Source organism: Schistocerca americana, chromosome 1 (assembly GCF_021461395.2).
Source record: "Schistocerca americana isolate TAMUIC-IGC-003095 chromosome 1, iqSchAmer2.1, whole genome shotgun sequence".
NCBI lineage: Eukaryota > Metazoa > Arthropoda > Insecta > Orthoptera > Acrididae > Schistocerca > Schistocerca americana.
Genome location: NC_060119.1, coordinates 772,519,712 through 772,591,800, shown reverse-complemented (window position 1 = coordinate 772,591,800; position 72,089 = coordinate 772,519,712). Strand labels below are relative to the sequence as shown.

The 72,089-nt window shown below is 41.6% G+C and overlaps 1 protein-coding gene across 2 annotated transcripts; it reads right to left on the bottom strand.

Moving 5' to 3' along the window:
• Positions 1–20,951: 20,951 nt before the first annotated feature.
• LOC124545512 lies at positions 20,952–66,508 on the bottom strand. Of its 2 annotated transcripts, none has more exons than XM_047124462.1 (4): positions 66,292–66,508; positions 38,252–38,452; positions 29,186–29,415; positions 20,952–21,827 (listed from the first exon to the last, which is right to left on the bottom strand). In XM_047124462.1, the coding sequence occupies exons 2-4, from the start codon at positions 38,448–38,450 to the stop codon at positions 21,657–21,659; spliced, it is 600 nt and encodes a 199-aa protein (XP_046980418.1). In that variant the 5' UTR covers positions 38,451–38,452; positions 66,292–66,508; the 3' UTR covers positions 20,952–21,656. The 2 variants fall into 2 exon arrangements, with proteins under 2 accessions (XP_046980418.1, XP_046980426.1); XM_047124470.1 differs by having other exon boundaries at positions 66,361–66,508.
• Between the last annotated feature and the right edge of the window lie 5,581 nt (positions 66,509–72,089).

Here is a 72,089-nt window from a genome sequence, read left to right as displayed (position 1 = left end):
CCCGGTGCTGACGTTGTTCAGTTTCATGGTATCAGTTTCTAGTTTTTGTTTGTAGGCACAGTTGAGGAAGATTCCTGACATTGATTCACTTGTGGCCAAGCACTCCTGTCAAACGAGATCTGTTCTTTCCAAGTGAATCACATTTTTTAAAAATTAATAAACATTTTAATTGGACTTCATTCACTACAGACTGCTTTATGAATCCAGTTTGTTTATAACTGTGTGCGGCATAAGTTATCATAGCGTAGAGTCGACTGCATTCGTAGAAGTTAGCACTGAGGGTAGGACAACCAAAAAACTACCGCTATCTAAAACTGTTTTATAAGGTAACCAATATCCGTAATTGTAAACAGGAAAGATCAATTGCTGATTTAATTACAGAATAGAAGGATTTTTACCGGATTTACAGTACTCCTTATTGGTCAGAGTATTAGTGACATTACTGGACGGAAATCAACGTAACCTAGCGGGAGAAACAAACTAAAGTTAAACTGTTTAAATCCAACACAGCCAATGGGAATGACTGATAGTTTCACCTGTTTGTTGTGGTAGAGAAAGCCTTAATGATTTTACACGGTCCACATTAATGTGATGAACGCGTATGTCTGATGTCTACGTGCAATAGCCACACCGGCCGGAGTGGGCGTGCGGTTCTAGGAATCGAGCGGCCGCTTCGGTCGCAGGTTCGAATCCTGCCTCGGGCATGGATGTGTGTGATGTCCTTAGGTTAGTTAGGTTTAATTAGTTCTAAGTTCTAGGCGACTGATGACGTCAGAAGTTAAGTCGCATAGTGCTCAGAGCCATTTGCAATAACCACTCACAGGCAGCAGATGGCAGCACAAGCAGTGGAAGGTATATAAAGTATGATGGGAGACACGGAAAACAGTGTAGACATTTTCCTAATACGAAAACGGAGAGGTTCATTTGATGTCTACAACGGCATGGTCAATGGCTTTCGGGCCAAGGGTTGTAGCATTTCCGAAACAAGTCAGCCTGTAAACTATTTGGGTACCGCAGTGGTGAAAGCATACAGCGTATGGCAAAACGGCGTTATCCAAAATCAGCGTCGAGGAAACCATGGTGCATCATGGGCCATATATGACATGGTGAACGACAGCTGCGGAGACGTGTAAACGGACCGAGCGGGGTGGCGCAGTGGTTAGATACTGAACTCGCATTCGGGAGGACGACGGTTCAATCCCGCGTCCGGCCATCCTGATTTAGGTTTTCCGTGATTTCCCTAAATCACTCCAGGCAAATGCCGGGATGGTTCCTCTGAAAGGGCACGGCCGACTTCCTTCCCAATCCTTCCCTAATCCGATGAGACCGTGACCACGCTGTCTGGTCTCCTTCCCCAAACCAACCAAAAACCAACCAACGTGTATACGGGCTAGTAGACGTGCAATTGTTGAGCAGCTGACCGCCCAGGTGAACCAAGGGCCACTAACAATGTCTTCTCAACGATCGTTCAGAGAACGTCCCTGCGTATAGGTCTCCGCAGCAGGTATCTGGTTCGTACAACCATGTTGACTGCTGTTCATCGGCGACAAAGGCTGGAATTTGCAAAAAAAAATGGTTCAAATGGCTCTGAGCAGTATGGGACTTAACATCTGAGGTCACCAGTCCCCTAGAACTTAGAACTACTTAAACCTAACTAACCTAAGGACATCACACACATACATGCCCGAGGCAGGATTCGAACCTGCGACCGTAGCGGTCGCGCGGTTCCAGACTGAAGCGCCAAGAACCGCTCCGACACCACGACCGGCTGGAATTTGCACATCAGTACCGCAAGTTCACACACATTGAGTGACGGCAGGTGGCCTTTTCACATGAATCACGATTTACGCTCCGTCGGACAGATGGCCGTTGGTCTGTATGGCCCTGCAAAAATCGTCGGTAGCGTCCAGGCCGGAGGAGGGAGCGTTACGGTCTGGAGAATGTTTTCGTGGCGTTCCCTAGGTGATATCGTCATTCTGGAGGCACAGTGATTCATCCCAAATAGCCATCTATCCTTGGGGATCATGTCCACCACTACATGCAGTTTGTTTTTTCCTCGGCAAGATGGCACCTACCAGCAGGACAATGCAACGTGCCACACAGCTCACAGTGCACGTGTGTGGTTCGAAGAACACCAGGTGAGTTTACTGCACTTCTTGGCCACCAAACTCCTGGGATTTAAACCCAATCGAGAATGTGTGGGACCATCTCTCTCGGGCTGTTCGCATCTTGGATCCTCAACCGAGAGACCTAGCGCAGCCTTCCAGCGGTCTGTGCTGTAAAAGTTGGTTATTAAAGTTTTTGACAGCTGGTCACTTTAATGTGACTGGACAGTGTTAAAACTATTTAAAGTATACGACCAAGTGCATATTATTTCCCAACATGCTGATTTAGCAACTTAGCCTCGTAGATAAATGGTTGTATATTGGGAAGAAAAATGGACGTCAAAAATCATTATTTTAATACAGTCTATTATTATTACATGCAAACAATACTACAAGGCAAAAACTGATATGGTAATAAAAACATAATACGTAAGGTTTACAAAAATTACTTTGGTTCCCTGTTATACTGATAATGTAATGCCACTAATATTTTTTCGGCCAATGTATGGGAGTATGTTGGTAAACCATTTCAGCAGCCACTGGCAGCGGGCAAGTGTGTGGTGCCTGCACAACAATTACAGTACAATGGTTATTTATCCATTCTGAGATGGGCCATGCTCGGCTCTCAAGAACCTGTCAGCACAGCGGTAAGACAAGGTTCTTGCACTACAGGCATGGAATTTCTCGACCGATGGCCTGCAGTGGTGACATAACAGGTGTGCTTCCATGCTGTCTAAACAGCTGTCATTTAGTAGGAGGATCATTTGCAGCCCAGCGGTACTAATACGAAGTGGAGGCTACGCCAAACTCTATGGGACGACACAGAGCCATCAGCAGCTGTGGCGAGTTTGGCCTCTGTCACCTTACCTGCCTGCTGCACATAGTCCACCTAGCAGACTTGGTGCCATGGCGTGACAGAGCTATCCTGGTCCACATCATCAACAAGCCTCACTCCTGCCCAGAGGGACAGCAGATCAAGGCCCCAGACACAGCAGCCACCCCTCTGCCACTTGTGGGTGCCACCATGTCCTCCCCCCTGCCCCACCATCACCCGACAGAACGCAGAGGAACTGGCTACCACTGCAAGAATTGTGGCCTTTCCCAAGCACCTGTGATTCATGTAGCAGGATTTCATGCCATACTGGGCACTGGCATCAACTCACATCAATCTAGTTGTGTGCTAGCTCTCATCCCGCCAGATGTGTCGTTCCCGTACATGCCGAGAGGGGCGTGATCACTACGCTGCATCAGCAGAGTGCAAATGTCGGAGTAAAATACAGCTTATTTTGGTAGCTACATTTCCCTGTGCTACCACGAGCCTGCAATGTCGCCACAACCTTCCATTGCATACCGTGCTGCACCGATGCCATCACACGATCCTGGGGTTACCTTCAGTTGGTGTCAGAAGTGGCGTCGTCTTCAGTGGGCAGCGGATGGTTCCTAAGTAAGCAGTAAGGCAGTGCCCCACATCCACCATCACGCAATCAATACTTGTGACAGAGCCGGTATTTATTTGCCATGTATTTAAGAAGTGGCTACCCTTCAGTTAGAGGCGGTTCTCGAGGACCGACCAAAGACAGCGTTCTCGGTACCCAGTGGCCATTATCAATATTATAAGATACCGTTCAGCTTGAAGAATGCATCTGCAATGTTCTGTGATTATTCGACAGAGTAATGAGGGTTTTGAAGCCTCCCAAGCGTCTAATCTCCCTGGACGATATAACAGTGTCCTTGAAAGGTGTGGAGGAGCATTGCACAACTGACGGATGTATTTAGATGATTGCGGAGTGCCAAAAAGTGTGATTTTCTTTTAGAGGAGGCAGGTTAGTTAGGGCATATAATGATCAAAGATAGGGTAAAAATAGATCAAATTTTGGAGTGAGTAGTATGTGATTTCCCAGTTCTTAATTTGGGTAAGGAGCTCCAGTTATTTCGGGACTTTTCAAGTTATTACAGGATAAGTACCCTTGTACTAGGAGTAGCGTGTTCGAAACCCGCCACTGTTTAATTTCGATTAATAATCAGCATTAATGACCGAAGACTTCCGGCATAAGAAATCACCTCATTCTGCAAGAGCCTTGTCAAAGAGAGCGGTGGAGCGGACAGAGGTTCAGGGTACTCTATTTTCCTTGGGGTGAAAAACTGCCCCTAAAGGTGGAAGAATCAGCAATCATCAAAAGATGTCGGGACGCAGAAGGCAATGGAAACCATTACTTTAAAAAAAACATGTGACCTGTAATTGAAGAAGTGTCATGGTGATCTCTCCATTGGTAAAAGATTCCGGAATAGTCCCCCATTCGGATCTCCAGGAGGGGACCGTCAAGGGGGAGGTGACCATGATAAAAAGATTGATTAACCAATGAAAGGATAATGTTCTACGAGTCGGGACGTGGAATCTCAGAAGCTTGAATGTGGTAGGGAAGCAATAAAATCTCAAAAGGGAAATCCAAAGGCTCAGTTTAGATATAGTAGGGGTCAGAGAAGCAAAATGAAAAGAAGACAAGGATTTCTGATCACATGACTAAAGGGAAATATCAACAGCAGCAGAAAATGGTATAACAGGAGTAGGATCCGTTATGAACACGAAGGTATGGGAGAGAGTGCGTTGCTGTGAACACTTCAGTGATAGGGTTGTTCTTATCAATCAACACCGACACCGATTGTTCAGGTATGCATGCTGATGTCGCAAGTTGAAGATGAAGAGATAGAAAAAGTATACGAGTATATTGAAGGGATAATACAGTACGTAAAGGGAGACTGATATCTAATAGCAATGGGATAAGGGATGAAAGAGGAGAAAGACTAACTGAGTTCTGTAACAAATTTCTGATGGTAATAGCGAATACTCTGTCCAAGAATCATAAGAGGTATACTTGCAAAAGGTCAAGTGGTACGGGAAGATTTTAGTTAGATTACTTCGTGGAGAGACAGAGATTCCAGAATCATATACTGGATTGTGGAGCGTACCCAGGAACATATGTAGACTCAGATCACAATGTAGTAGTGACGAAGAGTAGGTTCAGTTCAGTTTAAGAGATTAATGAGGAAGAATCAATAGGCAAAGAAGTGGGATACGGAAGTACTAAGTAATAACGAGATACGCTTAAGTTCTTTAAGGCTATAGATACAGTAATAAGGAATAGCAAAGTAGGCAGTACAGTGGAAGAGTAATGAACATCTCTAAAAAGGACAATCACAGAAGTTGGAAAGAAAACATAGGTACAAATAAGATAACTACGCAGAAACCATGGGTAACAGAAGAAATATTTCAATTGGTCGGTGAAAGAAGGAAGTACAAAAACGTTCAGGGAAATTAAGGAATACAGAAACGCAAGTTGCTGAGTAACTAATAAATAGGAAGTGCAGGGAAGCTAAGATGAAATGGCCTCATAGTAAATGTGAAGAAATCGAGAAAGAAATGACTGTCGGAAGGACTGATTCAGCATATAGAAAAGTCAAAATAACCTTCGGTGAAATAAAAAGCAAGTGTAGTACATTAAGAGTGCAACGGGAATTTCACTGTTAAATGCAGAGCGGACAGGCGGGAAGAATACATTGAACGACTCTGTGATGGGTAAGATTTGTCTGATGTGATAGATGAAGTAAAAGAAGTCGATTTAGAAGAGATAGGCGATCCAGTATTAGAATTTAAGAGAGCTTTGGAGGACTTAAGATCAAATAAGGCAGAAGGGATCGATAACATCACATCATATTTTCTAAAATCAGTGGTGGAAGTGGCAACAAAACGACTATTCACATTTGTGTGTAGTATGTACGGGTCTGACGACATGCCATCTTTCGGAAAAATTTCATTGAGACAATTCCAAAGGCTCCAAGAACTGACAAGTGCGAGGACTACGGCACAGTCAGCTTTCCAGCTGATACATTCAAGTTGCTTACAAGAATAATATACATAAGAATGGAAAATAAACTGAGGATATGTTACATGACGATCAGTTTGCCTTTAGGAAAGGTGCCTTTAGGTTGCAGTTGATAATGGTAGCAAGACTAAAATAATCAAGACTTGGAAAAAGCGTTCGACAACGTAAAATAGTGCAAGATGTTCGAAATTCTAAGAGAAGTAGGGGTAAGCTACAGAGAGAGACAGATAATGTACAATATGTACAAAAGCCAAGAAGGAATAATAAAAATGAACGACCAAGAAGTACTCGAATTAAAAATGGATAAGTCAGGGATGCAGTCTCCGCCCCCCTCCCCCCCCCCCACCCCCTACTGTTCATTCTGTATGCCGAAGAAGCAATAATGAAAGTAAAAAAAGTTTCAGAAATGGGATTAAAATTCAAGGCGGAAGGATATCAATGATACAATTTGCCGATTACATTGCTTTCCTAAGTGAAAGTGAAGAAGAATTACATGATCTCCAGAATGGAATGAACAGTCTAATGAGTACAGAATATGGAGTGTGATTAAGTCGAAGAAGAAGGAAGTAATGCAGATAAGAAAGACTGATGGTCATGAAGTAGCTGAAGTTAGTGAATTTTACTACCTAGGCAGCAAAAAAGCCAATGACGGTCGGTGCAAGGAGGACATCATAGCACTGGCAAGAAGGGCATTCCTGGCCAAGCGAAGTCGACTAGCATCAAATATAGGCTTTAATTTGAGGAAGAAATTTCTGAAAATGTACATTTGGAGCACATCATTGAATGGTAGTGAAACATAAACCGGGACAGAAGACAATCGAAGCATTTGAAATGTGGTGCTACAGACGAATGTTGAAAATTAGATGGACTAATAAGGTAAGGAATGAGGAGGTACTGCGCAGAATCGGAGAGGAATAGAATATGTGGAAAATACTGGCAGCGCGGGATTAGCCGAGCGGTCTGGGGCGCTGCAGTCATGGACTGTGCGGCTGGTCCCGGCGGAGGTTCGAGTCCTCCCTCGGGCATGGGTGTCTGTATTTGTCCTTAGGATAATTTAGGTTACGTAGTGTGTAAGCTTAGGGACTCATGACCTTAGCAGTTAAGTCCCATATGATTTCACACACATTTGGGCATTTTGGAAAACACTGACAAGGAGAAGGGACAGGATGATAGGACATCTGTTACGACATCGGGTAAAGACTTCTATGGTACCAAAGGGAGCTGTAAAGGGCAAGAACTCTGGAGGAAGCCAGAGATTGGAATTCATCCAGCAAATAATTGAGGGCGTATACTGGAAGTACTATTCTGAGATAAAGAGGTTGGCACTGGAGAGGAATTCGTGGCAAGCTACATCAAACCAGTCAGAAGACTGATGACTGGAAAAAATAGGATATTCCTGAGGGGGTTTACTGATATAGCATCAACACCCACACAGCTATTTAGAAAGTGCGCAAAATTTGTGTGAGGAAGCATTGTCTGGCCATGTTCAAAGGGTTGAAAAAAGCTTAACATGAAGTCCAGTTTTGATTTTTCTGGGTATTTAGAAGTAGTTCATACTACTATGCAACATTCTAATCATGCATTGTGATGTATTTTGAGTCTAGAGGAGCATCCTGGGGCTTGCGCATTGAGACAACATAACAGAACTGAAAAGAAGTATTCTACTACAGAGTATTAGATACTGAGCCTCATGTATGGAATCACATGTTGTCGATATTACACGCGCGGGAAGAAATTTGAAGTAGTTACCGAGCCAGGGGACTAGCGAGATGGGCGTTAAGACTCAGTGAGCTCAATTGTGAAGTGGTGCATAAGTTAAGGAATAGATAATGAAATTCAAATGCTTGAGCATAAAGGTAATAATAGTACAGGTACTGGATCATAGCCTTGCTCAATGGCAAGCAGTGCAGAATGCTGATGGTGACTGCAAGCTGTATAGAATGCAACCTTAGTTGCGTATGTGTGATAGTATGTTGTGCAAGGAAACTAGGTTAGGGCCACAGGGGGAAGTCCTGAGAGAGGCACATGGTTATGTGCTACCTGGACATTGATAGTGTACGGCGACAAACGGAGGTGTGGCTGAGAGGTACTGGTGGAAGAGGAGAAAGGGGTATGTGAATCAATACGTGAAAAATTGTTTGCAGTCCGCAAGGCGTGCATACTTCAGTCACAATCGAATACCGTTAAAAAGACTGCTAGAAGTTTCAAAGCAATTTGACATTATACTGGATTATCGCCGTATCAGTTAAAATATGACAGGACAATGCCGTTGCCATTCGATATTATTAAAGCAGGAAAGGGAAAGGATTGAGAGTTGGTTCATAATTTCGCTAAAGCAGTAAAATAAGTATGGCGACTGGTGCAGAAAGCGAACACGAGAGTGTTAGATCTTCAGGAATCAACTTTGAAATGCATAGGGAGCTGACCACATTGTGGAGTGGCTCAGTGGGTAATGTCATCTGTCTCATACAGACCAAAGGGTAAGACTAAAATATTCGTCGCGAGGTGTCAGAGATCGCACCAAGTGATTGAGATACGTCACCAGTGAACATTCGGGTATAGTTGCCAATGAGGTCGACATTAGTGCGTGTTGGATGTCTACAGCCATTTTGTGGTGCTGCAGAGTCAGTCACGAAAGCACTAGGATCGAAACCTGAGACAGACGAAAACAGGAAGAAGCAGAGGATTAGAGGTGAGGATGCGGTTGAATTAGTGCAGTAAGTGCTGTATGCACCGAGGTCAAGGAAGGAAGAGAGATATTTTTTGTATTAATTAGTAAATGCTTAGAATGAGTGGGGTGTTGGGTTGTAATACATCGGGTGTAAGGTATAAGTATGCATAATAATGTTTAAGGTGCGAGTTTCTTCTAATGTTCTTTGTATGTGAATGCCGACCAGTGACAGCAGTCCTCCTGAGGAGCGAGGGAGGATAAGAGTACTCCCCGTCCTCAGGCTGCTGTACGCTGTGGGTGAGGACAGAAGGGATCCTCGTCTTGATTCAGCTGTAGCTCTTCGCCTGACGCGGAATGGAGATACTATGGAAAGATAACCTGGAAGAAAGAGTTCTTTTTGCCAGCCAAGAGGCTGTGATGGTCACCAGCCGTCAGTGGACGCTAAGACTAATTTTAATGCTTGGCAATTTAGGAATAAAGTGAGGGGGCTGGAGAGCTATTTTCTGGAAAACCAAGAACGGGGGTACGCATGGGGAAATTTCAGGGAAATGTGAAAAGTTGCGAGATGCAGAAAGCAGTGGAATTGGTGCTGCATTCGGTAGGTCAACAAAAAAGAGGTTAGGTAGATGGTGGGGCAGGGGGGGCGGGGGGATTTTGAAGGCTGTTTTCGCAACAGCAGATGGCAGTGATGTCAAAGAGTTGAACGGGATTGCAGAGGTAGATGGGTTGGATGTTAGAGTTTCTGTAACAAGATTGCTACAATCACTAGTAGACAGCATCTGTCATGAACGGATGGTGATGATGAGCTTGCACGAGGCTGTTCGTCATGCATTACAAGAGCAGCTGAGTTCAGTACTGTTATTACCAGAGCAATACTTGTTGGACTACGAAAGGTGTGAGGGAAACTGCAGCCAAAGTTGATAGGGAACAGCAATAACGATAAACCATGACCTTGAGTGTTAAGATCCTAACTCTGACACGTGTAGCCTGTCAACCTGATTCACTTCTAGGACACTTTACAGAGGCTGTATTGCTAGAGCGTGAGAGGAACTTTAAAGTATTAGTGTTGATGCGAAATGTGTTACCTAGAGCTTAGGAGGGTATGAAGCCATGGAATCAGCTGCGTGGGTATGACGAGAGAACTGCTAAGGGCACATGACTAACAGGATACGAAGGTAAAGTCACAATGTGACGTGTGTTCCAATAGAACTAACGGACTATTAAGAGGAGTAGTTAATAAGCTGCCTAATAGCAGAAGAGGAAGTCTAGTGAGTAAGCTTAAATATCGTCTCTAAGCTGCCAAACATTCTTGTGATGATACCTGTTCTGTAACATGTGATACGACATTCACGGGGTGTGGAAGTTTCTGTTGTAGATTTGTAAGTGTGGGGCTGGGTTTTCCTGAACAAAGGGGTACTGCAGCACCACTACCTACTATTCTATGAGCAAATCTCTGGGAATATGGTGCCAAAGCATTTCAGCAGCCATTGGCAGCCGGCAAGTGCATGGTGTTAGTATTCTGATGACAGTAACAGGGATGTTTACTCGTTGCGAGATGGGCCAGAATCGGCTCTGCAAAACCTGCCTGCACAATGGTAAAATAAGTTTCTAGCAGTACAGGCAATGGGATTTTTCCACCGATAGGCTCCAACAGATCTGTCAAGAACATAACCGGATGTGGCGCATTGTCACATCAGGTGCAGTGTTACCCTTTATAAACAGTTACCAATACGTAGCAGAATCGTTGGCAGCCCTGCAGTACTACAGGGATGAGGGAGTGGGAGGGGACGACGTGGCGCCACCAGCAGAAGTGACGAGTTCGGACATCCATCCCTTTACTTTCCTCGGTACACTAAGTCCACCTTCCGGACTCGGTACCGCAGCGTAACAGGGCTATGCCAGGCCCACTCCCTCTTCAAGCTTGACTCCTGCCCAGGGTGACAGCAGGTCACGGCACAGGCCTGGCAGCCGCCGGAAAGTGTGGCGCCATACCTTCCGCCAGTACCCCTCACGACACGGCCTTCCACCAAGAGGATGGCTACTGCCGCAAGAATCCTGGCTGCCGTTGACACCGGGTGTTAGTGGAGCGATTCACGTAACCAGGTCACGTGTCACATACTGGGCACCGGCGTCAGCAGTCGCGGGCCCGCGTGTTGCAGCAACACCGACTCAAAGGAAGGCCTCGGCGCTTGTTTGTGACGTCACGTCAGCTAGGCAAGGCGAACGCCAGGTCTGTTGCAGGCACACTCATAATGGTGGTGTCTCCCTCTCTGACACAGGAAAATGTGAAACTATTGGCGGTAGTTGACCAACACACATTGTTCTGAGCGATTTCTGCAATCAATTAATTGTGCAATTCATTACACTTCTTATCAAATAGTGTACTCCTGAACTTAAATTTCCACATGTTTTAAGGATTCACATACAAAAACAATTTCGTGGTCCAGCAGCAACAGAATTCGTCCTTCTTTACCTTATTTGTAAATCTGAGGAAGTTACGTTCGTACTGGGTTGCTTTTACAAGAAACTGTGAACATATTGGTGCTCTTCCTTAGCTATCTTGGTTGACTATGGGGTGAGGAGCACTGAATGTTATGAAATATCTTGCGATTGTACACGTTGGGGGAGGGGGTGGGGGACAGAAGAAGAGGCAAAAGAAAGATACTTGTTTTATCAGATCAAATTTTTTTATCTTATAAAGTTTCTCCTTTCAGTTGCAAGAGGGGAATATTTATCTTTTCTAATGTGCATGTTTAAAAAAGTTTGAGCTCAGCAGTATTTTCGATGTATGAAGCTAGTTTGTTTCCTGTTTAGAATTCCTTTCGCTGAAAACGACTGTAATCTAATGACTGGCAACAGTTGGACATTTACACACGTAAATTAGTTCACATTTCAAGTGACGATGTCAAACGAAAATAAATAAATAAAAGAAACGAGTTAATTATAAGGGGGTTTGGCTAAGTTTCGATAACAAAATGGATCAAGTGAATATAGTTACTTGAATGTAAAATTTCTGAAGTCTGCAATGGGGCAAAGCGTCTTCTCATATTGATCTACGTTTGTTTCGACAGGATCCAGTAATACAGAACTATATGATCTTCATTTGTAGCTTTACGAAAGTAAGAAAATGTTTCATCTAAATAAAAGTGCAGATTCCAAAACAATACCAAACATTTCGTCCAAAAATAAGAGATTTATAGTGATAAGCACGCCCAGGCGTTTCTGCCTGCAACATACCTGGCGTTCGCCGTGCCTAGCTGAGGTGACGTCACCAACAAGCGCCGAGGCCTTCCTTTGAGTCGGTGTTGACTGCAGCCAGTCGACAAGGCGTTAGCTTGTCGTCTCACCAACCACGTGACCCCCGCACGTGGCGTTGGGAGTGTGGTCACTACCCTGTATCGGGAGAGTGTAAAAGTCTGCGTAACATAAAGTGTTAATTTTGACAGCCATGTTACCCTGCGCCGCCCCTGGCCTGCAAACCCGCGACGACCCCGCACCGCCCACTATGCTGCTCCAAAGTCACCCCATCACCTCCACGGTCTGATTCATTAACTTATCAGGAGCCCTCAAGACATTCTGCTATATAGGAGTCTGAATCAGAATATGTCTGTACAGAAAATGTGGGAACCACGGTTTAATCGATACCAACTAAATGTGTCTGCAACAATACGATGTGTACCTCTCATCCCATGACGCTACTAAATTAAACATGCTGGGGGTGCGACCAGTTACTATTGCAAATTTCTGTATAATAATTTCGGCATTTTCAAATAATGAAATGACTGTAGAAGTGTAAATGTGATTAAAAACAGAATTACGATAGTTAAAATAGACGTTTTATTATAAAAGCAGGTATGGGTGCTGACACTTCAGCCGGAAGGATTTTTAATCTCACTGCACTACCTTACATTTTTCTGTTGCACAGCTTCTTCTCCTCACCCAGAGAAAGTTTAGTCTTAGTAGACGTGCACTTTGTATCTGAATTTTAAATTATTAATAATATCAATGTTTCATTAACAAAGTACTCTCGGTTATCAAATCGCATTAGTTCGAACTGATTCAGTCATACCACTGAAAAAGTCTTGTGGTGTACTTAACTCATAGAAGAAACTGGAAACCTGAATAACCGAAAATTAAGTAAACGAGAATAATCGTTGCGTAATACTCCTTCATTTTGCTATTGTTTATGTAACAATTTTTTTCCATGTAATTCATTACTCGTCAGAAACGATCTAGGTGGCCAGCTAATAAAATACAAGAAATCGATATCAGGCGACAAGCCAACTTAAAGTAGATGTGTAACGTTCTATACTGTTACACCATGAGATATTTGTCATGGGTCATTATCCACAACTGGAATTTGTGTTTTTCTGGAACGCTGACTTGAACCATAATAATAAGTAAGTGACAGAAATAGATTAGTTATGTTTTAGCGAACAGTAATAATTAATTAAATTATTAACCAAATGTTGATCAACAAGCACTTCCCATCGTATTCCTGATGCACCACTCGTCGACAGGTATTCTAACCAAGGTCACTCCTCCACTTAGCTTTTGCATCAAAGATCTACTCTCTCTGACCCGTCGGGCGAAGGAAAAAGATGAAAAATATCGGTTATCAGAGTTCTTATTACCATTTCGTGAAAGCTTGCCTTCCTTAATTCCGACTGCATATGCATGTATTCAAAACGTTCTTTCTTCCGCTGCCGCAGCTGTAAATTCTGAAGGAGTTCTTAATAAGAGCTGACCTCTCGGTTACTTAGGTCGCCCATATTTCTTCTTTATGGTTCCTGTTTGCGACGATCTCCCGCAGTACTTTCTCCTCTGCTCCCGCACGTTAATAACACAGTCTGGCGCTTCTTCTCTGACTGCGTCTACTGACACAGACATACCTCACTGGTGACAATTTATCATTTTCCCAGCATGCTCATTTCGCATATAGTTCAGTATGACATCACTTCCTGTGACGCCTATCGCTACCCACGAACTTAGTAAAATATTACAACCTTCTGCGGAATTTATCCGGTGAGTAAACAGACGCCATGGTTACAGACCACCCCCCCCCCCCCTCCTCTGCCCCCCGCCTGATGCTGAGGATTGAGCTCTCATTCACAAGGAGCAAGTTTCAAAGCCCTGCGCAACAATGAAGATTTAGGTTTTACGTTGTTTCTTTAAATATCTACATGCTAATACCCGAGTGATTCATTTAAAATAACCATGGCAGATTTACAATCTCGTCACAGTTGTACTGAGCCGCTGCTAAATCTAATGATGTCGACGTCGACAGGAATCTTAACTCTAATCCTCTGGCCTTCATTTTCTTTCCATGTAATGTAACTGACTACCACTGCGGACCAAAGCGTCAAACGCTGTCGAATGTCTAAATAAATAGGCTACTTTGACAGGACAGCATAAGCCTTCAGCATGTGGGAACAGACTTCTGCAGGATATATAGCTGATTTGTCAGCTCTGAGCTACATCGATAACATCAGTTCCTACCATTCAAGAATACGCCCCTTCATAACAATGTCGTTTAAAGTAACTGGAAGCTCCTTTCTACGACTCGGCTACTGGTAGTCAACTGCAGACTCTGTCTGTAATAAACAGCAGTGAGTGCGACCTCTGTAATGAAAGACATAATATTGAGACAATATTACTGTTGGAACAGATCCTAAAGACATTTTAGCTTGCAAAAACCGTAGGTACGCCGACATATGTGAGTGCATGTACAATGATGATAAAAACGCGCTCAGTTTCCATCTTTAAGATGTTAAGATACTTGTAAGCGTTTGCATCCTTCATGTTGTTTAAACTACCGTATAACATAGAAAGTAATGTAAACGTGACTCACAGCCCAAATAAATCTATAACAATACACTGTATCAGTATTGTTTTCACTAACTCATAAATTTTATAAACTGCCGTAACAGGAATACGTTACTCAACCGAACTACCTGTTGTTTCATTAAACCCGAACTTCTACGTGTAGTATTGTAATGATGCAGCACAGACACCTTTATAATAATACTTTTATATCCTGTTCCGGAAAACGTCTGTTCGTCAAGACTGATAGTCTTTCTGTTCATACATCCGCCTTGTATAAAAATTCGAGTAAAATATGTATCGGTTTAATTCCACAGTATTCATAACATAGGTTTAGGAGTCTTTTTATCATTTATATCACTGAAAAATCTTTAGGGGCTGATGCTCAGCAGCTCGGATTATTTAGTAAAAACACTCGATAACATATTTCCATTGTCAGTGCGTTATGATCACCAATAAAATATTATTCAGGATTTTTTTTTCTTTACATCATTCTTTGTATGCTGTTTACGTTCCACACTGCATTAATTTTCAGGTCAGTTCCTCATGAAAGATACATGGTGTCGTTTCTAGATTATTCAGTATCACGTTTCAATTTTAATTAGTTTGTGTCATAACTCAAATCGCAGTATATACTATAATGAACAGAATTACAAATATGGAGAGCACCACAACTATGTAAGATGTTGCAGCTTTTTTCAGTAGGAGTAACAGACAAACGAAGCCCACGGATTTGTATTAATGGGAAGTGAGTGTGTTAGCTAACGTCTTGACGCTCTGGAATAACTAAAGACTTTCACAGAGCAAAGCAGTCAGAAACGAAACACAAAGAACGTAACCCAGAAAAGACTAGGTGTACGACACATACTTGCTGTTATTCACAGGTAAGTATTTTCAAAGATTTAAAAAAATATGTAGGAAAGGTTAGCAGCCAGAATTCTCAGTGATAAATGATAGAGCAAATAATACAGATTTAAAAATATATAGCCTGTGTACGTCTGTGCGATTATTAGAGTATCGTGTAAAATTTTCTAGTAAATCTCTCAAGAACTTTTCGAGATTTTTGCTGATAACTCTTACCATTTATATATTATATATGTACTTGTACACCATTTATGTTAAGAAAAGTGTGGCCCATATCGGTTCGAAAGTTTATCAGAGTATTGTGTAAACGTTTGGAGTCAATCGGTCAAGAACGTTTCGACATTTTTGATAACAACGTTACACCACGACTTGTTTTAATATAGAGGTATAGGTTTTATATATTTATTTCTATATTGTTTATATTTAAACAATGTGTACACTACGTCCGTCCGAACGTTAATTATAGCATCGTATAAAAATCTCAAGTAAATCGGTCAAGAACTCTTCGAAATTTTTGGTAACAATATTAAACTACGACATGGCTTTATACGGTAGTACAGATATACTAATTAAATTATTGCGACTGGTTTCAATGATTCGCTCCACCATCAGACCGCCAGAGACAGTAAATTTAACATTAGCAGCAAAAAGCAACAACATAATGTTAGTGGTAACTATGAAAAAAGGAACTACGTCAGCTACTATTGTACTTAACCAAAAGAAATTACGTCTACTCGTGTTAGCAGCAGAACCCTAAAACCATAAAAGAACAAGAATTATGAAATCCGTTCGATTGTAACATTCATATTCATTGTGGAGAACCATATGAGTAAAATATCAGTTGTGTTGCCCGGTAGAAGCAGCCTATAATATACATTAGCGTCCAAAAGTTGACCACAATTACGTAAAGAGAACATATTGTCTTATCAGGATGTTGGAAGGATTACTTAACAAGGTAAAGCTTAATCACAAGGCATTTGGTATAGAATAGTATCCGAAATACAGTATCAGGTAAGTTCCGATAACTAAGATAAAGGTTTGTAAGAAAACAACACAACTGGGAAATTCCTCCCACAAAAAAGAAGCTATTAATATGGAATATGGTTACCAGATTGCAGTAGGTTGCAGTAAGTACTGGGAGATGAAGAAGCTTGCACAGGATAGAGTAGCATGGAGAGCTGCATCAAACCAGTCTCAGGACTGAAGACCACAACAAAAACAACAACATGGTTATCCCTAACAGCCAAACACATCTCTATAAGATGGTTGAAGATCTTCTCATACCTCAGCAAGAGCGGTGCGGAAGTCTGAAATTGTCCTCGGTGGAGACTGCAGGAATGGAGTTCGCCTCCCTAATGCGTCCTGGCGTAGCCTATAGGACTCAGATCCGGGTACGTTGCAGGCCAATCTATGCACCAGATATTTTTATTTTTAAGAAATTCATACACTAGAGCATCTAGATGCGAACGGGCGCTATCATCCACGAAGAAGAAGTCTTCAAGAACTGCACCTCTCTGTATCTCTGGGTGTTTAAAGTATTTCTCCCACGACCAACGAAGATGTGCAGCTCCGTACGGCTATTGTACGTGAGGCCTCCCCACACCATGTCGCCATCACCACCAAACCGGTCTTTTTCCACAGTGTTCCTGGGGCTGTATCGGCTACCAGATTCTTTGCAGAGTAATGTGCACAGAGGATCATTTTACAAACTGAAGCGGGGGTCATCTGAGAAGAGCACATTGTTCTATTCGTTCATGGTGTAATTTTGATGTTGCCGACCCCACAATACATGGGCCCGTCTCTTTGTTGGCTGTTCTGAGCCTCGAGTACACAGTCTATCGGGTAACAGCAAATTCTGAGGCATCGACAAACTCTGCAGTCAATTGTCTTGCGAGTGAACTGCGATCTTGTCTAGCAGTTACAGCCAGATATCGGTCCTGCTGCGCGGTGGTTATTCTTGGTCGACCTTGTACTAACCTACGACGAACGTCTCCTGCGTTTCAAAACCATCGCCTAAGCCTCGAAATGACAGTTTGCGGTGCATCCGAGGATACTAAGAGTTCGGCCTGTGTCAATCCTGCTTCCAGGGGCCGGGTATTCTGTCCTGCAAAACAGCGTCCCAATTGCGTCTTTGTGGCATTACGTTGTCAGCTTCACCAAAAGATTACACTCTGCTCTCTACAAACGGACAATCAGGACTGACATGAGTGATCTCATGCACTGTTCGTGACTATCTTTCGGTTACGCTGCTTTTCACTACACGGAGTGCTCCTTTCCTATGCAAAGTGAACAAGTAGGAATCACAGGTGATGTTGATCATCGCTCACTTCTTCTTTTTTCATTGTCGTCCTTTCGTAATCATGCCTAACTTCTGGACGCTAGTGCAGAGTTAAGAACAAACGTATAATGAAACATGTATAGTGCAGTCAAATCATTTGATTCACGCAGCAGAACTATCGATATTGTGCAGAAATGATATGTTAATGCAAAGTTACATCTGACTGTCTCTGACGTTCCACCCACTTCGTCCTCCGTAAACAAAAAGGGAGTTGGATAAGAAGACCTATCCTATCAACAGTAAATATTTTTTGATGGTTGATGCTGTTGTTGTATTTTGTGTGTCTAGGGGCCATCGGACGGTGGAGTGAACTACCGATACCGGTCTCAGTTAAATGAATTATAAATACACACAGCCGACGGTGTCAGTCATTGCTTCGCAAATATTTATCAGCTGTTCTTCCATTATTCGTCTGAAAATGGATGTACAAAAGAAGAGTTACTGCGCATGTGGCGTGTTGATGCATCGGTTTATACAAAAATACTCATACGGGAAACTAAATCTACTTTCAGAAAACTGTAATCCGATACTTTGTCTTTCAGACATATGTGCACCTTATGAGTTGACTGTCATCACTTTCGTTATCTCTAATTCATGTTTACTATCCTTTTTGGCAATATAAAATAGTGTACGGAAGAAAAAGAGCTTTTTGTCCTCACAAAAATAAATTCTTAGTGTACATGACCCTAGCAGATGATGTGCACACAACGGTAACTGATTTCATAACCGTATTCATACCCACTGTGGCTGTAATTGTACATTAAATAATTAATTAACAAAACTACTTCGTAAGTAGTTACTAAAATTATACATGTCAGCTACGACGCTTTTCGGAGACTTAGCTACATCTTGCACTGACACTATGGGTATTAGCTCCCCTGAACTGCTTTCTGAGCCCTTACTGTATTAGAAGCACTGCAAGAATTTAATATTTTGTTAGTTACATAGAAGAGAATCAGTTAGGATAAAGTAACAATAACCATTCCTAAAAAACTGCTGCATTAATACCAGTAACTTTGTTATTTTATATTTCACGCTGCAGAAATCTGTTCTGAACTATGCAATGTTCAGAAATTTATAATGGTTATTAGACGATTATCATGCTTGTGAGTCAATATTCAACAACCTTCCATCGAATGTCGAACAGTACGTCAACGAAATACTGCACGACATGCCGAAATTGCACCTCCAAAGTATAGACATTTTAGATACAAAGCTGCTATCTCTATTGCTTGTACTGCAATGTACATCGCTGTACTGTTATACGATATAAATAACATAGAACAGCTTCGTCTGATGTTCTTCAGGCCCAAATAACTTCTTATGTAACAGTATGTCTCACTAGACGGGTACTTACATTTCCACAACGGATTTCATCAAAAATCTAGATCTACCCTAGACCGTAGACCTTCTCCCGTTAAGATCGGTTTCACCGCGGACAGAAAAGCACGCCCCGCACGTGGATTAAGAACATATTGTGGTTGAGACATCCGTTCTTGTCCAGAATACGTCGTCACAACCTTGCTCCCATTCATTAATTCTCGTAGACAGTGTCTTCCGCTACCCAGAGAAATGAACACCCCATAACAAAACAATTTTGAACAAAATACAGTCAAACGCTTTGCATGATGACTTTTCTAAAAGTAACACACAAAATATATTAGAGAAACGTTTGAATGATCCATGAAACCATTTACAGCAAGTAAGGTTGTTAAATGTTTTCTAACGTGTGTTGATTTCTACTTCTACAAAAATCATTTCACAAAAAAAATGACCTTTTTTACTCTCCATGTTTTTCATTTCCAAGTTTTGTTGAGAAAGCTTGAAATATATATTTCAATATTGATTGGAATTCTGATATTGGTGACAGTACATAAATCAAGAGAAAAGAGAGAATTTTAAAGAAAGAATTATATATTTTCCATATTAATGTGCCTGTTTATATGCAGAACAACTAAGCCTTGAAGATATGAACCTCTCGACACTTCACTCACGCAGCTGGCAACAGCAATTTCCAGTTTCTCTCAAATGAATAATAAGATTTTCCTAATTACCCTGATTATTTTTCAGTAATTACAACGTTTTTACAAAACTATACCTCATATTGGGCAATTTGATACCCCATTTGTCAAATTCTGAGAGTTTGGCTATGAAATTGCGGATAAAAATGTTTTCTTTAATCACTAAGTTTTTCTTAACAATCCTGATTACTTTCAAGCAATTAAATCTTTCGTTGCAAAAGATGACATTACGCCGGTTCGGTTTGATATCTATGGGTCTATTTCCAGCTCTTCGTTTGGCTATGAAAATTCGGACAAAAATCTGTTGTGTAGTTTCTAGGGAGGCTTGTTTTCGCCGTGGTCAGAAATTTAATAAAATATGTGAGCTAAGGCAAAGGGCTATACCACTGCACATTAAATTGTACATATTTAACTAGTTTCTGGGTTTTTAATTTGCCTAAGTAGAGCCACATTCTTTTTTCTACTTGTTTTTTGTGCGTCTTTTTTTTTCGAAAAATATTTTGAAGCGTGTGCACGGATACTAGAAGACCAAAACACATACGTGTGTTGAAATAGACATCTTTAAAAGTATTATTGTAGTGAAGAGTTAAACTAAACTGACACAAACACCCAGCTCTGTAGCGTTATAAGATCTCTCTCCATTGGGGCTACGGAAAAGATAAAGTCCTGTGAAACGTGTTGTAGGTATAAATGAACAGTGAATGGTAACAGTAATTTTGTTGTTTCATTCGCTATCAGCAAGGCACAGTAAAGATTAACCTAAAATATTGCCACCTAAAAGTGCTTCAAGAATTAATTTTCTTCGAATAACTAACCGAATAGCTACAGTTTATGACGGTCGTGATTAACCTTCTAATTACCATTGTAGTAGAGTTAAGTTTCTTGAAACTCAAGAAATGAGCCTCTTAAGTATATTAAGAGCGATATGGTTTCTTGTTCATAATCTCAAGTAGTGGAAAAGAAAGCCATGGATATATAGTCTCATTACACATTTTGTACATTTACCAAGAATGTAGGCTATGTGCATTGCCCTTAACATTGTTGTGGTGCTATTTCAGCAGGAACAGGTACAAGTAGAGACACTGGTAAGCAAATTTGGATATGATTCTGTAGAAGAAAGTTACAAGTACCTCAAACGACTGAACACATTCCAAGTCAGTAGCATCATGAATGGTGTTAGGATAAAATAGATACAATAATATTAAGTGAATAATAAGGATATGAGCATCTGAATTCTACATGCTACGTTACATGAAACTATAAGCTTAAACTATCAGGTACACTGTGTGAACGGTTAGTAGCTTTTTCACATGTACAATTTTGTCCCAACAGATAAATGAAATTTTCACTACAGCAACATTCCGTTCACTTTTAATAACTGTAACATGTGATTTGATTCTTCCATCGCTGTTTGATGAAAAATCATATTTTTAAATCGAAAATACAACAATGTAGGTTTTCTACAGTGTTAATTTATTACAGTAACCAGTTTGCGGCATAAACGTCATACTCAGATAATAAATGGTTGACTAATGATCTTCTAGGCAGAAATCAGTTAAGTAAATAATATTGTAGAATATCCATACATTGTGATTTTTGGTATAAATAACTTTACTGTATACAATATCAAACGTGTAAATTGTACAAAAATACGACGTTTATCACACAGTCATATAAGGCAGAAAAATATACAGCTGCTTCATACTACAACTCTTGCAATTAGTACTACAGCATAAAAAAGTATGAACTACCACAACCAAAAATATCAGCACAAATATTCTCAGTGTCTTCTCATATATGAACACAGTTGTTGTCTATGTGATGACAACTTTATGAAAACTTTTTATGTAGGCTCGAAATCGTTTCACATGTATCTGTGTCCTGCGTTCTACATGCTACCAGGTAACACAGATATCACTAATAAAAAAGCTTCATAAACTGTGTTTCTGTGGTTCAGAAGGGACAGCACAGGCCCCAAGGATCCTGTATTTCGAAGCAAACGTTGAAAGGAAAGCAGATGGTTATCTTGGCATTGACTGTCACGACTTTGTAGTAGGTAACGTTTGACCTCGCTTGCACCCAGCGGTTTAGGATGGACTGAAATGTCTTCGACAACGAAATGCTCTGTAAACAAAGAAAAGAAGAATACTAAGAGTTAAGAAATATACATTAGGGTTAATCAGACACTATATTGCTAATACAAATGGAGCAATACTAGTAAGATATTCACTACAATAGGAGATAAATGGCTTGGATATTAGCAGTATTTTTTTTAAATGGTGAAAACTGATTTGAAGCCTTGACTAAATATGTTTATTTTGACATGGGCCAGTTCCATGAACTACAATTGTCAGTACACTCACTGAGTGCGGTTGAGAACTAGCATAAATCAGTGATTAACATGTATTAGTACAATGCGAGAACCGAAAGGCAGGAGAAAAACAAACTCAACAGACATTGTCGCACCAGGTGCCTCCATGAGACGCTATCGTTGCTACTGAGAGATCTCATGTTTATTATTGGTCTGTGGGCACAACAATACTGCATAATGGATGAGCCAGAATTCTTTCTAGAAAGCAGAAAATTTTGCTAACCTAGGGCACACAGACCTACTTCTGTATCCGTATCCTGCTAACTACCGTGAAGTGTCTGGCAGAGGATACACTGCATACTACTTCTCGTTCCATTGACGTATGAAGCGCGGGCTCAGCGACCCCTTAGATGACAATGTGCGCGTCGTAATTTGTCTAATCTTATCTTCACCATCGCAATGGGAGCGATAAGTATAAGGCTGTAGTATATTCCCAGATACTTTGTTTAATAGTGCCTCTTAAAACTTTGTAATTACTTTTTACAGCGATAACTGAAATCTGTCTTCAGCATCTCCGTATGTCCTCCCCAGAGTCAAACAAACCTGTGAGCATCCATGGTATCCTTTCCTGTACACCTTCAATATCGCCTGTTACTCTTATGTGTGTGAGTCTCAGACAGTTGAGCAGCATTGTGAGATAGGTCGCGCGAGTGTTTTGTAAGCACTCTCCTTTGTAGGCCGACGACATATGCCCAGTCTGCTTCCAATGAACCAAAGTCTGCCATCTGCTGTACCAGTGACTGAGCCTGCATGATCATTCCAATTAACACCTCCACAAACCGTTAAACCTTGGAATTTGTATGAATTGTGGGATTCCAATTATGATTCATTAATATTATAGTGAAAGTGTGGTACATCCTAAAATACAAGGATTTTAAGCAGACTACATTCATACGTTTGAGATTTCATTCTATGAAAGTGGAATAGGAGTTGGGTGGTATGCTCCACAATGTGGCTGAGACCAGCGGTCGCTTTCATATTCGCATCGGTGGTACGGCAGCGGTGGGGAGTCTTACAGTCTCAGGCAATTTAATAACGTCAAAATGGCAACCCATTCTTAACTGCTCTACAGCTTAGTGTAAATATAATTGTGGGTGTGGATTTTCTAAATCATTATTTGTGTGAACCTGATTTTGATGCAATTCAGCAGAAGCTACAGGTAGATGAAACAGATGTGGTTGTGCCATTCGTAGCACAAAGATCAGTGTTCGGGTACCTCAAAAGTTCATTGCTTGGATGAATTGTATGGCAAACAAGGGACGAAAGTAGGCCTACTGTAGAAACAGTTATCGGGAGCACCAGTGAAAATAAGTAGTCCTCTAACACCGGATCAAAAACGAGTTAGGGACCAAATAGTTGAGAGAATTCTCGAGAAGAATATGTCAAAGTGTTGACCGTTTCCTGGCTGTTGGAAACTTCACAGCTGTGGTCATTTGAGCTATGTAAGACAGTTCTTCTTTTCCTTGTTCTACTCTGTTCCTTGTTTTGTTCTCTCCCTACGTCAATGAAATAAAGAATTTTGATTTTTGAGGTTTGGATATTGAGCGTATATTGGTGGTGGGATATGTTTAAGTTTAAATATTGGTTTTAGATTAATTTTCGTGTATTAAAGGTGTAAACATACAGGGCCAAAGAAAGAAGTCATCGTTGGTTTCCACTTTGGAGAATGGATTGGAAAACTAAGAGGTAAGAACAAAAGAGCACTGACCGATCTAAAAATGACGACAGAGGCAGCATGTGATCATTGTTAAGAACAATATTGAAAGTCTACCAATTAAAAAGTTGGGAGATAATTTTCAGTTTTTAGTGAAAAAGGGGAAAGAAACTGAGGATAAGACAGAATGTTACAAGTAAAAATATATTGAGTGCTCTATAGTATAAAGCTACCATCATTGACTAGTTTTGTAAATGCTAAATATAGCGCGTGTTGTACAGGAAAACGAAATATGTAGCCGTGAGCGCTAGTGATATAGTGGTGGTTAATTTTTTGTATGTACAGTAATGGACTAAGCAACTGTTAGCGCTAGTGCTTTAGTGGTATTAATGTTAAGCTTATGAAGTGGACAAACCAGCGTTAAGCATTAGCGCAGCAACCAATCTCATTTTATTTGTTGTGTTAATATTCAACGGACTGAGCAGCGATGAGTGCCAGTATAGAATCACAAATCTTCATAAATATACAATTATTGTTTAAAATAAGGTGAAAATGTCAATCTAGAAGGCATGGCATTAGTTAATTCAAGATATACAGTCCAAAATTTTGAAATACCCAGGTCTAACCGTTATATTTACAGTCATTTTTAAGAAGCTTGTAAGAAGGATGGAAAAGCTTCCAAGTTTCCACATTATGGGCAAGTATTATCATATCATGGAATATATTTAAGAAATAGTAATTTTTTTCTGTTTTCCGTCTTTCCCTTAGTTGCTCTAAATTCGTGGACGTATGTACCATCTGTTCAACTAAATGAAGGTAGTTCGTGTATTGCCATACCCGTTTCGCTTCTTTTACTTGGGAAGCTTCATCAGTGACCTGAAATACATTTTCCTTTTATGCATACAACAAACGTATTATTTGGTAGATATAATATGCTGCTATCTTAAGTTTTGTCGTGTTTTTCTCTTCTTCTTTGGTTAGAAGCAGCTTTTGTAGCGAAAGTTCCGTACTGTGAACGTATACCACAAAACGATACGTTCACAATACGGAACTTGTGCTACAAAAGTTGCTTCTAACCTAAAAAACACGAGTAAAACACGACAAAATGTAATATGGCAGCATATTATATCTACCACTTAATACGTTTATTGTATGTATAAAAGGAAACATGTATTTCAGGCCACTAATGATGCTTCCTAAATAAAAGAAGCGAAACGCGTGTGGCAATAAATGAAGTGCCTTCATTTAGTTGCATAGATAGTACATACCGCCATGGACATATTTAAGAGAATCTGGAACGTGTATAGGCCACATCGGATTATTGTCACAAGTGTGGTATTAGCGCACCCTCGCATGGACAAGTTCTCGGATTTGAAAACCTAGGCCACAGTTGAGTACCAGACAAGGCAGATAAAAGATCAGAGCCGAAGTATGTAACGGCGCCATCGCACAGATGTGTCGGGCAGAATACCCACGTGTTCCCCTACCTTTCGTCTGGTGTTACCGCAAAAGGAAGAAACACAGGTGGAACGCCTGTAGTCCGCCCCGCAACAGTCTCTAAATACGACTATCGCTGCAGAGGATAGAACATGTGGTGCATATGTCACAAAAGCGAGGGGGCCTTAAAAAGTGATTTCTGTGAAATAGGGTATAAGGAGTAGTACGCATAAAAAGTGTATATAATGTTGTGTATTGTATTTGTTTTTGTTTCTTACAACTACTTAAAACTTCTGAATGTTATTTGGATGTTAAAGACATAGTAGCAAGAGACGTGTGATTTTATATGGCTACAGCGGTCAGGGATACTTGAAAATTCGGTAGTAATAGCAAACGCAAACTCAATAGGCGTTGCAAGAGTTTCCTTAAGAATAAGATTTTGGTGGTTGCGTTAAAGATGTAAGTTACACCAGAAAGTTGTGACTAGTCTTGATTTCTAAAACTCCTGGAGTTGTAAAAGGGATGGAACTGGGGTGAGACGTGGTAGGGGTATGTTATCACATTGTCAACACACTTTTCCGAACGACAATATTACGTAATTTAATAAGTAGAGTAAGAGAATACGTTGTGGTAAAACATTTTCAAAATATGTATTTAATTTAATTCAAAACTGATTGGTGCCGATCGTATCTAAATCCACCAGTTGGATCCAGTTATGTGAATTTTAATTAAGTACGGGCGATATCAGAATTCGGGGTGGTGTTTGGAAGCCATATTTCGCCATCGTGAAGCTGGTGGGTGCAGCGTACTTGAGAAGGATGCAACTCATCCACATGATATGATAGCTCTGGGCCGTAACGGGACAAAAGCGAACATTTTGGAATGTTCTGGAAGCTTCATGCACAATACTGCCGTAAAAGGAACTCAAAGGGAAGACGCACCTTTGCTTGAATGAACTCATCTCTGACCCTGAAGGATGAGAGAAGAAAAATAGTACTGTCGAAAACATGTGTTTGAGGGAAGGCAGAGATATTACAAAACTATTAGAAGAGGGACTTCGGGAGAGTAAACACAAGTGGGGAACATTAAAATATCAAAATATCAGAATTGTGCTGGCGTCACAGTTCCTGGTCAGAGGCAGACCACGACTCGTATTGGCTGAGGACAGACCTGTAGCTGATGGCAGCTCAGCTTCACTGACGTAGTAAGCTTCTTGTTAGTTCAACTGGTGTTCGCAGAGTATAAATATGTACAGTTGCTTAGGAAGTCACTTTAATTGCTGTTTACCAGTTTTACTGTTAATTGTGACAGTAACTACGCCGGCTGGTGTGGCCGTGCGGTTCTAGACGCTTCGGTCTGGAACCGCGTGACCGCTACGGTCGCAGGTTCGAATCCTGCCTCGGGCATGGATGTGTGTGATGTCCTTAAGTTACTTAGGTTTAAGTAGTTCTAAGTTCTAGGGGGCTGATGACCACAGATGTTAAGTCCCCTAGTGCTCAGAGCCATTTGAACCATTTGAACAAGAACTACAGATTCAGACTTGGTTAGATGAGAAGAACAAAGCTTATGCCATTGTGTTACGTCATCCCTCACATTGGTACTGGCAAGTAGGACGACACTTCTCCTCTTACGGTGTACTTGTGCCGTTGTGTAGTAGGTAATCGCAGATGGTCTCCTCGGTCGCGATTGCGAGGGCAGTTTTTATAGAAGCAGGAATTCTTGTCTGTTTAGATCCTAAGCAATGTAGAACAACCTTGGCGTTTGTAAAGTCCAATTTTGCAGCAGCATATTTTATTTGATATTTCGCTGGGATTGCTAGTTGGTCAAATTTACGTGACACGAAGATTACTCGAAATTCGTGGCTTCTGTGCAGGCTTTATGAATTCTGGTGCGTCACATACAAAGTATTTATCTTTAAAACTTTCACTGCTGTATACCAACATAACTAGAGACCACCGGGCCTCACGGTATAGGGTGAGATTCGGATGGGTGATTTGTTTCCTCGCCGATGGGACTGGTGACAGCCCGGAGAAGCTAAATACTGGACAGTAGTTTGTGTGTTCATGGAGAAACAATATCCCCCGAAACTAGTTGTTTCGTTTCTTTTTGTCAGTCCATTATTAAAGTTTGTAACTAGGAGATTAATAAACAGTTCTTTATGAAAGTCGGAACCATTTTCCCTTCGGCAGTTTGTTTTTAACAGACGCATTGGGCCAATGAACTTATATTATAGTCTCTCTTCTACACTCATCCCCATAAATTAAGGATAATGCTGATACATGGTGAAACAAGCTCTGGTGGGCGGTTTGCGGGTTTAAATCACCTCGGGGTATGATCATGCGGTGCATTTGACCTGCGGTCGTCGCACGGTGGCGCTGGCAGCAGTCCACATACGCAGAGGTGTGTTGGTGCATGTCAGAGTACTGTGCAGCGAGTAAGTGTGCAGATGTTTTCAGACGTGCTAATGGTGACTGTGTTGAAAATGGCTCAAAGAACACATATTGATGACGTTAGGAGGGGTAGAATTCTAGGGCCACTGGAGACTGGTCAAACACAGCAGGTCGTAGCACGGGCCCTCCGTGTACCACGATTATGACAACGATTCCAGCTGACAGGAAACGTGTCCAGGCGCTACAATATGGAACGTCCACAGTGTACAACACCACAAGAAGAGCGATATCTCACCATCAGTGACCGCAGACGACCACGGAGTACTGCAGGTAGCCTTCCTCGGGACCTTACCACAGCCACTGGAACAGTTGTCTCCAGACACACAGTCTACAGATGACTGAACAGACATGGTTCATTCGCCCGGAGACCTGTAAGGTGCATTCCACTGACCCCTGATAACAGGAGAGCCCGTAAATCCTGGAATCGAGAACACAGTACATGGTCATTGGAATAGTGGTCGCAGGTTATGTTCACGGACGAGTCTAGGTATAGTCTGAACAGTGATTCTCGACGGGTTTTCATCTGGCGTGAACCAGAAACCAGATACCAACCCCTTAATGTCCTTGAAAGGGACCTGTATGATGGTCGTGGTTTGATGGTGTGGGGTGGGATATGATTGGTGCACGTTCACCCCTGCATCTCTTTGACAGAGGAACTGTAACAGGTCAGGTGTATCGGAACGTCATTTTGCTCCAGTATGTCTGCCTTTTCAGGGGTGCAGTGGGTCCCACCTTCCTCCTGATGGATGACAACGCACGGCCCCACCGATCTGCCATTGTGGAGGAGTACCTTGAAACAGAAGCTATCAGGCGAATGGAGTCGTCAGCCTGTTCTCCAGACCTAAACCCAATCGAGTACGTCTGGGATGCTCTCGGTCGACGTATATCTGCACGTCTTCAAACCCCTACGACACTTCAGGTGCCCCGACGGGCACTGGTGCAAGAATGGGAGGCTACACCCCAGCAGCTGCTCGACCACCTGACCCAGAGTATGTCAACCCGTTGTGCGGCCTGTGTACGTGTGCATGGTGATCATACGCCATATTGATGTCGGGATACATGCGCAGGAAACAGTGGCGTTTTGTAGCACATGTGTTTCGGGACGGTTTTCTCATCTTATCACCAAAACCGTGGACTTACAGATCTGTGTCGTGTGTGTTTCCTATGTGCCTGTGCTATTGGCGCCAGTTTTGTGTAGTGCAACGTTGTGCGGCACCACATTCTGCAATTACCTTTAATTTAGGAGCATGAGTGTAATTCAGGTGTGCATACAAAACCACCGCGAGCTCGGGGTCAAAACGAATTCACCAGGTGATTCAGATAGGGTTTAACAGATTGTAGCGGCACTGATACGCACTGAATGAGTCATCACGAGCTGGTAGTAGGCGTCCGGTGTCACTAGTCCGTCAGTTTAAAGCTGTATTAGTTCTTTCTAGAAAGACGAGGTATGTTGTCTTTTTTCTTTTTCACCTGTCCTATAAACTACGCTATGCACAGACACTGGTGGATATGGCGAATTAGGTTACAGTGGCGACCGTTCTCCAGCCGGAAGACTCGGGCTCGCGCTCACCTTAGCGACGCTGGTGGTGGCGCTGTAGGGCTGGAGCGAGAGCGCGCGGTGCAGCGGCGTGGTGGCGGGCGTCTCCTCGCCGCCCTCCGTGTCGGTGTAGTCGGAGGCGTCCCCCTGCCGCGTCACGATGCGCGCCGTCGCCTCTTCTGTGACGTCACCGACCTCCGCCTCCTGCTCCGCCAGCCGCTGCAGCGCTGCCGCCAGCTCGTACGCCATCAAAGCCACTCGCTCTGCGCACACCATACGGCTACTCAGGTCTAACGGTGCACGACGCTGGTTTCCGTAACAGAAAAAACATACTTCCGTCCACAAACAAACATGCCAGAGAGGGCGGAGGCAGATAACCAGAGCATCTTTTTGCCCTCGGGGAAACTGCCTCTAGACAGCGCAAGAATCAGCAGTGATCAAGCAAATCAGAAGTCAATAAAAACCGCGGCATTAAAGTCATATAAAGTACGTTCACAGCGAATGTGGCCTCTAAGAGAAAAAGTATCACGATGATTCTCGATTTGCAAAAAAATGTTGTTGTGTGGGAGATGACTGCCGAGGGGGAAATAGACTGAACATTGAATGAAAGGGTAACACATTACGAGTTGCAGCGTGAAATGTGAAAAGTTCCAACTTGATAAAAAAGCTAGAAAACCTGAGAAGGGAAATTCAGATGATCAAGCTATAGCGGTCAGTGAAGTAAAATGGAAAGAAGACAAGCATTTCTGGTCAGACGAATATTGGGTGTTATCAGCAGCATCTGAAAATGGTGTAAGTGGAGTAGGATTCTTTAGAAATAGGACGGAGAGTCAGAGAGTGAGGTGCTTTGAACAATGAAGTGATAGGATTTTTATCATCAAAATCGGCAGCAAACAAACGGCAACAACAATAATTCCGTTACACAAGCCCTCGTCACAAGTAGAAAATGAACAGGGAGGAGAGAGCTTATGAGACCACTGAACGTGTAATTCAATATGTAAAGGAAAAGGCCAGGAAACATTAGAAGATACCAGCTGTACTTCGAAATCAGATATTCCATACATAGACCCAGATCAAAATTTAGTACTGATGAAGAATAGGCTGAAGTTCGTTTAAGAGAACAGTCAGGAAAAATCAACATGGAAAGATCTAAGACACATATGTACTAAGAAATGATTAAATAATTCTTTGACGCTGCACTTACAGTAGGTGAATACCAAAGTTGGCAGTTCAGTTCAATAGGAATGGACATCTCTTAAAAGAATAATCACAGAAGTCAAACAGACGAATATAGATGTAAGGATGGTAATTTCGGAAAAACGTTGGTTAACAGAAGAAATACTTCAATTGATGTACGAAAGAAGGAAGCATAAATATGAGCTATAGCAACGTAACTCACTTATGAATGAAGTAAGTAGGAAGTGCACAAAGTCTAAGGCGAAGTGGCCACAGGAAAAATGGGAAAAATCTGAAAAGAAATGGTCGCCGGAAGTAGTGATCCAGGGTAAAGAAAAGTCAAAACAACCTTCGGTGAAATTAAAAGCAAACGTCTAAAAGTTGAGAGTTGATGAGGAATTCCGCTGTTAAACGTAGAGAAAAGAGTGACTTGGTGCAAACAATGCCCTGAATGACGCTACGAAAGGAAGTAACTGTTTCCTCATATGATAGAAGATATGGAACTCGATATGGAAGACACAGAGGACCAAGTATTGCAGACAGAATTTGACATGGCGTTAGAAGACTTGAGATCAGATCAGGCAGAAGACATAAATAACATTCCTTCGCAATTTGTAAAATCATTGGGAAAAGAGAAACCTAAGGACTGTTCAAGCTGTTGTATAGAAATGTGAGACTTGAGACATCACATCAGAAAAATAACTAAGGATCTTTTATGTGACAACCAGTTTCGCTTTAGAAAAGGTGAAGGCACCAGAAAGACAGTTCTGACGCAGCGCCTAGTAACGGAAGCAAGATTTTAAAAATTCAAGGTTGTAGACATAGGAAAAGCGTTCGATAATGTAAAATGGTACACATTGTTTGAAATTCTCAGAACAACGGGTGTAAGTTGTAGGGAAACACGGGTAATATACAATATGAGCAAGAAGCAAGAGGAAAGAATAAGAATGATTGATCAAGACGAAGTGATCGTATTAAAAAGCGTGTAAGATGTGACACTCTTTCGCCTCTGCTGTTCAAATTGTACGTCGAAGAAGCAATGACGGAATGAAAATAAATGTTCATGAGTGGAATAGAAAAATCAGGGTGAAAGGTATCAATGATAAGATTCGATGAGAGAAGTAAAAATCAAGGCATAATTAGAGACCTGCTGTATGGAACGAACAGTCTACCGAGGACAGAACATGGATTGAAAATAATCCGAAGGAAGACGAAAGTAATGAGAAACAGCAGAAATGAGATTGATGATAAATTTAACATCAAAGTTAAAAGGAGTGAAGCCGTTCTGCTACCTTCTAAGGAAAATTACGTATAGCAGACGAAGCAAGGAAAATGTGAAAAGCAGATTAGCGCAGGTAAAGAGAGCATCCTCGCCAAAAGAAAGGTACTAGTATTTAACATCGCTTTTAAGAAAGACATTCCTGTGAATGTCCGTCTCGAACATAGTATTGAATGGAAGAGTTTCTTGGAGTGTGGGGAAACTTGAAAAGAAGTGAATAGCAGTGTTTGAGATGCGGTGCTCCAGAAGCGTGTTAAAAATTAGGTTTAGTAATAAGATAAGAAACTAGGAGATTCTCTGCAGAATCGGAGAAAAAAGAAATAATTGGAAAGTACTGGCATTCAGAAGGGTTAGGACAATAAGACATGTGTGAAGTCATTGGGAAATAACTTCCACGGCATCAGAGGGAACTGCAGAGAGGAAGAAACTGTATGGGAAGATAGAAATTGGAATATATCCAGGAAATAACAGAAGACGTGTGTGTAAATTATACATTGAGATGAAGAGATTGATACGGCCAAGGAAGTTGTGTTGGTTCGCATCAAAAAAGAGAACTTATGACCAAAAGAAAAAGAGTCGAAGTTATGTATCCAACAGGATGAAAGCTGGGGAGGTTTGGGTCGTTGTGTTTGAAGCGCGGCAGCTCCAAGTTTTATTCTGACGATCTCTTGATAAAATGGAAATTTTTACCCCGCCCTGTTTTAAATATATCTTACAAAACACAAATAACCACTTGTTCATTCGCTGATGAGCAGTTAACTACACAATGTGGAGAAAAATGTTCTGACAGAAGGTCCGAGCTGGGTATGGGACGTCGAACTGAGCAAAAGTTTCCAACAACCGTACGTTGCGGTGCTATGGTCATAAAACAGCACCCAACAACGACGAACGACCGGTAGTGTATGCATTTAAATAAATTTGCCCCAAATGCCAGAGAGTGCAGTTACTAATTAAAGTAGTAACCTGACATTCCTACCCATGGATAGTTATTCTGCAAGTGAAATTTTTTTGGTTATTAAATCAATTGCGCTAAAACTACAGTCTTGTTCTTACTTTGTTAAGATAAGTTGAAGAGCAGGAACGGACAAAAACGCACTGCAACACACTCCTAAGAACGTACATTTACCAGACAAACTTCAGCGTGTCCACCACAGATCAGCTATCGTCTTTTGGCTCTACCTGAACAGTGGTGCATATTCGACTCACGGACAGCTGGAAGATTTGCTCCATTCCACGTCCCGTATTCTTCACTCATAGTGTCAAGTTGTCTTCCCCTCCTCCCCGCTCCCCACTAGATATTATGATGAAGATAAGTTGCAAACCACTGTCCACAGGGTGAACTTACTATACCAAGGACATAAAATAAACATTTTTACTGGTAATACAAAAGTAATGGCATTTAGAAACGTCGAGTACATAAGATAAAAAATTCCCTTTTGTGACAAAATGGCAGACCAAGTAAAAAGGTGCAACTATCCAGAAAATGAAATAATTTTCTAGAAGATCAAAACGTAGTTAAAAAAATGGTAATATTCCAAGACATGTCAGCCACTGTTAACAGAAACTTAAAAAATATAGTGAAGAATGAAACTAAAGTTAAATTTTATAAAATTATGGCAGTTCCTGTATTCTTCGGCAGGAGAAATACTTGATAAATAAACAATGATGATTTTAAAAAGAGTTGGAATAATAAATATAGTAGGTAAATACAAGATTTAACTGAAGGACGATGTGGAAAAACTTCCAGAGCGGCGATTAGCACCACAAGCCATGTAACACATGAGCCAAATCGTTCAGACCACCAGCTTAACAGCGTGCTGTTGCACCAGTGGAACGAAAAACTGCAGCGTATCAGCGTGACATGGATTTGAAACGTGCCTGGTAGGGTTCTGGAGGTATGTGGCTCCAGCTGTTCACCCACACAACATTAAAGTCTCCTTTACAACACAAAAAAACGTAACATAACACAAACATTCACACACAAATAAACGCACACAGTCCGGCATATAGAAACTTGTTGCACATGTAAAGCACTCTGTGTAGCACAAACTTTAAGAGACTTTCAAAAAAGTATAAAGTGGACACATAAATGTCTGCCACAAATACAGTTATGCTGTACAATTACTAATTGCTTACACACGATTTGTCGGTTTTCTTACATAGCATCTTCATCAAAATTCTTCCGCAAGGATTTTATCTGCTTTTATCTGCTACGTATTTACAAACCATACTTGCACAACTGCTATAGTTTGTTTTTTCTCCAGTAGCAATTTATACTGATGAACCAAAACATTATGACCACCTGCTTAATAGCTTGTTTGGCCGTCCTTGGAACGAAATACTTCACTGATTCTGTGTATAAAGGATCCGACAGTTTGTTTCTAGGATTTTCAAGGTATGTGACAGACGTAATTCGCGTAAATAAAGGGCCATCAGGAAAGACATCAAGCATAAAGGGATGCAGGTGATTCAGACCTGTCAGCGTGTCTTAGATTACTACCATATGTCCCATACAAGGGCAGGGGAATATCTGATGTAGCAGAATACGGCCCACATCAACCTCCGTCCGAGGAATGCTGCACGTTTCGAGCCACCGTCCACCTCCATGACGGCGATTGTAGAGACGACCATCGACCTCTTGTATCAAAAATGTGATCCTTTGCCCACTGCAATCGTAATTGCCTGTGTCATTGGGTCAACATGCGAGCACGTAAGGGCGGTCTGCTGCGGAGCTCCATGTTCAACAGTGTACGATGAACGGTATGCTCTGAAACACTTGTGAGTGCACCAGCATTGTGCTCTATCGGCAGAGATGCCACAGATCAAATTGCTTCTTTTTTTTCGACATCTGTGGAATAACAATACTCACTGTAACTGATCGTTATCTGCAGTATCTGTACACTGCTTAACGGTAGCTGAGGAACAGAGGAACTGTTGTACAGGAAGTGATGGAGGACATGAAACACAGTACACATGTAACAGAGGGATGTGGAATATTTGTAAAGAAAAATGGTACAAATTTCATCACATGGGAAAGCGAATAACGTTCATGTTTGACACAGGTCGAACTTCTAACATAAAGGTCGATATCAGATTCTCAGTAAGCAGTGGGCCCACCTCGGGCACTAACGTACATTCTGCACTGTTGAGGAGTCCTTGGAAGATATTGTCCTGATCGTCTCTCAAGGTGGTTTGCAGTTCTTGCAGGGTTCGGGGAGGGGGTGTTCGTTGAAAAACACGTTCCCAAGAATATCTCAGGCATGCTCTTTAGTGCTTAGGACCGGGGAGCACGCAGCCCATTCCATACGTTCAATATCTTCACATGTTCGATACGTTAGCAGTCCTATGTGGGCAGCCACTGTCATCGATAAACAGAAATTCAGAGCCTCCCGCACCCTTAAACACAAGAACACAATCAGAACAATCAACCTACAATACCGCTGAGCTTTAACGGTACCTCGAGCAGAGATATGCTGCCATTGCGCGTAATGCCTGCCTACACCATAACGCCTAGGCCGTACCGATTAAATTCATGAGCATTCTGTGGTGGGTAAAATGTTTCACTCTATCTCCACGCTTCACTCGTCACAGTGAAGCAGGATTCGTCGGAGGAATCACTCTGGACGACTGTTGCTGACCTCAACAAACGTAGTCCCTACACCAACGGACTCATTCTCGTCGAAGGCGTCATTGAAGTGGTATTTATTTAACAAGTTTCCAAGTACACAAATCAGCCTGCTTTAATCGCCGCGAAATGGTTCTGACAGTGACACATATACTGGTAGCGGCTTCAAGATCTGCAGCAGTTTGTCTAGAAGTGAGATGTCCTTTCCTTTTCGCCCAGTGGTCCATTTACAATCACCGGCGTGATTTCACACAGCATTTCCACCTTCAGCGGCCTTTTATAACAACGAGGTGGCACTCTTGGACTCACCCATTATTGTGGCCACAGTAGTGACATTTCGTCCAGATTCGAGCCGTGTAACTGCTCGTTCACGGTCCTAAGTACTCAAATCAGGTCCTGCAGCACGGAACATCGCACTAATCGGTTCCACAGGAACCTTCGTCGAACAATGTATTGCGTGAACTGTCGAATGCATACAGAGCATTAGTGCACAGTTTTCGATGCAGTTAACGCATCCCGTCCTTTGTATTTGCTTTCACTAGCATTGGTTAGGTGTTATCTGATACAAAGTCTTACACAGCGTCAAACATAACATCCATTCTGTAATTTTAACTCGTAGCTTCCTGTCTGGTAACAATATGTTCTTTAGCCAAGAAAGTTGTAAAAGTTTCTCACATACCCATATCAGGGAACTTCACAAAATCGATAAGTTGGTTACTGATATCTTTGTTCTGCGCTTCTGATTTGGCAGATAACTTCCTTACATATCTTGATTCTGTAATTGGATCTCAACCAAAATAAACTGTATTATTGTTGTTCACAATAATATTGGTTTTAGCTTTGTAGTTTTCTCGCACATTGAAATTATGGTTGAATTCTCGATAATTACAAATTTCCGCTTTGTTAAAAATTCCAGCAGAATCTTGTATTTTATCCAGGTCTATGTGCTACCCCTCACATGCGACCCCTAGTTCGATACCAGATAATCTGTAGCACTGTGTTACATAGACTGATGTTTCTGTGCACGAGAAACGGTAGTTTCGCCTTTGCCCTGTCTCAGAGAGATCAACTTTGAAAACTGACCATGTACAGAGCTGTTAAATACGCTACACATTTTGTTATTTAGTATTACGGATCATCCTTTCTCTTTGCTGACCAGTAATTCAAATGATATGAATACATGGTGTCTGTTCTTTCGTAGATGTCCAAAAGAAGAGATACCACGCGGTATCCGCAGCTGTAATACATACTATGTAAACTGAAGATAGACGGGGGAGAAAGGAAAGTAAAGGTAAGGATTTATAGATGTCACCCGCATTCGGACTTTATGCTGAATCTGCGTCTACGAGTGAAAAATGTGTGCTAGAATGGGATTCGAACCCGGGTCCTCCTTCTTACTCAGCAGATGCGTTAACCACTGTGTCATCTGAAAGCAGAGATTATCGCTGTAGTGTTGCCAAGCCACGTCCACACTTATCAGCACCAATCCGCGCTCCCTCTCCATGCCCTCTGCACAAGCGTCTTTGAGATTCCCACGTAATTATGCACCTGTACTGTAGGTGGTGGATTCATTTCCCATCAAAATGAGTCAGCTATAGGTGGGAATATTGGTTGGCTGAGAGGCTTACAGAGATAGTGATAAACACTGTGTCCAAATAGAGCACCAGTTAACGTAACTGCCCAGTAAGCGGGAGATTCCAGGTCTGAATCCAAGTCGTGATGCAGCTGGCATCAATAGTTCCTTACTTTCTCCACCCTCCTCCTTCAGTTTACGTAACACTAGTACAAAGCTGCCCCCTCTGACAGGAACCTGATATATGTGCGGTCCGCATATCCGTAAAATTAGAAGTAAGACAAGAGCGAAATTGAACTGATCAACAAATCTCGACTTGTCTGAGGCCTTGCTGACTAAACATACGTACACATCTTAGCACTGTCCCCTTGACATCACACACATGCAGTGACCAGGAAAGAGAGAGTGGTCAGAGGGTGCCCAAATTTCTGTGATATCAAGAGGGCATTGTGGGATGCAGAAAACAAGTAGGCAGCCCGGGGGTACGTACTGATTGGCAGTTTCATTATAATGGACAAGAAAATACTGGACCATGATTGGGAGATTTAAATTCACGTGTCTTGGTTTATCTCTCTGACACCTATTTCCATGAAGTTGGTGTGGTATAGGAGAGGTGAGGGGAGGGAGGTTGCTGATCATTCATTTCTGTTCTCGAGTACCAGGGCCTCCACTTCTGGACTGTCCATTCTTCGCAGAGAGATGGTCTGCCTCTTCGTTTTTCGTCATTCAGATTTTTTAACCAGACTGGGAGTGTCTGAGCATCAAACCACTGTGTCATAATGATGGTGCATTGTTGTGTACAATTCCACTAACTCAGAATTCAGTATTATTTCCCTTAAAATGCAGAGGACGAAGTACTGCACGATATTTTTGGTTTTATAATGGACTGCGCTGTTTTGTTTGGGCTGCTCTAACGTCGTGCTACTGTACTGTAAGGCTAAGATTTCAATGTGTACCAGAACTGTAGTCATACACTGCAAACAAGTATTTTTTTACGTAACTTCGATTTTTCGAGTTGATAATTAGTGCTTTATGATTATCCCTCGTATGAACATCATAAGCATGAAACGTTCAGCATCTTTCCTCAGAGTCTGAAGTGCTACCACAATTTGGTAGTCCAACATTGCAGTTCTTAGGTACACGATTTATCGGCTCCACAGTTTATCGGCTCCGTGGGCTATGCCGTTGTTCTTCTGACTTTTTCTCAGTTCTGTTGTCAAACATGTAGTTGTGTGGTACATAAAGGTGACACAAATAAGCAAAATAGCAAATGATTTTCAAACAGTAGTTTATAGAAGCGTGCACTCAAATTTCGAAGAAATAGCTTCACGTTTTCTGGAGTTACTTAAATTTGTTGTCGGTTTTCTTTAATCTGAAAATACGAACGTTTCCCTGAAGTTTAGCAAGCAGGTCTGTCTTACACGACAGCCGGCACGGCTGACTCACCTTCCTGGGTAAGAGACTCGAGCAGCTGGTCGCCAGCGCCTACCGTGGTCGCCTCGGTGCTGGTGCTTGTGGGTTCCTCTGCTGACGTCACGGGCGCCGCAGCAGCAGGTGCAGCCACGGCCAGCAGTAACAGGAGCAGCATCTGGAGGGCCCTGCACCTCGTGCGTGCAATTGGCGGCGGGCCACTGTATCCACACATGGCTGTAACATTTATATAGGCACTGTACAACTAAACACCCAACACTTCACAGAAGCGACGCCCGCTGACAATCATTAAAGTTGCAACTCCGGATGAGAACGCGAATAAAATTTATGTATTTTGTTATGCAGTATAGTAGGAAGGATAATTGATTATATTTGCAGATGATTTGGTAGTATACAGGGTCCGAATTTTATACACGGTGTGGCATGTATGGTAGCAACAAGTGCCCAAAAGGGGCTGACCATCAAACTCAGCAATGACAGCTCCCATACACGAATACGTCCGTCGTAATGTTGTACACAGAATTAGGGCTCGTCTGAAAAGATGATGTGGTGTCACTCAGGGTCCAGTGTTGTCACCTCTCTGCTGGCACGTCAAGAGAAGTATAATAATGATCGCTGTGCTGACAATCGGTGGTGTTCCAGACGTCGTCACACTTCAGTTGCTGGAAACAAGCCCATTACCTGACTCAGGATACGTTACGTCGATGTATACTCCTACACAGCTGCATGTATAGCTCTGAGCTCTCGTGCGCTAGTAGCGTGGGGACGTTGACACCCTGCAAGGAGTTGATAATGAGCAACTGAGCTCATTGATTGCGTATACACATAGCGGTCATGAAATCACATCCAACGTGGGCGGAAATATCGAGGAATGACTAACAACTGTGTCGATATGTAGCAGTTCTACCACGGTGGAGTTACTTCATAAACGAAGCATAACGCGATCTTCATACAAACTATCCATATTCTAATGCGATTTCTGAATGATAAATTGGCTGCGTAAACATTTCTTGTAGGTTCCTGTACTCCTGACTCCTTTGTGCGATTATGCTGAAATGCTAATCGTTTACATATCCAAGCATCTAGTACACTTTACGCCAATTCGACGTTTCATGGTGTTGCCATTTTAGTAATCATCAGTGTGAAATCATTGTCGCCTACATTTCTGTCTCTTAGCAAAAAGCACAACTGAAAATGAGGAAACAAACAGTTGACCCTTGTTGTGGAAAGAACAAATATCATTGCTGTATGTATTGTGTTTTATTTTTGATTCCAATTGTAACAGTTGCATGCTTAATATAAAATAAAAAAATGGAAATGAGCTTTTGGCGTCATTGGCCGGGAGGCCCCTTACGAGGCAGGTCCGGCAGCCGTGGTGCAGGTCTTATTACATTCAACGCCACATTGGGTGACCAGCGCGCCGGTGGGGATGAAATGATGATGAAGACAACACAATACCCAGTCCCTGAGAGGAGAAAATCCCCGACCCAGCGGGGAATCGAACCTGGGCCCATAGGACGGCAATCCGTCACGCACTGACCACTCAGCTATCGGGGCGGACGAAATGAAATAAAATTACACATACGCGTGGCTATCTCACCAGCATTTTCTAGCATATGTAGACTTTTTCCAGTTATTTTGGATGAATGCATTTAGAGATTAAAGGTAAAATGCAAGTCCACCGTGGTTGAAAGTCACTACACTATCACTAAGCCAAATTTAATACACGTTATTCCCTATAAAAATGGAACTTAAATGTTGATACAGTAGATCAGCATCTTAAAAATATTTACCACTGTTAACTGCTCATAAGAAACTATGGAATTTGCTACTTATTCGGTCTGAAGAAATACGAGTCATATCGTAAGGGAACTGGTTGTAAATAAGGTTGGCAGTGTGTAACTGGCATACCAGCACACATAGCATCTAAATTAAGGGCTAGTCTTTTGCACGAAAATAGCTCCAGTAAACAGTAAACCTATTGCAGGTCCAAGGTCGAGTCCGGAAAGGAGGCAGAATCTAGAGTAGGTCATTCACCAAAAAATGGTGAGACGGTAGGTGTCCCAGTCCTTGAAACCAATTTTTATTCTTTGCCCATTATTAATGTTACTGTCAGTTCTAAGGGCTAGTCTTTTGTAGGAAAATAGCTCCAGTAAACAGTAAACCTATTGCATGACCAAGGTCGAGTCCGGAAAGGAGACAGAATCTAGAGTAGGTCATTTACCAAAAAATGGTGAGACGGTAGGTGTCCCAGTCCTTGAATTCAATTTTTATCCTTGCCCATTATTAACGTTATTGTCAGTTCTAACATACATACTGGTAAGTAGGACCTTTCATTTAAGTCAGAAATGCTTTCTACAGTCATACCCTTATTGCTATAAGTAACAGATTCAATCTTCATCTCTTAATAGAATACCATCAACGGCCTTCGGACACTTATAACAGGTAATTCTCAAGATAGAACCACAGTAACCTATTTATTTGTTGTTATACTTTTGCACAATGACTTCAGTACTGTTGTCCTACTTAACATATTCATTGTCTTTTGGAAAATTACACGTTTTATCTGCAACGAACGAGGTTTATTTCCTTTATTTTTGCCGTACTGCCAGTGTATTCGCACGACTTTGTGAAACTTCTTAACTTCATGCAAGTCTTGCGTGTAGGCCATGTAATGCCCCGATCACATCTACGTAGAGTCCTTGGGAACTGAGTCGTACTGCCGTGTTATATTGTAAATTCCCAGCACCAAATTTTATGTGAATCCTAATACATTCTTCAACATTGCATGATGGTAAAAACATAGATACATTTGCTGTAGTCGTCGCTCCGATTAAAGCAGTGGACAGTTCTTGGTTCATAAACAACAAATACAAGAATTGATTCGCTACTTGCATTGGCGTATTAGAATGGTCAGTCCTTTACTCGGGAAACAGTTGTTTTATCTAGGAGTGCTTCTCCAAGCGACATGTGTCGTGGACTTCGATTCGTATCCACAAATTTGATGTTCGTCTTTGTTTAAAATGGTATACATTACATTTATGAGTGCCGGCAGCTGTGGCCGAGTGGTTGTAGGCGCTTCAGTCTGGAACCGCGCGACCGCTGCGGTCGCACGTTCGAATCCTGCCTCGGGGATGGATGTGTGTGATGTCCTTAGGTTAGTTAGCTTTAAGTAGTTCTAAGTTCTAGGCGACTGATAGCCACAGATGTTAAGTCCCATAGTGCTCAGAGCCATTTGAACCATTTTTTTTTCATTAGATGACTTTCCCTCAGTTACTACGAAAGGTAATTACTACGAACGGTAACCTTTTTGACAGGAAATCACGAATCCAGTCGCACAACTGAGACAAGACTCCACAGGAACGGAATTTAATTAGAAGTCGCTTGTGAGGTACAGAATCAAAAGCCTCTGGAAATCAAAAAATATGGAATCAATTTGACATCCTGTGTCAATAGCACTCATTACTTCTTGAGAAGAACGAGCTACTTGTGTTTCAAAAGAACGATGCTTTCTGAATCCTTGTTGGCTGTTAGTCAATAAATCGTTTTCTTCGAAATATCACATAATGTTCGAAAGTAGTATATGTTCCAAAATCTTACTGCGAATCGACATTAGCGATATGCATATGTAAGTCAGCGGATTTCTCTTACTTCCATTTTTGGGTACTGGTGTGACTTGTACAACTTTCCAGTCATTAGCTATGGATCTTTCAACGAGCAGTCGCTTGGTATGATTGCTAAATTGCTAAGTATGGAGCTATTGTATCAGCTTCCTCTGAGAGGAAACTGACTGGTATGCAATCATGACCGGAATCCTTGATTTTCTTAAGTGATTCATGCTGCTTTGTACTCGTGCTGGCAGTTGTTCTTGGTTCGAATTCTGGAATATTTACTCCGTCTTCTTTGTCGAAGGAATTTCGGGAAACCATAATTACTAATTCTGATTTAGTGACATTGTCATCAGTAACGTCACCAGTGTTGACGACCAGTGATGGTTTAGATTGTGTTTTTTCGCTGGTGTACTTTATATAAGACCAGAATCTCTTCGGGCTTTCTTACAGATTTCGAGACAGAGTTTCGTTATAGAAAGTATGAAAAGCATCTCGCACTGAAGTTTGATCTACATTTCGAGCTTCTGTAAAACTTCGCTTTCTTTTAAATTTGGTAGGCCATTTTTCGTTGCTTTTGCAACAGTGTGCTATCCTCTTTACTGTACCACGGGGGATTCCAACGTACCTTCTGAGTGCGCTAAGTCGCATAACGTGGTAGTGATATCACCGATCTGCTAAGGTCACCATGTTTATGGACTGCACGACTTATAGTGCTATAGTACCATTGAAGCATACCCTCAACAAAATAAGCACACAAATTTCTCATCATGTCTAGGATACTAGTGATGGCCACAGTACGTGCTCAGAGAGAAGGCCATATCTCAGTTGTCACTTCCTGCCCGCCTTTCATCGTTTCCTGATGGTGTTTTATCTGCCTCCTAGAAGGTAAATAAGTATCACACCTGTAAGATGTCACTTCTTTAGCTCCTTCAAGGTTACAGTTTCATGCAGCAACGTCATACCATCGTTTGAGATTACACGTATCAGCTTTGTTTTACGTATATCTAAGCAATTAAATGTCGTAAGACCATTCTTTGAAGACTGCAAATCCTTTCCAACTTTCCATTTGTTTTTCTCAATATAGATTTGCTGCGCTGTTTTGTTGCTGTCTCCGCCATAGCATAGGAACCAGAATGTCGTGACTGTTCAGTTCGCAAGGAAAACGAAAACCCAGGAAAGCAGCAATCCGTTCAACTTTGTGGTTATCAGGTGTTTACTAGCATAATTCGTTAATCACAGTTTCATGCAAAACATTAGGAGGAATCTTTAGAAAGTTTTTCGACGGTTTAGATATAGTGAAACGCAGGTATTGATGATATTTTTCGTTAGTTTTCTGTACAAGATCCTTATTGTCTATACATGGACGGCTACATTCGTAATCTTCATGAGCATTCGTCAATGTAATCGCAAACGAATGATATCACTCACGCACAACACTTCCATTCATCACATTTGATCCGCATAAACCACAAAATTCACGATAAATGTCAATAACTTTAAGAATTTTTTCCAATAAAATACTATATTACAGAGCAGATTTCACATTTGGTGAGATTTTCAGTTGCAGTGCTCATTTTGAACGGTCACTGTAGGCGGACGAAAGCCACATGGCTTTCTCTCCGTCGTAACTGTAACAAAGAAATGGTTCAATCTGACACGACGAAACACGCCCTGAGATTTTTTTTACAGCAAGAATACACCGAAAGAAAGACCCCGTCAAAACTTTAACTGCTAATATGTACCACAATTTTTTTTAAAAAAATGTGAATACTGCCAAATTCGTAACTCGCCAGGTACTTGGAGACGTATACAGAACTACCGGAACTGTAGCGGACTGTGCGTGCACAATATTGCAGGTGCATATCCTGGATTTAGAGATTTAGGAACCAGGTTTTAAATTGTAGGACATTTCCAGGGGTAGATGTGAACTCTGACCACAATCTATCGGTTATGAACTGTAGATTAAAACTGAAGAAACTGCAAAAAGGCGGGAATTTAAGGAGATGGGACCTGGATAAACTGACTAAACCAGAGGTTGTACAGAGTTTCTGGGAGAGCATAAGGGAACAATTGACAAAAATGGGGGAAAGAAATTCGGTAGAAGAAGAATGGGTAGCTTTGAGGGATGAAGTAATGAAGGCAGCAGAGGATCAAGTAGGTAAAAAGACGAGGTCTAGTAGAAATCCTTGGGTGACGGAACAAATATTGAATTTAATTGATGAAAGGAGAAAATATAAAAATGCAGTAAATGAAGTAGGCAAAAAGGAATACAAACGTCTCAAAAATGAGATCGACGGTAAGTGCAAAATGGCTAAGCAGGCATGGCTGGAGGACAAATGTAAGGATGTAGAGGCTTATCTCACTAGGGATAAGATAGACACTGCCTACAGAAAAATTAAAGAGACCTTTGGACAAAAGAGAACCACTTGTATGAATATCAAGAGCTCAGATGGAAACCCAGTTCTAAGCAAAGAAGGGAAAGCAGAAAGGTGGAAGGAGTATATAGAGGGACTATACAAGGGTGATGTACTTGAGGGCAATGTTATAGAAAGGGAAGAGGATGTAGATGAAGATGAAATGGGAGATACGATACTGCGTGAAAAGTTTCATAGAGCACTGAAAGGCCTAAGTCGAAACAAGGCCCCGGGAGTAGACAACATTCCATTAGACCTACTGACAGCCTTGGGAGAGCCATTCCTGACAAAACTCTACCATCCGGTGAGCAAAATGTATGAGACAGGCGAAATATCCTCAGATGTAAAGAAGAATGTAATAATTCCAATACCAAAGAAAGCAGGCGTTGACAGATGTGAAAATTACAGAACTATCAGTTTAATAAGTCACGGCTGCAAAATACTAACGCGAATTCTTTGCAGACAAATGGAAAAACTGGTAGAAGCCGACCTCGGGGAAGATCAGTTTGGATTCCGTAGAAATATGGGAACACGTGAGGCAATACTGACCCTACGACTTATCTTAGAAGCTAGATTAAGAAAACGCAAACCAACGTTTCTAGCATTTGTAGACTTGGAGAAAGCTTTTGACAATGTTGATTGGAATACTCTCTTTCAAATTCTGAAGGTGTCAGGGGTAAAATACAGGGAGCGGAAGGCTATTTACAAATTGTACAGAAACCAGATGGCAGTTATAAGAGTCGAGGGACATGAAGCGGAAGCAGTGGTTTGGAAGGGAGTGAGACAAGGTTGTAGCCTCTCGCCGAAGTTATTCAATCTGTACATTGAGCAAGCAGTAAAGGAAACAAAAGAAAAGTTCGGAGTAGGAGTTAAAATCCGTGGAGAAGAAATAAAAACTTTGAGGTTCGCCGATAACATTGTAATTCTGTCAGAGACAGCAAAGGACTTGGAAGAGCAGTTGAACGGAATGGACAGTGTCTTGAAAGGAGGATATAAGATGAACATCAACAAAACCAAAACGAGGATAATGGAATGTAGTCGAATTAAGTCGGGTGATGCTGAGGGAATTAGATTAGGAAATGAGACACTTAAAGTAGTGAAGGAGTTTTGCTATTTGGGGAGCAAAAAACTGATGATGGTCGAAGTACAGAGGATATAAAATGTAGACTGGCAATGGCAAGGAAAGCGTTTCTGAAGAAGAGAAATTTGTTAACATCGAGTATAGATTTAAGTGTCAGGAAGTCGTTTCTGAAAGTATTTGTATGGGGTGTAGCCATGTATGGAAGCGAAACATGGACGATAAATAGTTTGGACAAGAAGAGAATAGAAGCTTTCGAAATGTGGTGCTACAGAAGAATGCTGAAGAATATATGGGTAGATCACATAACTAATGAGGAGGTATTGAATAGAACTGGAGAGAAGAGAAATATGTGGCACAACTTGACTAGAAGAAGGTATCGGTTGGTAGAACATGTTCTGAGGCATCAAGGGATCACCAATTTAGTATCGGAGGGCAGCGTGGAGGGTAAAATTCGTATAGGGAGACCAAGAGATGAATACACTAAGCAGATTCAGAAGGATGTAGGTTGCAGTAGGTACTGGGAGATGAAGAAGCTTGCACAGGATAGAGTAGCATGGAGAGCTGCATCAAACCTGTCTCAGGACTGAAGACCACAACAACAACAACATCCTGGGTTGACGACGTATCAGTAAACAGATGGCACGACTCGACATGATCGTAATTTGTAAAGCGAATTTCAGTTTTCGTTGACGGTTTCTCTGATACAATTGTCCCAGTTACTGTTCACTCAAATCTGTAACTTATTTAATGTTCATAATAATTAACAGTTCCCTTTGCCGTAGTGTAAGTGTTAACAATGAAGATAAAACTGAAATAATACTCATTGTGTTTAACGATTAACGTTAAGCAGTGTACAAGCCCGGTTTTGCCTCGTAAAATCTGATCGTGAATGTATAAATGGAAGAAAGGCTTACACAAAGTAATAAATATGCTCCAAAATGGAACTCGTAAAACTGTATAAGAATAACTGTCCAAAAGATTTACTGTAAAGTATCACAATACTGTCCCATTATCCCCATTAATAACCAACATACACCCCTGAACTTAAATAAATGTCGTGAACAACAGTTCGTTAGATGAGTCTTCCAGGTGCTCGTGAGAGGCAATGCAGCGTTACAGATGGTGATTTACTAGACTGGGTCCCCCAAATCACAACTAAGATCAAAATTGCTCATTTCAAAGTTCTCTCGACATGGTTAAGCAGTTTCAAGAACTTATACCGTGTATGAAGTTAAATAACAACGAAGTTAATTTCAAATACACTCCTGCAAATTGAAATAAGAACACCGTGAATTCATTGTCCCAGGAAGGGGAAACTTTATTGACACATTCCTGGGGTCAGATACATCACATGATCACACTGACAGAACCACAGGCACATAGACACAGGCAACAGAGCATGCACAATGTCGGCACTAGTACAGTGTATATCCACCTTTCGCAGCAATGCAGGCTGCTATTCTCCCATGGAGACGATCGTAGAGATGCTGGATGTAGTCCTGTGGAACGGCTTGCCATGCCATTTCCACCTGGCGCCTCAGTTGGACCAGCGTTCGTGCTGGACGTGCAGACCGCGTGAGACGACGCTTCATCCAGTCCCAAACATGCTCAATGGGGGACAGATCCGGAGATCTTGCTGGCCAGGGTAGTTGACTTACACCTTCTAGAGCACGTTGGGTGGCACGGGATACATGCGGACGTGCATAGTCCTGTTGGAACAGCAAGTTCCCTTGCCGGTCTAGGAATGGTAGAACGATGGGTTCGATGACGGTTTGGATGTACCGTGCACTATTCAGTGTTCCCCTCGACGATCACCAGTGGTGTACGGCCAGTGTAGGAGATCGCTCCCCACACCATGATGCCGGGTGTTGGCCCTGTGTGCCTCGGTCGTATGCAGTCCTGATTGTGGCGCTCACCTGCACGGCGCCAAACACGCATACGACCATCATTGGCACCAAGGCAAAAGCGACTCTCATCGCTGAAGACGACACGTCTCCATTCGTCCCTCCATTCACGCCTGTCGCGACACCACTGGAGGCGGGCTGCACGATGTTGGGGCGTGAGCGGAAGACGGCCTAACGGTGTGCGGGACCGTAGCCCAGCTTCATGGAGACGGTTGCGAATGGTCCTCGCCGATACCCCAGGAGCAACAGTGTCCCTAATTTGCTGGGAAGTGGCGGTGCGGTCCCCTACGGCACTGCGTAGGATCCTACGGTCTTGCCGTGCATCGGTGCGTCGCTGCGGTCCGGTCCCAGGTCGACGGGCACGTGCACCTTCCGCCGGCCACTGGCGACAACATCGATGTACTGTGGAGACCTCACGCCCCACGTGTTGAGCAATTCGGCGGTACGCCCACCCGGCCTCCCGCATGCCCACTATACGCCCTCGCTCAAAGTCCGTCAACTGCACATACGGTTCACGTCCACGCTGTCGCGGCATGCTACCAGTGTTAAAGACTGCGATGGAGCTCCGTATGCCACGGCAAACTGGCTGACACTGACGGCGGCGGTGCACAAATGCTGCGCAGCTAGCGCCATTCGACGGCCAACACCGCGGTTCCTGGTGTGTCCGCTGTGCCGTGCGTGTGATCATTGCTTGTATATCTCTCTCGCAGTGTCCGGAGCAAGTATGGTGGGTCTGACACACCGGTGTCAATGTGTTCTATTTTCCATTTCCAGGAGTGTAGAAATGTAGAGGTGGCGCCATTAATTGATAACTCAAATGAAGACGAAACTTGAGGTTATCGCCACATATGCTCTGTCCCACGCCGATCAGCCAGGTTTCGTAAAAGAAGTGCGAGCAAACCGAACTTTATTATTTCGAGGCCAAGAAAACAGGATCTGTAGCGCAATCGATTTATGACACATTCATACACAACAAAAACAATGACAACTACGAGTGGGTTACTGTTTCCGCAGCTTTATATGTGTCTTCAGGGACCCCAAAGTATATTAGGACCAAAAATAAGAAAGGATTGTTTAGTGGCAGTAACCTTATTATCGATGTATCAAAATCTTGGAAAATGAAATTGATGGTTTACAAACAGCTCGTTTGAATTATACTTGAGAAACAGAATGCAAAATATTGTGCTGTATAATTCATACATGTTGGAAAGATACAAAATTTCAGTGATTGGAGTAAAAAAAAAAAAAGACTCACAAATGGAGTCCTTAAGGCTTCAATTTTGGAACCACTGCTATTCTTCATATATGTATGACCTTGTACATAACATTCAACAAGGAAAATTGGTACTTATTGCAGACCTTATCAGTGTTATAATAAATCTCATTAGAGAGAAATCAATAGAAGAGTTAGTAAATAATATTTTCCAAAGAATTATTAAGCGACACTACGACATTTTCACTCTGCAGCGGAGTGTGCGCTGATATGAAACTTCCTGACAGATTAAAACTGTGTGCCGGACCGAGACTCGAACTCAGGACCTTTGCCTTTTGCAGGCAAGTGCTCTACCAACTGAGCTACCCAAGCATGATTCACGCCCCGTCCTCACAGCTTTACTTCTGCCAGCATCTCGTCTCCTACCTTCCAAACTTCACAGAAGATCTTCTGCCAGTTCTGCAAGGTTCGCAGAAGAGCTTCTGTGAAGTTTAAAAGGTAGGAGACGAGATGCTGGCAGAAGTAAAGCGGTGAGGACGGGGCGTGAGTCTCGCTTGGGTAGCTCAGATGGTAGAGCACTTGTACGTGAAAGGCAAAGGTCCCGAGTTCGAGTCTCGGTCTGGCACACAGTTTTAATCAATTATTAAGCTATTCTCTGAAAATGAACTCTCTCCCCCTTCCCTCCGAACTTTGAAAAAACGCACTACTTTGTAGAACAAATAGCCCCCCCACCCCACCCATGAACCATGGACCTTGTCTTTAGTGGGGAGATTTGCATGCCTCAGTCATACAGATAGCCGTACTATGTGTGAAACCACAATGGAGGGGTATCTGTTGAGATACCAGACAAACGTGTGGTTCCTGAACAGGTGCAACAGCCTTTCCAGTAGTTGCAGGGGTGATAGTCTGGATGACTGAGTGATCTGGACTTGTAACGTTATACAAATCGGTCTTATTGTGCTGTTACTGCAAACAGCTGGAACTGTAACTTTTCCTGAGGAAATGCAGCTATATTGTATGGTTAAATGATGATGGCATGTTTTGGGTAAAATATTGCGGAGTTAAAATAGTCCCCCATTCGGATCTCAGGGCGGAAACTACTCAGGAGGACGTAGTTATCAGGAGAAACAAAACTGATGTTCTACAGATCGAAGTACGGAACGTCAGATCATTTAATCGGGTAGGTAGGTTAGAAAATTTAAAAAAGAGAAATGAATAGGTTAAAGATAGATACAGTGGGAATTAGTGAAGTTCGGTGGCAGGATAAGCAAGACTTCTGCTCAGGTGAATACAGAGTTATGAATACAAAATCAAATAGAGGTAATACAGAATTAGGTATAATAATGATAAAAAAAAGTAGGAACGCGGATAAGCTACTATGAACATCGTAGTGAACGCATTATTTTAGCCAAGACAGACACTGAAGCCCACACCCACTACAGTAATATAAGTTTGTATGCCAACTACCTACGCAGATGAGTGAGAGATTGAGGCAATGTATGATGAGATAAAAGAAATTATTCAGATAGTTAAGGGAGACGAAACTTTAATTGTCATGGGGGACTGGAATTCGATAGTAGGAAAAGGAAGAGAAGGAAAAGTAGTAAGTGAATATGGACTTGGGCAAAGGAACGAAAGAGGAAACCGCCTGGTGGAATTTTGCACAGAGCGTAATTTAGTCATTGCTAACACTTCGTTTAGGAGAAAGTTGTATACGTGGAAGAGTCGTGGAGATACTGGAAGGTTTCAGATCGATTATATAACAGTTACACAGAGATTTAGGAACCAGATTTTAAACTATAAGACATTTCCAGGGGCAGATGTGGACTCTGACCACAACTTACTGCTTATGAACTGCAGATTAAAACTGACGTACCTGCAAAAAGACATGAATTTAAGGACATGGTACCTGTACAAACTGAAAGAACCAGAGCTTGTATAGGGTTTCAGAGGGAGCATTAGAGAACGATTGAAACGAACAGGGGAAAGGAATACAGTTGAAAATGAATGGGTATTTTTCAGAGATGAAACAGTGAAGGCAGCAGAGGATCAAGTAGGTAAAAAGACGAGCGCTAATAGTGATTTTTGGGTAACACAAGAGATATTGAATTTAATCAATGAAAGGAGAAGACATAAAAATGAAACGGGATACAAAAGTCTATACGATGAGATCGACAGGAAGTGCAAAAATGGCTAAGTAGGATTGGCTAAAGGACAAATGTATGGATGTAGAAGCATACATCGCTAGGGGTATGATAGACACTGTCTACAGGACAATTAAAGAGAGTATTCGAGAAAAGAGAACACATTTATGAATATCAATAACTCAGACAGAAAACCAGTTCTAAGCAAAGGAGGGAAAACAGAAAGGTGAAAGTTATATGTACAGGGTCTATACAAGGGAGATGTAATTATGGAAATGAAAGAGGACGTAGAGGAAAATGAGAAGGGCCATATGGTACTACGTGAAGAATTTGACAAAGCACAAAGACTTAAGTCGAAACAAGGCCCGCCGGCCAGAGTGGCCGAGCGGTTAAAGGCGCTACAGTCTGGAACTCCACTACCGCTACGGTCGCAGGTTCGAATCCTGCCTCGGGCGTGGCTGTGTGTGATGTCCTTAGGTTAGTTAGGTTTAAGTAGTTCTAAGTTCTAAGGGACTTATGACCACAGCAGTTGAGTCCCATAGTGCTCAGAGCCATTTGAAACAAGGCCCCGGGTATAGACAACATTTCGTTAGAGCTGCTGACGGCCTTGGGAGAGCCAGTCATGATAAAACTCCTCCACTTGGTGAGAAAGATGAATGAGACAGGAGAAATACCCTCAAACTTCAAGTAGAATACTTTAGTTCCAATTCCAATGAAATCATGTGCCAACAGGTGCGAAAATTGCCAAACTATCAGTTTAATAAATCACTTTTGCAAAATACACGAATCCTTTACAGAAGAATGAAAAAACTGGTAGAAGCCGACCTCGAGGAAGATCAGTTTGGATTACGGAGAAATGTAGGAACATGCTAAGCAATATTGGTCCCACGACTTCTCATAAAATATTAAGCAAAGGGAAACCTACGTTTCTAGCATTTGTAGACTTAGAGGAAGCTTTTGACAATGTTTACTGGAATATTCTCTTTCAAATACTGAGGGTAGCAGGAGTAAAATACTGGGAGCGAAAAGGTATTTAGAATTTGTGCGGAAACCAGATGGCAGTTGCAAGAGCCGAGGGGCACGAAAGGGACGCAGTGGTTGAGAATAGAGTTAAACAGGGTTGTAGCCTATCTCTGATGTTATTGAATTTGTATACTGAGCAAGCAGTAAAGGAAATAAAAGAAAAATTTGGAGTAGGAATTAAAGTTCAGGGACAAGAATTAAAAACTTTGAGGTTTGCCGATGATATTTTAATTCTGTCAGAATCAGCGAAGGACTTGGAAGAGCAGTTGAACGGAATGGACAGTATCTTGAAAGGAAGGTATAAGGTGAACATCAACGATGACAAGACAAGGACAATAGAACGCAATCTAATTAAATCAGGTGATGCTGACGGAAGGAGATTAGGAAACGAGACACTTAGCGTAATAAATGAGTTTTGCTGTTTGGGAAGCAAAATAGCTGATGATGGTGGACGTAAAGAGAATATAAAATGTGGACTGACAATGGCAAGAAAAGCGTTTCTGAAGAACAGAGATTTGTTAACATAGAGTATAGATTTAAGTGTCAGGAAGCACTTTCTGAAAATATTTCTGTGGACTGTAGCCGCGTATGGAGGTGAAACAGTGTAGACAAGAAGAGAATAGAAGCTTTTGAAATGTGGCTCTACAGAAGATTGCTGTAGATTAGATGGATAAATCACGTAACTAACGAGAAGGTACTGAACAGAATTGGGGAGAAGGGAATTTTGTGGTAAAACCTGACTTAAAAAAAAGATTTGTTATTAGAACAAATTCTGAGGCATCAAGGGATCACCAATTTAGTACTTCAGGGAAGCGCGGAGGCAGGGAGGTGGGGGAGGGGGGGGCTCGTAATGGGAGACCAAGAGATGAATACACTAATCAGATTCGGAAGGATGTAGGTACCAGTTGTTACTAGGAGGTAAAGAGAGTTGAACAGGGCAGAGCAGCATAGAGAGTCGCATCGAACCTGTGTTTGAACTGAAGACCAAAACAGCAACAACAACAAATGGTCTTATCAACAATTGGTGTACCACATGAGCAGGAGTCAGTAAGACGGTAGAACGCTTCAAATTTTAAGTTTTACATATTGATGCAAATTTGAACTGGAAGAAGCATATTACTGAGCTTTTCAGTACTCAAAAACAAATTTTTTTTCATCATTTGCCCAGTAAAATATAATGTCTTCCAGCTGACGAAGCAAGTGTTAAATTCAATTTAAAATCATCTCTCCTGGAGAGGTCCTTCTATTCCGTTGACGAATTTGTACTGAAAAACTGGTAGAAAAATAAATGGAAAAAAATAAAAATCTCATTGTTAAATGTAGTTGCATGAGTAGGAATAAAATAATAATATGTTCATTAACGTTAACACTGACCATATGTACATATCCTATAAACTGATTCGTTCCACATTATTTCGATAAATGTATCATTCAAATTATCTATGGAACATGTAACGAACTAACTAATTAGGGAAGAATTTTTAACATTTCATTACAAATGGTTTATAACCAGTTGTGGAAATTAATTCGTTGCTTCTGTTGGACGCTTGGCCTGGACATAACGATACCTCTGTCGTGCAGGAGGTATACGAAACGATTTTGATACAATTCATATTTCACACGGAACAATCAGTGTGACTCCCAATAAAGAATTTTTTCGACTGAAGAAATTATTTTTAAGGAAGTTGTCGACAACATGACTTCCGATAGCTTCATGTCATTTTAGGTTTATTAGGAGAACAGTATTCCCAAATTTCAGTCATTTGTGCAATAATCACCCTCGGCATGCTGTACGATAATCATATAAACGTCCAGGATCATTTCTTACTACACAGCAAATCCGTATAAATAAGACTAATGATTGCTGTGATACATGGAAGCATTAATTTTTCTTTCGTCATGTATACCTAACGTAAGGAAAATGTTTGTTTTCGTCATTCAAATGACACTTCGCCTTATTGTGACATCTCAGTGGATTAAACAAGAAACTGTTCCATTATCACTGAAATATACATCATTCAAAAATTATCGTAAGAACTATGCTATAGAAAAAGTTATAAAATGATGTATGTGTAAGAAATATTTCATTTCATTAAATTAAAAACACAATTGATGAAAGTCGTCTGTAATGTAACATCAAACACTGCCTAGATTTACCGCACTTTCCTCTGCAAGTCACCTCTGTAATAATTACGTATGTGTCAGTTTAGCTTTCAATATGTACTGCCTCTTATTAAGAAAATTAATAATATGTGACTTTTTTAATGGTTTAGGTGCTCCAAATTCGCTTGTGTCACTGTCGATTCTAGCAAAACGCTGTCTTGTCACGGCCGATCGCGAGCTAGGCTGGAAGGACTGTACAAACCGCTGTCAAAATCGGGTAACTTCAACAGCTTTTAAAAATACTTGCATTGCGTTCATAGCAGCTAAAATTCTGACATTTTATTTATTTGGTTGGATTCCTCCTGCATAAAAAATTTCAGGGTGGGTTCCGACATGTCAGATTGAACCATTTTCTATTAGTATACTGACCCACTCCGTTAGTATAGCGGCTGTTCGTGTCGTCGTCGTCGTCGTCGTCGTCGTCGTCGTCGTCGTCGTCGTCCCCCAAGCTACATGGAAACTGATGTTGCTATCTGTATAAAGTTCGTAGCAATAGAATACAGAAAATGTGGATCAGATAGGATAAACGCCATCAAAGGGATAAACGCATGCCAGTTGCTGAGCCGATAAGGATTGTCTAATAGTTCACAACTGAGGTGTGCCAATCATACACTCCTGGAAATGGAAAAAAGAACACATTGACACCGGTGTGTCAGACCCACCATACTTGCTCCGGACACTGCCAGAGGGCTGTACAAGCAATGATCACACGCACGGCACAGCGGACACACCAGGAACCGCGGTGTCGGCCGTCGAATGGCGCTAGCTGCGCAGCGTTTGTGCACCGCCGCCGTCAGTGTCAGCCAGTTTGCCGTGGCATACGGAGCTCCATCGCAGTCTTTAACACTGGTAGCATGCCGCGACAGCGTGGACGTGAACCGTATGTGCAGTTGACGGACTTTGAGCGAGGGCGTATGGTGGGCATGCGGGAGGCCGGGTGGACGTGCCGCCGAATTGCTCAACACGTGGGGCGTGAGGTCTCCACAGTACTTCGATGTTGTCGCCAGTGGTCGGCGGAAGGTGCACGTGCCCGTCGACCTGGGACCGGACCGCAGCGACGCACGGATGCACGCCAAGACCGTAGGATCCTACGCAGTGCCGTAGGGGACCGCACCGCCACTTCCCAGCAAATTAGGGACACTGTTGCTCCTGGGGTATCGGCGAGGACCATTCGCAACCGTCTCCATGAAGCTGGGCTACGGTCCCGCACACCGTTAGGCCGTCTTCCGCTCACGCCCCAACATCGTGCAGCCCGCCTCCAGTGGTGTCGCGACAGGCGTAAATGGAGGGACGAATGGAGAAGTGTCGTCTTCAGCGATGAGAGTCGCTTCTGCCTTGGTGCCAATGATGGTCGTATGCGTGTTTGGCGCCGTGCAGGTGAGCGCCACAACCAGGACTGCATACGACCGAGGCACACAGGGCCAACACCCGGCATCATGGTGTGGGGAGCGATCTCCTACACTGGCCGTACACCACTGGTGATCGTCGAGGGGACACTGAATAGTGCACGGTACATCCAAACCGTCATCGAACCCATCGTTCTACCATTCCTAGACCGGCAAGGGAACTTGCTGTTCCAACAGGACAATGCACGTCCGCATGTATCCCGTGCCACCCAACGTGCTCTAGAAGGTGTAAGTCAACTACCCTGGCCAGCAAGATCTCCGGATCTGTCCCCCATTGAGCATGTTTGGGACTGGATGAAGCGTCGTCTCACGCGGTCTGCACGTCCAGCACGAACGCTGGTCCAACTGAGGCGCCAGGTGGAAATGGCATGGCAAGCCGTTCCACAGGACTACATCCAGCATCTCTACGATCGTCTCCATGGGAGAATAGCAGCCTGCATTGCTGCGAAAGGTGGATATACACTGTACTAGTGCCGACATTGTGCATGCTCTGTTGCCTGTGTCTATGTGCCTATGGTTCTGTCAGTGTGATCATGTGATGTGTCTGACCCCAGGAATGTGTCAATAAAGTTTCCCCTTCCTGGGACAATGAATTCACGGTGTTCTTATTTCAATTTCCAGGAGTGTAGATTGAGAGAGAATTGTCTCCGGCTGAACTTAAACATATTATTTTTCACGATCATGCGTTAGGTATCAGTTTCACAGTTTGACATAGTACTTGCTACTGCATCCGCACGGGCCGAGCGGTTCTAAGTGCTACAGTCTGGAACCGCGCGACCGCTACGATCGCAGGTTCGAATCCTGCCTCGGGCATGGATGTTTGTGATCTCCTTCGGTTAGTTAGGTTTAAGTAGTTCTAAGTTCTAGGGAACTGATGACCTCAGATGTTAAGTCCCATAATGCTCAGAGCCATTTGAACCATTTTTATGCATCCGCACACACTCACATTCAAGATTATGAATAGCCATTGATGGCACAGTCAGGAACTCGAAGCATGTCAGATACACATTGGTGATCCCTGGAGACTACGTGGGATTTCCAAATTGCTTTCCTGACGATTAATTAGGGGAAATAGCATGCGAGTTGTTTTGAGACGAGAAGCTATCACAAGCCTTTAATGATTATTGTAGTGTTTATCTACCTCAGTGCAGCCTTCATATTGTTTCCAACACACGAAGAAGTAAAGGAAGTTACCTAGAGTATTGCTCTTTAGAGGCAGACCAAGTACGATCAGCTTCATTGATTCCTTCCAGCAGATGACAAACTTCTACCAGTACTTCATAACAAAATAAATAAGTGAAATTAAAAAATTAAAAATAAGGTTACTGGGTAGAAATCTGGAATTACATTCACGACATTAGTGCTCGGTTTAGTGACCACGAATTGAATGCAGCCACTTCTTCAACCTTTCAAAGGAAGAAAATTTCCTCTCGTACTGGGACCGTACTATTTCTTTGTTGGGCGTAGTTATGTGAGACCTGTGCGTAGGCAGTGGATAACTGCAGAGCAGATATCGCCGATCACGAATACGCTGTTGTCACTGTTGTGTGGGCTTGGGGAGAACACGTGTACACGTCGTTATATGACAATCATTTACATGTTTTTGAGCCTCAGATAAACTCTAAAGTGATTTATAATCTGCAGTGCAGTGACCCAATAGGAAAAGTGTGGCGCATAGAGACAATGTGGATAAGACTTATCAGGCATTTACAACACTATTCAAATAATTTTAACGCAAAATTAAAAATCTGTAATTCAAGTTTATTGTTTGAACGATAGCTCGCACTAATAAATACGTAATTTGCAGATATTCAAGTTTTAGACTTTTGTTCTAACTTAACTAATTATGATGTGGTGAATGATGTGAACTAGTCACCCAATTATTTCTATCGTATGCGAACGTCCCTATATCGTCACAAACTCACTAAACTTCAATGAATATGTCACGCAAAGCGTCCTTACTAGTCCCATTAATCTTTTGTGTTTGATGATCCTTTCTTTGTCACATCAGCTAAATTCCTTTTTGGGCCTTCTTTCTTCTGAAGAATTTTTGCCTTGCACTGAATCTTTTTGCACGTGCTTATGCACTGGAATGCCTGTCAAAAATCCGTAATTGACGAACTACTTAGAATTCTAAAACTACTAACTTTACCTGTACGTGGTCTAGACAGCGAATTTACTAATACTGAGCCCAATATGTTTACTGCATAAAACAATTACCTAGGAAAAGTCGGTCGTTAATGCGGTGCGATCAGATAAACTACATAATCTACAGAAACAACCATATGTAACCATATAAGAAGCTAGACAAAACACAAAAGCCGCAAACTGTACTTCTACATGTTATGCTCTGTGCGACTACTGCTACTAAACTATACCTTTCTCGCCCATGACAAGACGCTAAATTAGGCAAGCACGTTTAACGGTCCGCCATAGTATACAGAATCGCACTTGTCAGATCATTCATAGTCGATCGCAGGGAATTATAGTATACCTCTAGTATATGAATACGCTAAGAAAGCATTGCTGGATACTCCATGCTTCCTAAGGTATCATTGAGTACAGTTTAATTTTAATTTTTGCGGCCTCAAACTATGTGACTGCCTGCCACGATAATAAAACTACAGAAAGTCCGCTCTGTTCATATGCATGTACAGCGTGGTCAGCAACAGTCTCAAAAGCTTGCAAAGGTGTTCAGGGATGGTTGTGCTGGGAATTAACTGTTAAGAAAGGAATTCCTTACTTTGGGCTGTTTCCCCGTTAAATAGCACTGAAGTTAGGCAATCAGGTAGTAGCTCTCGAAAATTCAAGCACTTGCACACCATTAAACACGGTAATGCACACAGGTCTGTGGGACCATGAGTTATCACTTGTTCAAAGGCTCATTACCAGTTGAATTGTGCCTTTCTCGGAAATGACGAATTTAAGCTAGGTGATCAAAAGCTAAGTTTGTTCAGTTTGAGGAAACAAACGAAAAACACGTTTGGCAACAATGTCTGCTAGGCTGCTAGAATTTGTGCACGGAACGGATTGATTGGCTTACTTCAATGCTAAATAACTCGGACACGGCGTAAGGTATCAATTTTTTTCTTAATAATTATTTCACAGCACGACATTCCCCGAAACACCCTTACAATCTTTTCAGACAGTCTCTGATCACACTGTATAGTCTGACTTGTATTAATATCTGAAATCGACCTCATTTGTGTCGTCTTCTATCTGTAATGCAGTACAATCGTAGTTTGACCTTTGTGAGTATTTGAATCAGACTTAAAGGCAATTCTAGTGTTAAAGTTACCTGTGCTTTCCACTAAAAGACATCTCGGGTGATATTTATGAGTATTAGCAGTTACATTTCACAGAAACATCGCCCTTCTGCCTGCTGCTGTTTTAGCTGTCACGGGTCAGAGATAACCACAGCTTCTCACGATCATTACCATGTGCAGTAATAAACATAATAAAAACTAACTGTGACTAGGTTCCACCTCCTTCTTTTTATTGATCAACTGAACTCCTGAGTGAATTCTGTAGAAAAATCCATAAAATATTCCTCTTCATTGACCTATGCATTAAGTGTAATCATCAGTTGTGTGCTGCTGATGTCAAGTATTTAAGAAAGGTGTGCGTCGTACGTAAATTTTTTTCGAGTAGCTTAAGAACAATACTAAGATCTCTCAAATTCTTAAAATAACAGAAGTATTCTGTAAAAGTCTCATTAGTCTAACATTCTTTTCCAAAAGATACTCAAGCAGAAGAAATTTAACAATACAGTTATTACATGTTCAGAAACAAAAACAATAATTTTGTTACGCGTACAAAACGAGCCTTTCGCTAATTTCCAAAATAACTGTCCCCTTGCGGAAGCCATCACACATTATAGAATCAGTTGTATATCCTCGTCATACGAGTCTGTCGCCAGTAATGATACCCAATAACTGCCAGTTCCGAAAAATGTGTAAAAGGGACGAATCATTTAAAAAATCATGCAGTTTTGCATTATTTCCTTAATTAGAAATCCAATTGTGGACGGAATCTTACGTAATACAGCCGCTTAGAACCTGCACACCTTTCTTAAATACTTGCCATCAGCAGCACACAACTGATGATTACACTTAAACAGTGTGAACGACTAACTGATGAGGCATTGTAACAATAGCCAACTGTGCTGGTACCGCGAAGGGCTGAAAACAAGGGCCAACTACAGTAATTATTTTTTCGGAGGCAAAAAGCTCTGCTTTAAAGTTATATGATGATGGTGTGGTCTTGGGTAAAATATTCCGGAGATAAAATATTTCCCCCCTTCGGATCTCCGAGCGGCCACTGCTCAGGGGGATGTTATCAGAAAAAGTTAAACTGACAGTCTGCAGGTCAAAGCGTGGAATATTAGATTCCTGAGTGAGCCAGGTAGATAAGAAAATTGAAAAAGCGAAATGGATATGTTGATGGTAGATATAGTGGAATTTAGTGAAGTGCGGTGACAAGAAGAATAGGGCTTCTGGACGCGTCAATACAGGGTTACAAGTAGGGGTAATGTAGGAATAGGGCTAATACTGAATAACAAAATAGGTATACGGGTAAACTACTACGACCAGCATAGTGAACGCATTATCGTAGATAACATAGATACTACGAACAACAAAGTGAACGCATTATCGTAGCTAAGATAGACACGAAGCCGACACCTACCATAACAGTACAAGTTCATATGTTTACTGGCTCCCCAGATAGTAAAAAGATTGAAAGAATGTATGATGAAGTAAAAGAAATTATTCAGTTAGTTTAGGGAGACAAAAATTTAACTGTGATGAGGGACTGGAATTCGGCAGTAAGAAAATGAAGAGAAGAAAAAATATTATTGAACTTGGGCTGGGGAAAAGCACTGAAAGGGGAAACCTGCCTGGTAGAATTTTGCATAGAGCGCAACTTAATCGTTGCTAATATTTGGTTTCAATATCATATCAGGTGGTTGTATACGCTGAAGAGATCTCGAGACATTGAAAGGTATCAGACTGATTATATATCTAAACCAGCTTTCAAGGCATTTCCAGGGACAAACGTAACCTCCGGTCACAATTTATTGGTTACGAACTACAGACTGAAACTGAAGAAACGTCAAAAAGGTAGGAAATTAAGGAGATAGGAGTGCGATAAATTGAAAGAAATAGCGATTGCCGGAAGTTTCAGATGTTAAATATAAAAATGCAGCAAACGAAGCAGGAAAAAGAGAATACATACTTGTAAAAATAAGACTGACAGAAACTAAAAAACTGCTAAGCAGGAATGACTAGAAGATAAATGAAAGGCTGTACAAGCATGCATCAGTAGGATAAAGACAGATATTACAAAAAGAAACATTAAAGCTAACTTTGAGGAAAAGAATGCAACTGTATGAATATCAAGGACTTAGATGGAAATCCAGAAGGAAATGCTGAAAGGTGGAAATAATACATTGACTGTAAAGAACCAGAGCACCAAAAAAATTGTTAATGCAGATAAGCGAAATTTCGGTAATACATTTGTATGGGTCACATATTTAAGTGATTAACATTGTAAGGCACAGGTTAACGTAAGTGCGAGATCAGACATTGCAATTGTGAAACGTTGATACCCGTGTAACCTCCGGAAAATTGAATGCAAGCATGCAAACGTGCAAGCATTTCGTTGTACATGTTCCGGATGTCAGTTTCTTGAATATAGTATCATGCGTGTTGAAGTAGGTCGAGTAATATACGGACAGTTAATACTGTTTGTGGATGACGCTGGAGTTGTCATCCGATGACGTACCACTGTTGTTGTAGTGGTCTTCAGTCCAGAGTCTGGTTTGCTGCAGCTATCCATGCTACTCTATCCTGTGCAAGATTCTTCATCTCTGAGTAACTACTGCAACCTACATATTTCTGAATCTGTTTAGTGTAGTCATCTCTTGGTCTCCCTCTCTACGATTTTTACCCTCCGAAACTTCCCTCCAATACTAAATTGATGATACCTTGATGCTTCAGAAAGTGTCCCACCAAAAGATTGCTTCTTCTACTCAAGTTGTACGACAAATGCCTCTTCTCCCCAATTCTATTCAGTACTTCCTAATTAGTTACGTGATCTACCCATTTAATCTTCAGCATTCTTCTGTAGCACACATTTCGAAAGCATCTATTCTCTTCTTGTCTAAACTATTTGTCGTAAATGTTTCACTTCCATACATGGCCACACTCCATACAAATACTTTCAGAAAAGACTTCCTGACTCTTCAATCTATACTCGATGTTAACAAAGTTCTCTTTTTCAGAAACGCTCTCATTGCCATTGCCAGTCTACATTTTATATCCTCTCTACTTCGACCATCATAAGTTATTTTGTTCCTCAAATAGCAAAAATCATTTACTACTTTAAGTGTCTCATTTCCTAAATATAATTCCCTCTGCATCACCTGATTTAATACGACTACATTCCATTATCCTCGTTTTGCTTTTGTTGATGTTCATCTTATATCCTCCTTTCAAGGCTCTATCCATTCCGTTCAACTACTCCTCCAAGTCCTTTGCTGTCTCTGACAGAATTACAACGTCGCCAGCAAACCTCAAAGTTTTTATTTCTTCTACATGGATTTTATTTCCTACTCCAAATTTTTCTTTTGTTTTCCTTACTGCTTGCTCAATACACAGGTTGAAAAACATCAGAGACAGGCTATAACCCCGTCTCTTTCCCTTCTCAACCACTGCTTTCCTTTCGTGCCCCTCGACTCTTATAACTGTCATCTGGTTTCTGCATAAATTGTAAATACCCTCTCGCTCCCTGTATTTTACTCCTGCCACCTTCGGGATTTGAAAGAGAGTATGCCAGTCAACATTGTCAAAAGCTTTCTCTCTAAGTCTACTAATGCTAGAAACGTAGGTTTCCCTTTCTTAGGGTCAGTATTGCCTCACGTGTTCCAATATTTCTACGAAATCCAAACTGATCTTCCCCGGGGTCAGCTTCTATCAGTTTTCCCATTCGTCTGCGAAGAATTCGTGTTAGTATTTTGCGGCCGTGGCTTATAAACTGATAGTTCGGTAATTTTCACACCTGTGAACACTTCCTGGTTTTGGGTTTGGAATTAATATATTCTTCTTGATGTCTGAGGGTATTTCGCCTGTCTCATATATCTTGCTCTCCAGGTGGTAGAGCTTTTTGTCAGGACTGGCTCTCCCAAGGCTAGTTCTAATGGATTGTTGTCTACCCCCGGGGCCTTGTTTCGACTTAGGTATTTAAGTGCTCTGTCAAATTTTTCACGCAGTATCATATCTCCCACCTCATTTTCATCTACGTCCGCTCCCGTTTCAATAATATTGCCCTCAAGTACATCGCCCTTGTATATAACCTCTATAACTCCTTCCACCTTTCTACTTTTCTTTCTTTGGTTAGTAATCGTTTTCCATCTGAGCTCTTAATATTCATACAAGTGGTTCTCTTCTCTTCAAACGTCTCTATAATTTTCCTGTAGGCAGTATCTATTTTACCCCTAGTGATATATGCCTCTACATTTGTCCTCTAGCCATCCCTGCTTAGCCATTTTGTGCTTCCTGCCTTCCTCATTTTTTAGACATTTGTATTCCTTTTTGCCTGTTTCATTATTGCATTTTTATATTTTCTCCTTTCATCAATTAAATTCAATATCTCTTCTGTTACCCAAGGATTTCTACTAGCGCTCCTTTTTTTTAGCTACTTGATCCTTTGCTGCCTTCAATATTTCATCTCTCAAAGCTACCCATTCATCTTCTATTGTATCTCTCTCCTCCATTCATGTCAATCATTCCCTAATGCTCTCTCTGAAACTCTCTACAACCTTTGGTCCTTTCAATTTATTCATATCCCAGCTCCCTAAATTTCCACCATTTCCACATCTTCCCCTTCAAATGTCTTACAATTTAAAACCTTGTTTCTAAATTTCTGTCTCACCATTATATAATCTATCTGAAACCTTCCAGTATCTTCAGGCGTCTACCACGTGTACAATATTCTTTCATCATTCTTAAGCCAAGTGTTAGCTATGATTAAGGTACGCTCTGTGCAAAATTCTACCAGGCGGGTTCCTCTTTCATTCCTTAACACCATTCCGCGTTCATCTACTACTTTACCTTCTCTTCATTTTCCTACTATCGAATTCCAGTCTCCTATGACTATTAACTTTTCATCTCCCTTCACTATCTGAATAATTTCTTTTATTTCACCATACATTTCTTCAATCTCTTCGTCATTCGCGGAGCTGTTTGGCATATAATCTTGTACAACTGTCATAGGCATTGGCTTCGTGTCTATCTTGACTACAATAATGCGTTCACTATGCTGTTCATAGTAGCTTACCTGTGCTTCTAGTTTTTAATTCATTATTAAACCTAATCCTGCATTACCCGATTTTATTTTGTATTTATAACCTTGTATTCACCTGACCAGAAGTCTTGTTCCTCCTGCCATCAAAATTCCCATTCTCTTTAGCTTTAACCTATCCGTTTCCCTTTTTAAATTTTCTAACCTACCTGTTCGATTAAGGGATCTGACGTCCCAAGCTCCGATCCATAGAACGCCAGTTTTCTTTCTGCTAATAACAGCATCCTCCTGAGTGGTTCCCGCCCGGAGAACAGAATGGAGGAATATTTTAACTCCGCAATATTTTACCCAAGAGAACGCCATCATTATTTAACCATACAGCAAAGCTGCATGCCCTCAGGAAAAATTACGGCTGTAGTTTCCCCTTGCTTTCAGCCGTTCACAGTACCAGCACAACAAGGCCGTTTTCGTTAATGTTGCAAGTTCAGATCAGTCAACCATCTAGACTGTTGCCCTTCTTCAGGAACCACAGGTTTGCCTGGCCTCTCAACAGATTCCCTCCGTTGTGGTTGCACATAAAGTAGGGCTATCTTTATCGATGAGGCACGTAAGCCTCCCCATCAACGGCAAGGTCCATGGTTCATGGGAGGAACCATATGTGCTCGAATGGAATTAGATCTGGTGTTCGAGCAGGTTAAGGCAACATGTGGACACACTGTAGAGCGTGTTGGATTACAACTTGCTCCAGTTTAGTACTGGAGGGAAAGTATGGGGACAAAACTTTTAGAGGGAGACCAAGGGTCGAGTTTAGTCAAGCAGGTTGAAATGATAAGCAGCATGTATCGGTTTGTCTGTACATTCTTTCGGAAAAGTCTAGGATCTGCTCTTGTTTACATGTTTCAGGTATGTTAAACTTCTCAGGCATATTGAGTAGACGAGAGATCACTTGATAGCTACATAAACAATTTTAGTCCGATCTAAAGTAACTTCTGCGAGAATTAAGATTCCCTGTTATTGTAGATGGAATCGACGTACGTAAACGTGATTGAGAGACGGAAGACGGACGAAAGAAATGAAGATACAGTCGATCACAATTTTTTATTTGACTTAATCGCAAGGAAGGATACATCGATTACTATTTCGACCAGTTAAATGGCCATCTTCAAATCACATAACAGAAAGCAGTGTCTACATCGATTACTTGAGCAAGATGCTTTGTCACAATCATGTTTACAATTCCAAATTCACAAATTATTTGGAATTCCAAAGTTGATTGTGACGATGTATCTTGTTTCAGTAATCGATACAGACACTGGTTTCTATGATGTGATATGACGATGACCATTTACCGAGTCGAAACTAGTAATCGATGTATCCTTCCTGCGATCTTGGCAAATAAAAGGTTTCCTAAGAGCTCTATATTTAAGGACCGACTCCAACTACGCTGGCAGTGTCAGGTATAATGAAAGATTTAAGTTAGAAGAGCGATATAGCAGTTACGTTAGTTTGAACATTTTAATGGTTTAGTTTTGTAAACATGAAACCGGACAAGTGCGATTGAGTCTCACGCTCTGACGGTTCCGTACAAACTTAATGATGTATACAGACAGTTCATGTATAGGTTTGGTGAGTGAGTTTGTGAATATCAAAATATGTGACATAAATGGTCGTGTCTTTTGACTGCATTGACTCACAGTGTCAAGGAGCCCTAGACTTTAGTATTCGACACAAATTTCAAATTGATACTTGTACCCGTTATAAGAGAAAGGGGTGTTAACAAGACGGCCACACAAATAGGCAGCCAACAAATAGCAAAAAAATATCTTTTATCTGATATAGTTACAGATTAACAGTTTTACAGTTTTTTTTTCTTTTACTTTTTCTGTGAAATCTTTCACGATTCTAGGTCAACGGAACGTACGCTATAGGTTTAAATGAGTGTTTTCGCAAAAGTAAGTGAAGTAAATGACCATATTTCTTATTGCATTGATTTGAAGCTAAAGAAGTGATCGTATAAGGAAGGGTTCCTTTTCTACCGATTGAGGTACGGAAACCGAAAAAAGTAAATTGATAATTTTAAAATGTATTTTCCAAGCCAAGAACCTTTTGGCGTCGCAGTTTAATTAAATTTTAAAATATTTCTACCTATCATTCTGTGATACGCGCTTTAAAAACAGTAAAGATTTTTTTTTAATTCGAGGATGATCAAAAGTGCGATGTTACAGTTATAGAATCCCTTGAGAGCTTTTCCACGCTTAATAATAAACATTAAACTGTTGCGTCTATGTTTTCATCAGTTAAACTTTTAGATTCTTAAAGATAACGAAGGGCAGTCAACACGCTAGACGACACTTACTACTACCAAGTACTGACATGGGCATAACCACACAGTACATTCATTATTGACCACTGTTCGCTTGAAACTTGTAAAATAAAATGTGCATGTTAGTACGATTCATTCAGGTAACGGTAGACATAGACTGTAATAAATTCTGTAGCCCTATAACATATTCTATTTAGTGAATCATTTCTATAACGTTTTTTATATCGTACAATGTCGTCGACAAAACCTTTTTCGTGATGCCGTGTGACGTATGATGTGAAATCTTTAACGACACAATGCAAAACGTTATTCCTTCGGTACATACTAGGTTTCGAAGTCCCTGCGTCGACATAATTTTCCCACTGTACGATATCACTCAGTAATTCTGAAAATCTTTTTGATGCAGTACACTTATATATTCGTATCTGAAGCGATGATTCGACGTCAGACACGAGCCCGTGTGAGCTGTTACCTGTACATCAAGGCAAAGTCGTGAAGGTATGGCTGAGTAACACTACTCCGCACTCCGCACCTCCAGTACCTGTTGATGCTGCAGGATTCTCGTGATCCTGATGCACTGTAACACTGCTTATGACAAACACGTCGTGAAAGCTGATGAACCGATTACATCACTCCGTCCACGTGGGCGCAAAAGAAACACGTAAACCAGAGGCAATGCTCGGAGTGAACTTACTCTTGCTGCTCGACACGACCTAACTCAAAACTGGTCGCCACCTCCCGGCAACTGCACGTGAGTTACGTAGCGCGGTACACGCCCGGCCCGCCGCAGATTTATGACGGCAGTTGTAAACGTATTAGCGCTCCTATTCTCAGCGTTTGTTGCGAGACGTAGTTGTCACAGTGATAAGCGGTGTATCTTCTTCTGATTTATTGATTATGCTGTTTGTTGTAGTTCTTGTCTGTTCCCCACCTTTCTCCTCGCTTTGTGTTCATGGTAAAAACATACAGACAAAATAGTACAATCCTCAGCAAGTGGTGAAGCGTATTATACGATTTAAAACACAAGGGAACAACTCATGCCGGGGTCTTGTGTCGTTTCGCATTATTATGTGACTCCGCGGTGATAAGAAGCGTATGTAATAGTCTTCGTTTGTACGGGAACAGCGAAAATGACGCAGTCTTTACAAACCGTAAAAGCAATCACAAAGGTCCACTTTCCAGTAATGATCCCCTTTATATTTTCTGAAGAGTTTCTATTATTTGCATGTTACAATTAAGGCCTATCAAGGGTAATCAGCTAAAACCAGACCCTTCAGCATGTCAGAGGTCCATATACTCTGAAATCATATATCAGAATGATGCCAAAATGTTTTTAGACATCGGTGTTTCTATATGGTCTCGACGTTCATTTTTTTTCATAACTATTGAAGGACTGAGAGTACAAGTGGCACAAATGCTAGCTGTGCCAAACTGAGTAAAAGACTGTCAAAGATAAATTGCTGTTAATGAATTAAATGAGTCACTATCGAAACATTAGATATTTTTTCTAACGGTCAGTCCGTGAGTAGCTGTCGGGATGGTTCGAGATTGTAGTGCTTCTGCATTATTTCTTATAATATGCTAAAATAATTTATACTGATCACGTCTTAAAACGTTTTAGAGTAAAATAGGTAGGGGGGACAATCTGCATATGAGTACTGACTAGCTGGGTACTGGAATTAATTTGTACTTGGAGAGTGATAAGGTAGATTTTCCATAATGGTCGCCCGTTGCATTTACAGGCGTAGTGATATATTCTTAGTACCTATCAAAATACTCATAACATGACGTAATACCTGTTCCGTAACATGTACTAGAATTGTAAAAATTGCACGAATTGTAGGGTCGAAATAAATTTAATCCCTGTTATGATTGGCCGACGTCGGGGACCATGAGTTTGGATTCCAGAACACGCGAGGAAATACTGATCCTGCGACATCTCATAGAAGACAGGTTAAGGAAAGCCAAACCTATGTTTACAGCATTTGTAGCCTTAAAGAAAGGTTTTGATAATGATGACTGGAATACTCCTTTTCAGATTCTAAAGGTGGCAGGAGTGAATACATTGAGCGAAAGGCTATTTACAATTTGTACGGAAACAAGATAGTAATTATAAGAGTAATAAAGAGACTATTACATGGACTATTACATGGAAGACAATTACATGGAGACTATTACATGGAAGCAATGGTTGAAAAGGGAGTGAGACAAGGTTGTAGCCTGTCCCCTATGTTATTTAATCTGTGTATTGAGCAAGCATTTAAGGAAACAAAAGAAAAATTTGGAGTAGTAATTAAAGTCTAGGGAAAAGAAATAAAAACTTTGAGGTTTGCCGATGACGTTGTAATTCTGTCAGAAACAGCAAAGGATTTGGAAGACAGTGTCCTGAAAGGAGGATATAAAATGAACATCAACAAAAGCAAAACGAGGATAATGGAATGTAATCGAATTAAATCAGGTGGTTCTGAGAGAATTAGATTAGGAAATGAGACACTTCAAATAGTAAAAGAGTTCTGATATTTGGGAAGCAAAATAACTGATGATGGTCTAAATAGGGTGAGTATAAAATGTAGTCTCGCAATGGCAAGAAAGGCGTTTCTGAAGAATAGAAATTTGTTAACATCGAATATAGATTTAAGTGTCAGGAAGTCTTTTCTAAAAGTCTCAAAGTATTTGTATGAAGTGTAGCCATGTATGGAAGTAAAACAACTTAGACAAGAAGAGAACAAAAGCGTTTGAAATGTGGTGCTACAGAAGAATGCTGAAGATTAGATGTATAGATCACGCAACTAATGAGGAGGTACTGAATAGAATTGGGGAGAAGAGGAATTTGTGGCAAAACTTGTCTAGAAGAAGGGATCGGTTGGTAGGACACATTCTGAGGCATCAAGGGATCGCCAATTTAGTACTGCAGGCTAGTGTTGAAGGTAAAAATTGTAGAGGGAGACCAAGAGCTGAATATAGCAAGCAGGTTCAGAAGGATGTAGGCTCCAGTAGTTAATTGGAGATGAAGCGGCTTGCATAGGATAGATTAGCGTGGAGAGTTGCATCAAACCAGTCTTTGGACTGAAGACCACAACAGCAATCAGACACACTCTGCAGTCAGCTCAGTCACTCTCTCCTTCAGTTTATGTAATGATTTTTCCTCGCGTCATTTATGGAATTTAAGTGCACGTGGTGCTGATACATCCGTCTTGTGTTTGACATGTCTTTGTGGTGACAAGCAGTCATGTGTTTGACATGTGTTTTTGATGACAAGGAATCATGTGTTATGTTGACTCGGTTTCGAACCAATTATATAATTTAAGTTCATATTTTGTTTCTTATTTCAAACTTTCTGATCATTTACTGGTTATTTAAGTGGACTTTGGCATAACCTTTGTCTGCCGCCATTTCGTGATAACCTTTTAACGAGGCGCCACCTCTGTCTCAGCTAGTCGTTGTATTTGAGGAATTTCACCGAGCGCTTTATTTCATAAATAGCATCCCCTGTTTCTGACAATACATAACCCTGTTCTGATGCATGCGTTCTTAGCTAAAAAGGTAGGTCCTATCGGCGGACTGTTTGGAGGGTTCCTATGCATGATCCTGCAAAAGTGTGTTTGTTCATGTTTCACAAACTACCTCGAATAGACTATTATCTTGAGGTTTCTAACACGTCTTGGCAAACGGTGCATGTTCAAATATTTCAAACTATAACATCATTCAGACGACTCTAAGTCATATTGCCAGTAGATATCGTGTGTTCCATGTTTGGCAACTATGATTACAGTATGAGGTCCTCATCCTCATTCCACAGTAATCAGCTATAAGCTACTCACTACTACACTCTCGATATTGCTAGAATCTTGCAAGTGACATTCATGTTCAGTGATGTTCCGTTTCTAAAGCTATGCCTGATATTTCCGGTGACGCGATCCAGCTTAAGCGCATGCTGTTCTTTCAACTTTTTTCTCATACCAAAGTCAGATTGCGTTTATTACTGAGTTACCTGGGTCATAGTTTCTTTACATCAGGACAAGTTAGGTTTACTACGCAGCAGATAAACCACAACTGAAAAGAGCACACACCTTATCACACGAACGTTAAATATTTCGCAACACGACAATAAATAAATCAATGAAAGATTTATAAAAAGAAATGAAGCTTCGTAAAGAGTAATAACACAAACTGTAAATAAATTTCGAACAGAAATGTAGACCGTTAGCTAATTTAGCGACGCAAATCGATAAATTATTAAGACAATGTTGAGGAACCTAATGAAAGTGTACTGATTCGAGTTGAATAAAATATTGCCAGTTTTATCTGTAGTGAACTAATTGACATAGATTCAGTGGACCATATCCTTTCATGCAAATACTTCGATTTAATCTGATGAAGATGAGATATACCTAGTCGTGTGCTGGTGCTATCACTGACACTGTCGTCCTCGTGTTATTCCACGCTACACTCACACGCCATAGTATTTGGGTCACGGCTGCCGGTGGATAAATATTACTGCTGTATCAACTGACTGAATTTCGTCTCAATTGCGAGCGTTCCCAAGCCTTCAATGGTCTTTACTGAAAGTCTGCATAACCTGGCGGCATCCGAGGCTGCGCCTTGCACGGCCGCTGCTGACAGACTGCTGCCTGTTTCCGCGCACCCACATCTCTCGCGGCGTTGTGCCCACTCCCCTACCCATGGTGCTTCCCCTAATTAAGCGCTGTAATCTCAGAGGATCTGTTATCTTTACATTGCCCATTCCCCGACCAAGAATCAACGACCACAAGGTCAAGGTATACAATTTCCCTGCCATAATAATCATTACAGATCTTTGTTGACAAGAAGTATGAATAGAATTGAGAATTTGCATTTTAATTGTACTAGAAATCCCTATTGGCATTAAGGGAAAAACTTTATAAGTCTTGTGTGTGAGCGTAGCACTGTGTTCCATTACATGTAACATGTTAATATAGGGTGTTACAAAAAGGTACGGCCAAACTTTCAGGAAACATTCCTCACACACAAATAAATAAAAGATGTTATGTGGACATGTATCCAGAAACGCTTAATTTCCATGTTAGAGCTCATTTTAGTTTCGTCTGTATGTACTGTACTTCCTCGATTCACCGCCAGTTGGCCCAACTGAAGGAAGGTAATGTTGACTTCGGTGCTTGTGTTGACATGCGACTCAGTGCTCTACACTACTAGCATCAAGCACATCAGTACGTAGCATCAACAGGTTAGTGTTCATCGCGAACGTGGTTCTGCAGTCAGTGCAATGTTTACAAATGCGGAGTTGGCAGATGCCCATTCAATGTATGGATTAGCACGGGGCAATAGCCGTGGTGCGGTACGTTTGTATCGAGACAGATTTCCAGAACGAAGGTGTCCCGACAGGAAGACGTTCGAAGCAATTGATCGGCGTCTTAGGGAGCACGGAACATTCCAGCCTATGACTCGCGACTGGGGAAAACCTAGAACGATGAGGACACCTGCAATGGACGAGGCAATTTTCATGCAGTTGACGATAGCCCTAATGTCAGCGTCAGAGAAGATGCTGCTGTACAAGGTAAAGTTGACCATGACCGCGTCACTGTTTGGAGAGTGCTCCGGGAGAACCAGTTGTTTCCGTACCATGTACAGCGTGTGCAGGCACTATCAGCAGCTGATTGGCCTCCACGGGTACACTACTACGAATGATTCATCCAACAATGTGTCAATCCTCATTTCAGTGCAAATGTTCTCTTTACGGATGAGGCTTCATTCCAACGTGATCAAATTGTAAATTTTCACAATCAACATGTGTGGGCTGACGAGAATCCGCACGCAATTGTGCAATCACGTCATCAACACAAATTTTCTGTGAACATTTGGGCAGGCATTGTTGGTGATGTCTTGATTGGGCCCCATGTTCTTCCACCTACGCTCAATGGAGCACATTATCATGAGTTCATACGGGATACTCCACCTGTGCTCCTAGAACATGTGCCTTTACAAGTACGACACAACATGTGGTTCATGCGCGATGGAGCTCCTGCACATTTCAGTCGAAGTGTTCGTACGCTTCTCAACAACAGATTCGGTGACCGATGGATTGGTAGAGGCGGACCAATTCCATGGCCTCCACGCTTTCCTGACCTCAACCCTCTTGACTTTCATTTATGGGGGCATTTGAAAGCTCTTGTCTACGCAACCCCGGTACCAAATGTAGAGACTCTTCGTGCTCGTATTGTGGACGGCTGTGATACAATACGCCATTCTCCAGGGCTGCATCAGCGCATCAGG

Excerpts from the sequence above, each read along its gene's own strand:
- LOC124545512 (XM_047124462.1), bottom strand. The coding sequence starts at position 38,450 with ATGTGTGGATACAGTGGCCCGCCGCCAATTGCACGCACGAGGTGCAGG. Across the intron at positions 29,416-38,251 it reads CGAGTCTCTTACCCAGGAAG|AGCGAGTGGCTTTGATGGCG; the intron begins GTGAGTCAGCCG and ends TGGTGTGCGCAG. Across the intron at positions 21,828-29,185 it reads CCACCACCAGCGTCGCTAAG|AGCATTTCGTTGTCGAAGAC; the intron begins GTGAGCGCGAGC and ends CTTTGTTTACAG.